The sequence below is a fragment of the Ambystoma mexicanum genome, chromosome 4p (assembly GCF_040938575.1).
Source record: "Ambystoma mexicanum isolate Mex_15411 chromosome 4p, UKY_AmexF1_1, whole genome shotgun sequence".
Lineage (NCBI taxonomy): Eukaryota > Metazoa > Chordata > Amphibia > Caudata > Ambystomatidae > Ambystoma > Ambystoma mexicanum.
In genome coordinates, this window is record NC_090927.1 from 367,330,737 (window position 1) to 367,402,825 (window position 72,089).

A 72,089-nucleotide genomic window follows, 5' to 3' on the forward strand; every position below is an offset into this window, starting at 1 on the left:
GAGATTAGCTAGCCAAAGGACAGTGTAGAAAGTAAATGACTAGTGTAATAAGTGGCCCCAAAGAATGCAACATGCACATTAGTATTAGTTCAAACCTTAATAAATAGAAGGTAATCCTCTCTCAAACACTGTACTGTAGCACATGATCCAGATATAGAAAACACTGACTATTCATTATGGGCCAAACACAGATAGGACATGTGCAGAACTCCCTCAGAATGCACACACACACACCAGACGGCACACAAGGTCTAGTTGAAAGGATAAGGAAGGCCTCATCGGCTCGGGATGATGAGGAGCATTCTTTAATTTAAAATATGTAAGACAATGGAAGTCTATTCCCCCACTTGTGCCTTGCTCATATCTTGACTCCCTGTCAGAGAGTCAAAGGTTGGTAAGCTAGATGCCAACCAATAAGAAATCCCCTTGCCACGCCACCTGTGATAGATTATGCCAGCCAATTAACTGTCCCTATAATGATGTATTAGAAATAGTATCTGTAGTAGGATGGGTCCAGGTGGAGCCATCAGATAGATATCCACCAATAGAGTAACTAACCCCTGAACATCACATATGTAGATTGAGCTACTAACCAACCACACTCCCCTTTAGGTTTTGTAAATGGATAGTGTAATGTGATGATATTGATTACTTAATTCTGATACAAAACGTACTTGCAATCATAGGAATATTATGAGAATGAACATGCTTGTATGATGTCCCGGCTTGGATTTGTTGTTTGAATAAAGCTGGGTTTTGACGTTCACCGGAGTCCTTCCTCGTTGAGTATTATCTGACTAATTGAGTGATCCTGGGTACCTTTACAGTGGTATTTTCATATATTTTCTTGTAGGGACAGGGTTGGCCTTGTTGACAAAATGTGATATGGGGCCAGTTTTAAAATTATTTCCAGGGCCTCTTTTGGTTCCTACAACACCCCAGTCCATGATGCCTGACCATGCATTACTCATGACTCTCACAATCTACTTAAGAGGGTGATCCAGATGATAAGTATCCATGTGACTGATATGTGAAGTATGAAGGGCATTGCTGGTGAGGTGCGGGTGTGGGTGGCCTAAATGTCTTTACTGTGTGCCATGTGTAATGTTGCTTCTCTGTTCCATTTGATGCTATCAGGAAATGTTGATGGTGAAGGGTATGTACCCTTACATCATGTGTTTATATGGTGTATTCTGTGAGTGGTAACATTGCTTTCTGGGAGATTTTGAGGGATTCTTCATGATTGGTAAAAGGGACATGTTGTAGATCTCAGAGATGTGCATGAGGAGGGTGTGGGTGGGAAGCTGTTGATTTTCGCCATTGCAGGAGCATGTCAATGGTAGTGGTGAGTGGAGTTGAGCAGGACCAGCAGCAATGGTGCAGAGGGACCCATCATCAAGATGTCAGTCAGGTGATCCATTTTTTTTGCACTTGATGCATGCAACTCATAGGAACACATGGTATGGAGACATTGTGCCATGTGCCATGAGCTGATTTTCAATATTTGGCATTTTGGGCCTGTGAAATGGACATTTTCATTTCGACTTGAAATGACTGTGACCGTGGTTTGTTCACTGTGATGGATGGCGATGGGGTGGTATTGTGCTCTTAATGTTATGGGGCACACACTGTTTGCCAATCTAAGAGATGCATTTTCAGGGTGTTGTTATAGGCAATCTGGATTAACCAGATTGCATCATTGAGAGCCATCAGGGATGTGGCTTTACTGTTTGTGTTCCACAGGGGTTGCAATTCATATGAGGTAGGTTTGTACTATCTGGTTACATGTATCCTTTCCCTGTTACCTTTGGCCTACAAGGGAATGGGCTGTGCCTGTGGATGTGGGTGGAGGCCTACCTGCAGTTCTACTTCTATGCCACGATGTGTGGCAAAATTATGCAGGACACAACATGCCACAATGATTTTGTATACTACAGGGGTGTACATCGCAATATGCCACCTGCCAGCCAATTAACTGTCCCTATAATGATGTATTAGAAATAGTATCTGTAGTAGGATGGGTCCAGGTGGAGCCATCAGATAGATATCCTTTAATGAGGATTTTGCAGGTTCCGCCCTCTTTTTGTTCTTTGCGCTGACCCTTCATGTGCTTTGCGTTCAGGCTTGCACAAAGCACTCCTGCACAGTGCTAAGTGGGAAGGTCCAGTGCAAAGTAAGATCTGTGAATCAGAAAGAACCAATTTAGCACAGCGCAAAGTGTATGTTTGTCACACAGTCTCTTAGTGCCTCGCTAAACATTTTGTAAATTAGTCCCTTTAAATACCACACATACATCCTTTGTGCAACCCCTGGGGTGTGTCCCCTAAATAGGGACACTGTTGCTTCCCAGCTAGGTTCTTGATTACATATCTAATACAAATCTCATACATAGGGATAGTAAGCAATGACTTTAACGTTTGTTTGTTTGTTTGTTTGTTTGTTTGTTTGTTTGTTTGTTTGTTTGTTTGTTTGGTAATGCACACCAAGCCCTTGAGTAGACAGGCGCAACAGAAACAAGAAATCTTAAAACTTGGTTACAGTGCAAAGGTAGTAATACATAGAGCAGTGATTGCAATAGGAACAAGATACAGGTACAAGATACATTAAATACAAAGCAATGGTCTTGGTAGGTCAAGGAAGCATTATCAGGAGTATCAGTATATGCACACATACATATACACATATGTATATACAACCTTACATGATTATGTTATCGTATATCCATGGTGCATACAAATATGACAAAGCAGACGACCATGCGTGCACAGTTAACCAAACTACAGTGTAGTTTGGTGGAAACAAAGGGTTGTGTAGGGGCTGGAAAGGTAGAGGTGTAGTTTGTCAGTTAGGTGTCATTGGTGTGTAACCAATTGAGTATCTTATGTCTGAATTTAGGGTAGGGTTGTTCTAGTCTGAAGTCAACTGGTAATTTGTTCCAACATTGTGCAGCTCTAACAGGGAAGCCGGTTCCTCCTGCTGTCGAGCGTTTAAACCTAGGAATCTCCAGCATAAATGAGTTGGCAGATCTCGTAGGGCGGGTAGCTGTTCTCCTAGTAATTTTATCCATTAGGTATGGAGATGCTAGGTTATTCAGGCATTTGGAGGTGAGGGATGCTGTTTTGAGGAGAATTCTGTCTGTTATTTTCAGCAAGTTAACCTCTTTCCTAAATTCGGTAATATGCTCTCTGTAAGGGATGTTCAATGCTGCCCTCAGGGCGTTATTCTGCAGTCTTTGAATTTTGTCTGTGATATATTTGTTGGCTCCTGAGTACAGGGCATTACAGTAATCTAGTCTTGACATGATAAGAGCATTGGCTAGTGTGGTGCAGCTCGCTCTCGAGAGGTATGGTCTGGAAGCTCTGATGAGTTTGCAAGTGTACGTTGTGGATGAGGCAAGGGCATTGACTTGCTTTTTGAGAGTGAGAGAGGAGTCCAAGTAGAATCCTAAAGTTTTAATACAGACATCGCCTTGATAGGGTTGTTATCAATGTTGAAGGATGTGTAGTTTGGGCTGAGTTTTTGGAAATTGGGTTAAGAGCCTAAGATTAGTAACTCTGTTTTGTCGTCATTCAGGCAGAGGCCATGGGAAGCCATCTATGCCTGAATCAGGGTGCATATTTTGTTCACCAAGGTTGAGTCCGCCTCGAAGTTGCCCGAAAGGGGTATGAGGAGATGTGTGTCATCTGCATAATTAGTGTAGGTGACACCCAGTCTATCCAACTTGTCAAACAGAGGCTTGGTGAAGATATTATACATAGTAGGGGAGACGCAGGAACCTTGTGTGACCCCGCAGGTTATTTTGATAGGGTTGGCAGAGGCTGAAGTAGAGAAGACTCTCATAGTCCGGTTAGCTAAAAAGGATTGGACCCAAGCTATGGCATCTTTGGTCAAGTTGGCGGCAGATTGGAGGTGGTTGCATAACACTACATGGTCCACCAAGTCGAACGCTGCCGACAAGTCCAGTAAGAGTAGCAAAGCTATTTTTCCATTATACTTTAGTTCTTCAATTTGTGTCTTAAGATCTAGCAGCGCTGTTTCAGTGCCATGGAGAGGGTGGAAGCCTGATTGTCGTGAGCCAATTAGGTGGTTGGCTTCCAGATAGTCCTGAATTTGTATGTAAGCAGCTCTGTCTAAAATTTTAAATCAATCAATCAAATGGCACAGTGGTGATAGGTCTGTAATTGGTAGGAATAGGGGGGTCCAGGGTTTGTTTTTTGAATAATGGTAGGACGCAGGATTCTTTAAGGTTGGCCGGTACTGTATTAGTTTTAAATGAGGAGTTTATCAGCTTGGAGATAAAAGGGGCTAGGTCTCTGGCTGCATCCTTTATTATCTGTGCTGGGCACGTGTCGCCTTTACAGTTAGAAGGTTTGAATGAGAGTATTATTGTTTCTGTTTCAGTTATGGAGATAGTCTTGAATCTAAATGGTGTGGTTGTCCAAGTCACCGAGGGTTGACTAGTTTGTTGGTCAGTGAGTGGTAGTGAGGCCTTTTTTTAGCAATTTTGCATTGTAAGGACAACATTTTATTCGATAGAGCATTTTGTATGTTAGTACACCATGCTTTATCCTTTGTGGCATTGTCTACCGGTTGGATTGGGGATTCTAGTTCGCGGAGGATGGAGAATAATTCTTTAGTGTTGGATTTAGCTTTCTCAATCCTGTCATTGAACGTGTTCTTTTTGGCTTTGGTTATTTCTTTTTTGTACATTTTTGCAAATTCCGTTAGGTTATTTTTGTTATTTTCAGAGGGGGAGTGGCGCCAAATAGACTGGAGTTTCCTTTTTTGTGATATTAAGGATTTAAGTTGGGGGGTGAACCAGGCATTCAGGTGCGCTACTTGCCTAGCTTTGCGCTGCGCAGTTTGACAGGAGCAATCATGTCCAGTGTCTTAGTCATAGCATTGTAGAAGGTATTTACCAATGCGTCAGGGTTAATATTTTCCATTCCAGAGATGGCAGGGAGGAGAAGAGGGATACGTTTTTCAGCAGTAATATCCTTCTTACTTCTGGTAGGGAGAGGCGGTGCCATATTATTAGGTTTGGGGCTGAGGAGGTCTAAAGTGGCAGGGAAATGTATTAAGTGATGATCTGTCCAAGATTGTGGGACAATATCAGTAATGTTGATGTTGCAGTTTAGGTCAGATACCCAGTCAAGGGTCCTTCCTCTGATATGCATTGGTGAGAGAACTTTTTGCGTAAGACCATCGTCATTTAGTAGGGCTGCAATAGATTCAGCATGTTTGTTGTCAGTGTCATTAAAGCCTAGATTGAAATCTCCCAACAGTAGTGTTTGAGAGTGATCAATGCAAGACACACATAGGCTAAATGCAATTGTAGGAGCAGGGCAAATCTAGGCTAGTTAATGCAAGACACACAAGGGCTAAATGCAATTGTAGGCGCAGGGCACATCTAGGCTAGTCAATGCAAGACACACAAGGGCTAAATGCAATTGTAGGCGCAGGGCACATCTAGGCTAGTCAATGCAAGACACACATATGCTAAATGCAATTGTAGGCGTCCTAGGGTATATGCTAAGGCAAGGAGTGGTAACTGACCAATAAGGTGCAATAAATACAAATCGATTGGGCTAGCAAAGTGCATGTATGGCCGGGTAAATGCGGCAACCGACCACTAGAGGCACGGTGGCCCTACTATATAGGAGAAATCAGTTGACTAGCATGGATCATAGACGAGCACGGGAGGTCAGCCGAACAGTAGGGTATGAGACACAGATATATGAGGCACAATAGGATTTCACTCGAATGGCGCAACGTAAGTTACAGCGCTAGAGATCTTTCCTTGTTATTACAGTTCACGTGGCCAATACCCATTGAGGACAACGTGTTTTCAGACTTACATTTCAAAACCTGCTGTTTGTTCAAGAACTTTTGTTCGACATCAATTGAACGGTTTTGTGTTTTATTTATTTGCTCCCCACGATCCTCTCCTACCCCACGCCTCCACCACCTCCACCCTCACGGCCAACTCCCCACTCCCCTACCCCCCACATACACATATTCATATATGTGTATATGTTTATGAATGTGGTCGCATCCACCAAAACTGCATGACCGAACTCCGAACTTCACGTGGAAGTCTTTCTAACAACGGGGTGACATGAGCAATGTTGATGGGCAGGGGTGTGCACGTGGGGTGACAAAAACTACTTCCCAGCTTTTAGGACAACGGGGTCCCTTATTTCCAGTGAGAAATGGAAATGACATATGACCTTTGTGGTCCTCAAGACGCTTTGCTTCGTTGTACATCGATCACATCACGTGACGTGTAGCTCTACGCGCGAGGATAGCTCAGGGGCGACGTGCTAAGGCGACACGGAGCAACACAGGTTCGCGCATAAACGAGCTATAAACAGCAATTACAATTAGCTCGCTCTGCGCGATTCCTTTCTTTGTTTGTTTTTTAACGGGGACAGGGGTTTAAGAGGGGTGCAACAGGGCCCCATATAACGCTAACTTCCGGGAGCTAATATTCTTCCCTTTCTTGGTCTGGAAAACCGCTGCTCTTTCCTGTGTAGGATTCAGAAAGGGCGGGGTTTGTGGTCCTCAAATCATTGTTTTGGTGGATGATACTACTTTAATGAGTTGCCCCAAAATGCGATACAGAATAATCGTACTTGCAATTCTCAGAAGATTGCAATGATGATAGCAACTGCTGGCAACACAACGCGTGCGGATTGTGTCTGGGAGATGAGTAATGAACGGACAGAAGTGGTCTGCACACACACCTGCCTGGGCGTCTCCATTTCTGGTGGGCTCTCTGCTAACTTATTAGCTGCGAATTTAATGGGAAAGACTCGTGCAGAGGTCAATGCCATGCAGAGCTGAGTCTCTAATAAGGGGGGCTATACTCTCCAAGGCTTGCTGCAGACATACAGAGCCACTATTATGCCGCGTGCACTCTGCGACATTGAATCATTTCCCAACAAGGAGACTCTGTGGTTCACTAACTTGGAGGCCCCATTGTGGCGCTCTGCCTTGGGCGTGTCCAACTCTAGGCCGGGTGGAAGCCACCCACAGGGGTTCAGTAGCCCTTAATAGCGGGAACCTACTGCTGAGAATACTCCCTGGGTGTGTGTGGCGGAGGGGGTGCAATGCTGCATCTGTTTACTCAGACGCCTCGGTCTTGATGAATTTGGAGCAGCTCCACGCTGCTTTAGCGGCCTGGATGCTTCGCGTGAAGCCGTGTGTTGAGGAGATAGGCTTCTCTGTGACGATTCTTTTAATCTGGGCCTGGCATGGGAAGAGGTCAGACAGAAAGCCCAGGACTGGGATAGGGGTAGGGAAAGTGTCCTTATAAACGCCCCCGTGTAACTACATTGTTAAGATTAATAACACCAAGGCGAGAAGACGTATACGTCACCTGCCGGGGTTGGCATCGCCCATCAGGGGCGTCGCATTTGTAAAACAGAGATTAAAACCTCGGGATACCTGCTGGTTGCCCCGAGTTAAGTACATGATATGTGTAGGCATATGAGGGTTTTCTCGACATTCGTCGATTGCATGGTGACCATATATTCAGGCGAAAATGTTAAGTAGCATTTTGGTATCTTTTATATGTGGCACACATGGTTTAAGGTCATTGATAGTGGGACCTCTTAACCAACTGTGCCATTGTGTTATTTGCTTGTTTCAATATAATCAAATGAATTGTCTGATGTGTACTTTTCTACATAATTGTTGTGTAATTTTTGATAAGATTATTAGTATTTTTCGGGAAATGTATGTGTTTAAAAATTGCATCATAGTGTATACGTCTTTATTTTTTGCAAGTGTTTTAAAGCTATTTGTTGTGTATAAGTCAGAATTTGAGTTTTCACAAAATAAGAAAACAATGACAACATTAGAAGGAAAAGAGAGAAGAGAAACGGAAAAAAATTAAAAAAGAAAGAGAAAAGGGGACAAAGAAGTGGGAGAAGAAAAAGAAAAAAGAAAATGTTTCAGTTTTAAGGTTATATGTTTAATTAACCATTGACATTTAAATGCAAATAAAACAAAATAAAGACAATGGTGTATTTATTATGATAAAAGCGGGGAGGGGTGGCAGAGATGAGTTGAAACGTGAGGATGCTTTGAGCCCAGGTGCAGGCACGCCCACGGACGGGCATGCCGTCCTTCCTTCCTACCCAGCCGGGACCTGCCCTGGGAAGCCAAGCAGACTGCGGGTCCTGGGTAAAGCAGGGCGACGGTGGCACGTGGCACAGGCGCTGGCATCGGCCACTCAGCCCTGCACGCGCGGAAAACGGCACGAACCGTGCGACCAAAGGCAAAAGAAATCCAGAGATTCGCTCGGCTGTGGGCTGTGACCCTACTCCGAACACTTGTGTCTTGACACGGAAAGACGGTAGGTCGGCATATAAAAAAAAAAAAAAACCTTTACACTGTTAGACTCGTCCGTGCGAGAAGCGAGTGGGATATGTGAGCAGTGCCGCGTCCGCCAGCGACTCCGGCCGTGAAATGGTGGTGGGACTCCGCGTCCAGCAGGTGGCGCACTTTCTGCAGTGTAATGGATCCGCGGCCGGCGTGTACTCAAGGGATCCCGCATCCCTGCTCTGCTGGGAAGACCCCGCGGGCGACCTCCGGGAGCAAATGCACCCCAGAGCAAATGCACCTCAGAAGCAAATGCACTGCAGGACAGCAACGTTAAACAGGATTCACTCAACGAATTCTAGTGATATATGGGTTGGTTTATTAGGAGCCAATCTTTCCTGAATTCATTTTAAGAAAAGGTGAATTCAGGAAAGATTCGCTACAAATTAACCAAAGTATAACTTATTCAAATCACGGTAAATTTCGTTCCTAATGTATAAAATGGCTGATGTGCGGAATTTACGCGAAAGCGCTCGGTTGCGTTCGTCGCGGGAATACGGTGATCTGTAATTTTAAGCGACGATGACGTGCAAATACGTAGCAACGTGTGTCTTCCGCAATTCCGGCACCGCTCATAGTTCCGACACTACCGTGGCATAAACATTCATAACATGTGCAAACTGGCGCATACACGTTGCACCCCCCGCGAGGGGCTCGGCGATGGCAGGTTGGTTTGGAGCCAGCGTAGCGTGCTTCGGGGAGGAACTGTCAAAATAGCCTTTTTCATGAGGGCTAATTCCGCATGTGGGCGTTGTTCTATTTGGGGATTATTGGCCAATGAGGAAATTACCAATTCGGGCATTCCATTGAATTTCTTTAAAAATTAAACATACACCATAAGCAATAGCCCAAAAGCCCGCAAAGTGGGAATATATATGTTCCATAACTCATTACCCTTTCCCTAGTAGATTGCAGACAGACGCTGCGTAGGCGTAACATATGTAAACAATACATGTGTTTGTAAACATTGACTCAAATATAGTTTCAACGGACGATGTGACCGAATTATATTAAGGTGCGTTGAAACGTCCAAATATTAAAACGTCTTCCTGTGTAACGTTTGCACTGTTTCCATCCGTACCGCAGATATTCTCAAGTTTCGTGTTTATTCCGCACTGTAAATTAAAAAAAAACAATTGTGTAAAAACATGCTCTTAACTATACACATACTGTTATGGCAAAAAGCAGGCTGAAATGGACAATGTAATGACACATGTGTAGTTGTGTGGCGTATATTGCGAGCACAATCCTAAAGAGAGAAATGAAAAACGGGGAAGGAAAGAAAGAACGAGTAAAAGAAAGAAACAAGAGAAAAATAAAGAAAAAAAATCAACGCGGAAGAGTAGGTAGAAAAGGAACGAAGCCTGAAAAGCGGGCACATAAGAAAGATAGAGCGAAAAAAGAAAGAAAGAAAGAAAGAAAGAAAGAAAGAAAGAAAGAAAGAAAGAAAGAAAGAAAGAAAGAAAGAAAGAAAGAAAACGAAATGGGTGTAAGGAAAAACAATAAATCTGTGCCCGACCACTGGTTAGTGCTGATTAAACGCAACGTGGAGTTGGGCCGTTTGCATTTTACGCTGTTGTCACTTGTCGCTTGTTTAAATAACCACTTGCCGGGGGCTCACGTGCCCGTCAAATAAAGTGTGAAGCTGAAGGTTAGAGGGATCCTGGAAACAGGGCGTGGGGTTCGGTGGCAGCATGCGGCTCGTGAGTGGGCACGGCTTCCCGTCATTATCACAGTGGCCCCGTCCTGGCTACTTGGAGATTGGGTGACAGGCGTGCCATGCACGAGGTGTCCCTGGAGCCGCCGGCTTTGATGTGAGCGCTGCTGCGCAGCGGTGCTAGAGCAAGGTCGTGCTGTGCGCTGTGTGTTCGCGGTGGGGACCCCCAGAAGGCGCGCTTGAGGATGCATGTGTCATCGTGTCCAGCTATCGCCCTCCTCCCCCGGGGTCTCGAGGCACCGCACATCTGAGAACACTTCGCCTGGACGAGCAGCTGCTAATCACGGAGACACAAAGCACAATGGAGGTGTTCACACGCACGTGCGTGTGTGCGTGCGTGCGAGCAGTGCAGGTGTGCACAGCCGCAACCACCAACCGACGTGTCAGGCCAGAGGGGGGCCTGGGAGGCTGGCGAGCGGTGGGGGCGATAGCACCCTCCCAGACACCCACAGAGAAACAGAACCCTTATTGTAAAGCAGCCCACACACCCCCTCCCAGTCAACAAGCGCTGGAATCGACGCTTGTGCGTGTACCGTGTGCATAGACTCTGCGTGACGGGTAGCAGGCACATGCTGGGCGGACTGCCGCCTATCTACCCGTGCATCTACTAGCATATCTATCTATCTATCTATCTATCTATCTATCTATCTATCTATCTATCTCTATCTCTCTCTATTCTCTCTCTCTCTCTCTCTATTCTATCTATCTCTATCTATCCATCTATCTATCCATCTATCTATCCATCTATCTCTCTCTATTCTATCTATCTATCTATCTATCTATCTATCTATCTATCTATCTATCTATCTATCTATCTATCTATCCATCTATCCATCTATCTATCTGTCCATCTACCATTGAGACTATCTATCTATCTATCTATCTATCTATCTATCGATCTATCTTCTGTCTGTCTATCTATCCATCCCTCCGTCAATATAGCCATCTACCCACCCGCACAGAGATCTATATCTGTCTGTCTATCTATCTATCTATCTATCTATCTATCTATCTATCTATCTATCTATCTATCTATCCATCTATCTATCTATCTACCATTGAAACTATCAATCTATCTCTATCTATCCCTCTCTCTATCTCTATCTCTCTCTCTCTCTATCACTTTTCTTTGGAAGATTGCATATGTGTGGAAGTTGATCTAGTTGTCTGCCTGTCTGTCTGTCTCTCTATTACCATTGGAGTTTAGTACCTAGAGGTAGAAACACTGACTGCAGTTGTGTGGTTCCGAGTCTACATCTGTCAACGATGGGGCGGTCACATTGTGTAAGTATAAGAGCCCATTGAGTTATGTAGAAAAATGTGCAAGCATGTATTTGGGGGGTGTTTCGTGTATTAATAAAAGTGCACTTATAAGGCCAGAATCTTTTCAAGGATAGGCAGGTGCATTTTTTTCCGTAACATCGTAAAATCAATATCTGCTGAACATCATAACAAAACAGATCTATAATGCACAGCAAACAAGTCTCTAAACATCTATGCCTTCAGGTTAAAAATGGAACGTCCTCTTTTCTAACATCGTCATATTAAAGCGCCACTTGTCCACCAGTCTTTGTCCATTTTGCCACACGAAGGCTTAGCTGCCACACACCTTTTCTAGGCAGGCACAGCATTTCGGGGTTGCCAGGCATCACAGTGCCTACCCCTGATGTCTCCCTTGCTATCCCTAAACAAAATGTTGTTTTTTGCTTTTTTTAAAAAAGGAAGCTCCTGGGCTGTGGCCAGCACCATGTGGCCTTTTGATTCTGGAGTAGCGTATTTTCTTGTTCAGGCCTCTTTAAAAAAAAAACAAACAAAACAGGTATTCCACAAGTGACAAGTCTAACACTTTGAGCAGAGACCCAGCATAATCAAGAATAGGAATCACACATCATCTGTCTTTCTGGAATTCTATACAATAATTGCTAGACTACAGAGTGTAATTTGATTTGTGACTTTGAGAAAATTCAGACATGTAAATTTCTCATTTTACTGCAGCCGGTAAGATAGCTAAAGCTGGTAAGATAGCTCAGTGGGTTGAGCTCTCGCAGCCGCGCTGTGTGTGATCTGCAGGTTTGAATCCTGGCCAGGCCAACTCAGCCTTTCATCTTTCTGAGGTCGATAAATGAGTACCAACACAGGTTGGGTGATATTGTATGCATATTTGCTCTATATAAAGCGCTTAAGCCTTCGTTCTGTACAATAACACATCATTATCATTTGGCCTTGGACGTCTACTTGCATTCTTGGTAACATGCGCCTATACACACTGATATTAATGATATATATGGTGCTCCATTCTTGTGTGAAATGTATATCACATTACAGTGATATCATAACGATATTTTTTGTAGTGTACTGAGGAACAATACTATGTGATGCCACTTTCTGTTTTGTCAAGTGGTGAAAGGTAGTGTTGCATCACTTCCTGTGATGGCACTTTGGGGTGGGGTCAAATGACATCACTTCCTGTGATGTCATCATAGGGAAAAAGTCATGTGATGATGTCACTTCCTCTACCTCTGGTATTTTGGTGAAATGACACCCCTGGTTCTACGCCCAAATATCTCATGTATGTTGCTGTTCTATTCTGTCATTAGCTAAGTACATTAGTTGGAATAAGGTGCAGGTGCACATGTGTAAACATATGTACAATGTCACATTGTGTACGTGTGCATGCTGAACGTTTTTCAATGAGATGTTACCATTCAAAAACGCTTTTGTAAAACGGCTGTCTAAACGGGACACTTAGTGCAACTGTTGTGTCGTGTGGACGTGCATCTGTCGCACGTGCTTTGCAGCCGCCCTCGGGCCACGGTGCCAGGGCTCGGGCCCACTCGTGCCCCACTTTCTGCTTCTTGAATGCAAGGGGGGGGGGGCTCGCGCTGATAAAATAGATGATAATACCCCCGGAGGTGCCAGGGATGGCGGGTCTCCTGGCAGCGAACAATCTAGCCTTGCCCAGCTCTCCCTCGGCCATTCTTCCGTCCACAGTCCGTCAATCATCCAGTTCCCGGTGCCCCACTCTCCCCTTTACCCATCCAGACCTATATCCATCGATCCGCCCCCCTCTCGGCTCGTGCTCACTAGTTAAGTCTCTTCACAGTTACACCTCGGCCGGCGGGTTGCTTTTCATTTTCTCTCTGGCTCCCGGTGCTCGACCCCCTCGTCTGATCCCATTGAACCCTGTGGGTGCGTCTCGGGTGTTGAGGTGCCGTGAAGCCCGCGGCCTGGGATAACGCCCGGGACGCGGATCTCCGCACGTGTCGGCAACGCCCTGCATTCTCCCTCGGCGGGACAGGGGGGCAGGGGCCGTATTTAGAGCCCAAAGGCCGGTAACGGATGGAGGGGCGAAGGCTCGGCTACTCACTACAGACACACCTGCACCGCTTGGGGGAATGGACGACTCGGTGTGTTAGTGCACGTGCAGCCGAACTCTTGCACTCTGTCCTGGGCGCCTCTCCGTGTCTGTTTGACCCAACTCCAAACATGATGTGCAGAGTTTGAAATTGAAATTTGTCGATCTCTTGTAACGGAATTCGGGCAAAAGAGAAAGTGCTATTCCCGAAATATCCGGCGCTAACCGGGGGTTTGACTAAGCGCGTTACCGCCGGGTCGGAACCCGAGCCGCTTTCCTGCCAAAGGAGGGCTCCTTGGTACCTGCACGTGAGACCTTTCCAAAAGTGAGTGGCAGCGTTTCGTGGTCCGGGACCAGTGGCGGAGAGGGCTATAGAGGGCCGAGTCCAGGAGTGAGGCCGAGTCCAGGAGTGACAACACGGCACGCACTGCGGGCAGTGTTCAGTGAGGGGGGGGGGGTGTTGCCATGAGCTACAGCACCGCACGCACTGCGGGCAGTGTTCAGGGAGTGGGGGGGAGAGGCGTGCAGGGGCTATAGCACCGCACGCACTGAGGGCAGTGATCGGGGGTCCAGGAGCTACAGCACCTCATGCACTCCGGGCAGGGTTCAGGGAGTGGGGGGGGTCGACCAGGAGCTATAGCACCGCACGCACTGCGGGCAGTGTTCAGGGGCAGGAGCTACAGCACCGCGCGCACTGCGGGCAGTGTTCAGGGGGCAGGAGCTACAGCACCGCACGCACACTGCAGGTGGTGTACGGGAGAGGCCTGAACGGGTCTGGCCGGGTCTGTCAGCCAGTCCATCAGTCCAGTTCTTCCCGGCCCCTCCTCCTCCTCCTCCTTCCTGACCAACCAATATTGGACAAGTGACCACATCGAGGACCAGTTACTCGCCGATCCATTGTGGCCCATTTCTTGCAAAAGTAACAATGATAACAAAACAAATAATAATTTTAAACACTCTCACAAATGAGAAGCATGTGTGTACTAATATGGTTGCCCGTGTTGCTATTGTTGTCACTGACTCTGTGATCATTGCTAGCATTGTTGCTAGTGCCTAGCATTGTTCCTAGTGCTGTGCTATTGTTGTCATTGACTCTGTGATCATTGCTAGCATTGTTGCTGGTACTGTGCTATTGTTGTCATTGACTCTGTGATCATGGCTAGCATTGTTGCTGGTGCTGTGCTATTGTTGTCATTGACTCTGTGATCATTGCTAGCATTGTTGCTGGTGCTGTGCTATTGTTGTCATTGACTCTGTGATCATGGCTAGCATTGTTGCTGGTGCTGTGCTATTGTTGTCATTGACTCTGTGATCATGGCTAGCATTGTTGCTAGTGCTGTGCTATTGTTGTCATTGACTCTGTGATCATTGCTAGCATTGTTGCTGGAGCTGTGCTATTGTTGTCATTGACTCTGTGATCATGGCTAGCATTGTTGCTGGTGCTGTGCTATTGTTGTCATTGACTCTGTGATCATGGCTAGCATTGTTGCTAGTGCTGTGCTATTGTTGTCATTGACTCTGTGATCATGGCTAGCATTGTTGCTAGTGCTGTGCTATTGTTGTCATTGACTCTGTGATCATTGCTAGCATTGTTGCTAGTGCTGTGCTATTGTCATTGACTCTGTGATCATGGCTAACATTGTTGCTAGTGCTGTGCTATTGTCATTGACTCTGTGATCATGGCTAGCATTGTTGCTAGTGCTGTGCTATTGTCATTGACTCTGTGATCATGGCTAGCATTGTTGCTAGTGCTGTGCTATTGTCATTGACTCTGTGATCATGGCTAGCATTGTTGCTAGTGCTGTGCTATTGTCATTGACTCTGTGATCATGGCTAGCATTGTTGCTAGTGCTGTGCTATTGTCATTGACTCTGATCATGGCTAGCATTGTTGCTGGTGCTGTGCTTTTGTTGTCATTGACTCTGTGATCATTGCTAGCATTGTTGCTGGTGCTGTGCTATTGTTGTCATTGACGCTGGGATAATTGCTAGCATTGTTGCTAGTGCTGTGCTATTGTTGTCATTGACGCTGGGATCATTGCTAGCATTGTTGCTAGTGCTGTGCTATTGTTGTCATTGACGCTGGGATCATTGCTAGCATTGTTACTAGTGCTGTGCTATTGTCATTGACGCTGGGATCATTGCTAGCATTGTTTCTAGTGCTGTGCTATTGTTGTCATTGACGCTGGGATCATTGCTAGCATTGTTGCTAGTGCTGTGCTATTGTCATTGACGCTGGGATCATTGCTAGCATTGTTGCTAGTGCTCTGCTATTGTTGTCATTGACGCTGGGATCATTGCTAGCATTGTTGCTAGTGCTGTGCTATTGTTGTCATTGACGCTGGGATCATTGCTAGCATTGTTGCTAGTGCTGTGCTATTGTTGTCATTGACGCTGTGATGATTGCTAGCATTGTTGCTAGTGCTGTGCTATTGTTGTCATTGACTCTGTGATGATGGCTAGCATTGTTGCTAGTGCTGTGCTATTGTTGTCATTGACTCTGTGATCATGGCTAGCATTGTTGCTATTGCTGTGCTATTGTTGTCATTGACTCTGTGATCATGGCTAGCATTGTTGCTAGTGCTGTGCTATTGTTGTCATTGACGCTGTGATGATTGCTAGCATTGTTGCTAGTGCTGTGCTATTGTTGTCATTGACGCTGTGATCATGGCTAGCATTGTTGCTAGTGCTGTGCTATTGTTGTCATTGACCCTGTGATGATTGCTAGCATTGTTGCTAGTGCTGTGCTATTGTCATTGACTCTGTGATCATGGCTAGCATTGTTGCTAGTGCTGTGTTATTATTGTCATTGACGCTGGGATCATTGCTAGCATTGTTGCTAGTGCTGTGCTTTTGTTGTCATTGACGCTGGGATCATTGCTAGCATTGTTGCTAGTGCTGTGCTATTGTTTTCATTGACACTGGGATCATGGCTAGCATTGTTGCTAGTGCTGTGCTTTTGTTGTCATTGACGCTGGGATCATTGCTAGCATTGTTGCTAGTGCTGTGCTATTGTTGTCATTGACGCTGTGATGATTGCTAGCATTGTTGCTAGTGCTGTGCTATTGTTGTCATTGACGCTGTGATCATGGCTAGCATTGTTGCTATTGCTGTGCTATTGTTGTCATTGACGCTGTGTTCATGGCTAGCATTGTTGCTAGTGCTGTGCTATTGTTGTCATTGACGCTGTGATGATTGCTAGCATTGTTGCTAGTGCTGTGCTATTGTTGTCATTGACTCTGTGATCATGACTAGCATTGTTGCTATTGCTGTGCTATTGTTGTCATTGACGCTGTGTTCATTGCTAGCATTGTTGCTAGTGCTGTGCTATTTTTGTCATTGACTCTGTGATCATTGCTAGCATTGTTGCTGGTGCTGTGCTATTGTTGTCATTGACTCTGTGATCATTGCTAGCATTGTTGCTGGTGCTGTGCTATTGTTGTCATTGACTCTGTGATCATGGCTAGCATTGTTGCTAGTGCTGTGCTATTGTTGTCATTGACTCTGTGATCATGGCTACCATTGTTGTTAGTGCTGTGCTATTGTCATTGACTCTGTGATCATGGCTGGCATTGTTGCTAGTGCTGTGCTATTGTCATTGACGCTGTGTTCATGGCTAGCATTGTTGCTAGTGCTGTGCTATTGTTGTCATTGACGCTGTGATCATGGCTAGCATTGTTGCTAGTGCTGTGCTATTGTTGTCATTGACCCTGTGATGATTGCTAGCATTGTTGCTAGTGCTGTGCTATTGTCATTGACTCTGTGATCATGGCTAGCATTGTTGCTAGTGCTGTGTTATTATTGTCATTGACGCTGGGATCATTGCTAGCATTGTTGCTAGTGCTGTGCTTTTGCTGTCATTGACGCTGGGATCATTGCTAGCATTGTTGCTAGTGCTGTGCTATTGTTGTCATTGACGCTGGGATCATGGCTAGCATTGTTGCTAGTGCTGTGCTTTTGTTGTCATTGACGCTGGGATCATTGCTAGCATTGTTGCTAGTGCTGTGCTATTGTTGTCATTGACGCTGTGATGATTGCTAGCATTGTTGCTAGTGCTGTGCTATTGTTGTCATTGACGCTGTGATCATGGCTAGCATTGTTGCTATTGCTGTGCTATTGTTGTCATTGACGCTGTGTTCATGGCTAGCATTGTTGCTAGTGCTGTGCTATTGTTGTCATTGACGCTGTGATGATTGCTAGCATTGTTGCTAGTGCTGTGCTATTGTTGTCATTGACTCTGTGATCATGACTAGCATTGTTGCTATTGCTGTGCTATTGTTGTCATTGACGCTGTGTTCATTGCTAGCATTGTTGCTAGTGCTGTGCTATTGTTGTCATTGACTCTGTGATCATTGCTAGCATTGTTGCTAGTGCTGTGCTATTGTTGTCATTGACTCTGTGATCATTGCTAGCATTGTTGCTGGTGCTGTGCTATTGTTGTCATTGACTCTGTGATCATTGCTAGCATTGTTGCTGGTGCTGTGCTATTGTTGTCATTGACTCTGTGATCATGGCTAGCATTGTTCCTAGTGCTGTGCTATTGTTGTCATTGACTCTGTGATCATGGCTAGCATTGTTGTTAGTGCTGTGCTATTGTCATTGACTCTGTGATCATGGCTGGCATTGTTGCTAGTGCTGTGCTATTGTCATTGACGCTGTGTTCATGGCTAGCATTGTTCCTGGTGCTGTTGGGCTGTCGGCACCGCACCGTGGGCGTGCACAGGTACCTGCCGTGGCCTTGCTCTGCGCTGTGGAAGCTGCACTCGCGGCTTCGGTGGCAGTCGGCGCCCGGGGTCAGTGCGGTCACTCTTCCCCCGTGACTGGAGACTCTGGGGTGGGGTCGCGGGTGGGCGGGCCATGGCCACGCTCCCTTATCTGGGCCACACCACCCACCGTGTTGCTGATAATCCGGGCTGGGCTTCCGAGGGGTGGCAAGGGTGCCATTAGGATGGGGCTGGCGACTCCCTCGGAGAAATCCAAGCGTCCTGCGCGTTCAGGGCCCCATGGGGTATCCCCTTGCACCACCCGTAGACAAACAGGTGGGCTTTTCTATAATATCATGTTAACGTCATACACTGCCCTCTTAACACAGCTGAACATCACAGGAAAGATAGTATTACATATTGTCAGCCCCCATCCCCTCCCCCACCCTCCTCCGCTCCCCATATGCCCCAGGAGACTAATAGCATCGACGTTCGATTGTAGTTAGTTATTATTTCAAACTTCTGCCCCCACAGCCCCCCTGAAATGTTCAACCCTCCAAGGCAAATGACCCGCTGCTTCTGCGCCCCCCTCTCCCCCCTCCCGGACTGTGCTCAGGAGCTAGACTCGGGGGGGATGAGGGGTGCACTCTTCCCTCTGAGGTAAGGCAGGGGCGTGGGGGTGCTCTGCGGGGAGCCCCGCGAGGGCTTGCTCCGCTCCTCTCCTCCCCTCCCCTGCAGGGGCCGCCCGGTGGCGCCTGCGCATGCGCGCAGCTCCAGAGCTTGAAATAAGGAGGCGGCTGCCTGGGAAAGTTCAGAAGAGTTTGAGGCGGACTCGAGCGCACTCTGGACGGGCTGCGGGACGGTGGGAGGAGAGCGGAGGAGCGCGAGCCTGCACACCTGGGCGCGCTGGACTATGCCCAGCCCCCAGCCCTGCCGGGGCCCCATCCGCGCGGAGCCGGGACGGCCAGGCTCAGCCCGCGGGCGCCGGCACTAGGTAAAGAGGGCACCAGCGCTGGGCACCGCGCCGTGGGGGTGGGCGCAATGCGATCAGATCATTCTGGGGGGCATGCTTAAGGCCATCCGTTCGGTTCACGGGACACTTCCCCGGAAAGGCTCTCTACATGTTATGTGCATACATACATATGTGTTCTCTCACATGCGCGCGTATGTGTATACACGCATCTCTTGATGGAGAGTGGGGTGGGGGGGGTGCACATGTAGACAGATGGATGAGTGGCTCGGTGAACGATCTCTAGATATGTGGATGCATGGATGACCTGGGTAGGGGCACATGTGTGCGGGTTCGCAACCCCAGTACAGTGTCCACAGTTAACATGTTTGGATGCCCTGTTCTATAGCTATGTGTTTTGCATACATGTTCACCCAATGCGCTTCCTTGGTCTGGAATCATGTACACGTATTTCGTCCAACTCCTTGTTAACCCGAGTTCCGTGGCTGCGCGGAAAGGGGTTGTGGAGAGTTCTCCGGGGCAGCGGTGTGACGTCCGCAGTCTGGCGCTCTGGAGTGGGCCGCGCCGGGGGTCCATGAGGTCCCCAGCACGGCGTGCCCGGGGCCACATCCACAAAGCGTCATTTTCAATCGGATGCACTAGGCGAGCAACGCTGCATGAATCGGACCTCGGGTGTGCCAGAGATGCGCGGCTGTGGTCCAGTGAGTGGCGCATTATTTGCGAAGGTGGCGCAAGACCCGGAACCGCACAGGGAACCCCGGGCCACCGGCAGGTGCACGCTGGTGGATGCAGAGTGCACCTAAACATGAACACGCAGTCCTGCCAGTGAACGGATAACGTGGCTGGCGCGACGCCACACCCCCCGCGGCAGCCGCGAGACATCTTTCTGTGGAAGAGTTTCGGGCGTTTGCGGAGAAGACTCTTGTTATGGCCTGGGGGTGGGCTACCCTACGGCTGGTGGCGGCGTGCAGGCCCAGAGGACGAGGTTACTTAGTCGTTGGCTTCGCTGAAGCTTTGTGATTTCTGTTGTGTGCCGAGACTTCGGCCTGCGTCGCAAATCATCACTGTGTGCACTTGTGCGAGCACTGGCGGGTGACAGCGTTCTGAGTGTTGGGTCTTTCTGATGTGAGTGCTGCATTGCGGGCATCGCCTGGTGTGAGCGTGCACTCACCGTGAGCTATACCTGAGTGACTAACGATAGGTGTCCGTGGTATGAGCGCGCGTGTACGCACTGTCTGGGGTGCGCGGTGCAACTCTGCACACACTCCAGTTTGAACTGTATGTGTACCCATCTGAGAGCTGCGTGAGTGTGTCCACGCTGCCCTACTTGTTCGTGTGAGAAAGGGGGCAGGCGGGTGGGAGGTGTGCTGGGTGCCCACGCACTGGTTGGGATGCACCGTGGGGTTGTGTTCTGCACAGGCCGGCTCCTTCTCGCTTAATGAACATGCCCGGGCGCGCTTTGGCGACGCTGGTACCGCGCTATATGAGTTGCTCGTGCAGCTGTGCAGGGTGTTACCGTGGGGGCCACCACACTCTGTCTTTTCAACTCTTGGGCTCGGGGCACGAACACGTGCCGTGCAGGAAAGTGCGACACCCTCGTGTAATGGATTTATTTGGGGGGACCCCCTTCTGCTCTCATTAGGACGCCCCTAAAGAGAATGAGTGGTTTTCTGGTGGGCGTGCTGAGGGGGCACTCCAAGATCTCAGTAACGGACCAACTACTTCTTTAACGCCCGATTAGCCCCGAAACAGCCCCTTTGGGGAATGCGCGCCCTTAATCGATGCTGCCCGGCTGGCACCTTCTCACCCCGTCTGAGACGCTGGCACGTTCATACCCAGCACCGTGGCCTGGTGGCAGTGTCCACCCTCTCGTTATGCATGCTGTTTTGCGTGTTAAAGAAAGCGAATTACACGCGGACACACCCTTCTGCTACAGAAGGGACACACACAGCAATGGGGGTACATTAGGAAACAGGCCCGTTCCTGCTGCGCTACACACCCGCCCTGCTTCTGTAACGGCTACGCGATGCTTACACACTGCCCCTCCATCATACCACCCAGGGCGGGCTCGGCGACCCTCTCCTCAAAGACCATCTCGCCAACTTCCTTGCCTCCCCCGCTGCAGAGCGACTTCCGCTGCACAACCCAGCTGTAAACCCCGCGTGCTCCCCCCCCCCCCCCCATGTGCAGCACTCAGTTTCTCCCCGGCTTGGGTCGGCGCTCCAAATCTCCTATGGGGGCACGTGGCAAATATACACGTGTCATGTGTTATCAAAGTTAATATACGGCAGAGTATGGCCGTGACATGTTTATCGGGATTGAAACAGGTTCAGATTACATACACGTTCACAGGGGCCACTGAATATCTTTTCTGATGTGTTTAGAAGGACACGGGACTGACCCCAGCATGTTTTACACTGGGTCACATCCACACACGCACAGACCTGGAAACGCACTACACACACACACTCTTGGATATGTACTTCACTCACACACATCCACTTAAATACGTGCATGCACACTCTGCATGCACATGGCCAAACGCGCACAGACTTGGAAACGAACGATGCACGCACAGACTTTGATATGCACTATACATAAACACACACACTCACAGTCTTCGAAGCACACCATCCACACCCACACCAATGTGGATACACACCTACCTGTGTACACATAACAAACACACACACACACTCAGTAATTGGATACACACCATTGGATACCCACTATACAAGCGCAACACCGACTTGGATGCGTAATGTGCACACAGCCACACACATGCACGCACGAACGAACGGGACGTGTTTACTGTGTGGAGGGGCTACTGGTATTATTCGATAGAACTGAGAGCCCGATTCATGGAATAGTTTCCAGGTTCAAAGTGACTTTGCACTGCTGAAAAGTGCCTTTGCACTGCCGACACAAACCCCGATTCGTGGAACTGTGCAAAGTGTATTTTTGCAATGGAAAAGTCCGGGCAAAGTCATGTAGTACTGCAAAAATGACTATGCGCTGACTTTGCCCGGGCTTTGCACGGCGAAAATACACCTTGCACAGTTCCACGAATCGGGGTTTGTGTCGGCAGTGCAAAGTCACTTTGAACCCGGCAAAAATTCCATGAATCAGGCCCTGCGACTTCAGGAGTCGTGTGCTCCATCCATAAAATGCGAGTGTCTCATATATATTTCTGCAGTTCCTATTGTCCATTTCTGAACCAACCACGCACCGGGGTACTGCCATATGTAGGTATTAAGGACATGGCTATGTGCTTGCAACCTGAACATCAGATTGTGTTTGATTGCCTACGAATCCACACGTTAAACGGATGCACCGGGAGTTCTCCTCTTGCCACTGTCGCAGAGTCCTCTGCTGTCTGCAAATGGCGGCCTCCGCCCCGGTCCTGATGCACTCTGCTTTATTTCTGTGTGTGTGTAACGCCGCAATCGCATCGCACTCACTCCAATGGAGGTGGTATCTCTCAGATAGCGCCGAACAATGGCTAAGGCGGAACTATCCCCCCAATTGCGCCAAGTGGGAGGGGTGCAGGGGAGGCCGAGGACAGATGGCCCCCCTCAACTTTACGGCGCTGTTCTGCGGCGGGTTTATCTTGGCAGGGCGGCTCGGGTTTCACTCTTATGGCAGTGCACAAAGTGGCCTGCTCTCAATTACTCAGCGGCCCGGGCCCCTGTTTGAAAGGGCAGCGCTTTATTGCCAGGGGAGGCCGCGCGCTCCCAGGGGACCCCTCTTTAAAAGCCAGATAAAGACGTGTTTACAGGAGCCCCTATCGCTCCTGGACGGCTCTGCACGGGCGCTGGGGGCAGGGGGGTATAAACGAATTGGTGATACACCTATGTGTGCACCGAGCACGCACCCCCCCCAACCCTCGCACCCCTCGCTTCCCATACGTTATCAATATGTGTGAGGGTGCGGTTGCATGCATTTTATAATGAATATCTGTGAGGGTGGGGGGGGGAGCAGGGCGGACAACACTCAGACAGACACCTTACAATGACGTGCACTTTACTAAACTCACAATTGCAAGCAGACATATCAGTGCACATGTTCTTCTTCGCTCCATCACCCATCCATCGATACACATCATTGCATTTTTAGGTTAGTTTTGCAATATATTGTGTTTCTATATAACCGCCCTTATTTGATGAAAAGCGCGTGGACTTCGCAATAGTGACCTGTCCGCCACACCGTTCGCCCCTCCCTTCTTTATTGTTCGTTGTCTACCATCGTGCTTTCCTCTCGCCGCCCCGTTTTATTTTGAACGGTAAGAATGTTGCTATTGTTTGAATTCCGGCGGGTTTTAGCCACATAGCAGCGGGTGCACCCTCAGTGAGATGGCCTCGTCCATGGGAGGAGGCGGATTAAAAGTAGCGCAATGCAGGCGGTGCCTTCAATCTCCCCCCAAGGCGCTGTACACAGACACGTATTTTCAGCTTCATTTTCACACAAAAACATTGAAATATGGAATTGATTATTTCGGCCGAGCTTGCAAGGTAATCATTACTCTAATAATACTGCTTGTGTAACAGCATTAATATTAATTATAATAATACTGCAATACCTCCGAGTACACGCGACGTGCGTCCTTAGTTGCAAGGACACGCGTGTGTGATTTCTCCTCATCAGAAGTGTGTGTTACTTCCTTTCAGGTTTGTCGTGTCCGAAATACGCACGTTTCCTGAAAAGTAACGACCCCCCGCAGACAGATCCCTGGGGCTGTTTGTATTTATGTGCTCTCGGCCGGGGTTGTCTGCCACGTGCAAGGCGCCCGGGCCGAAATCGCGGGTATTTACCAGTGAGCTCCACCCGATCCTGCCAGGAAGGCCCGGGAAAATGCGTACAGACGCCAGGGTGAGACCCTGGCCCTGATTCACAACGCGTTTTTTAATGGGTGCATCCCATCGACAAACGCTGTTGGTGAATCAGGGCCTGTGTCTTGCGAGGACGCCTAATGGGCTATCGGAAGCGTTTTATAATGACGCAGTCCTATTGAAAAACGCGCAGTCAATCAAGGAACGCAGTGTGTGTGTGTCGGAGCTGGTGACTGGGGCGTGGTGTGCTCTTCTGGCTGCAAGGAATGTGTAATCCCGGAGTCGCGCATTGTGGTTTTTCTACTGATCCGCGTAGGTAGGGAGGGCGTCCAATTAGCGGAGCGGATTTGCTGCACGTCGCCCTGTTTCATTCTGGGTCATTGCCGTGGAATTCCGCGCGATTTCGGCTTCTTTGGCTCCAATCCATTTCTGGAAATTGAATTAAGGAGCCGCCGCTATTTGCCAGGCCTCGGTGTGAAGAAAAGCCCACGGCGTTGTACCCACTCCCTGTACAGAGCTCGACGTGTTCTCATTCCAGTGTGTGTGACCCTCGGCAGCTCACCTGCTTTGCACAGATATCCACCGAGACCATAAGGCGGTGCTGCTGTGCCTGTGTGGTTTCAAACTGAGCACAGCATGGTGTCTTTAGCGCAGGCACATTTTGGCGCGGGCCCGTGCATTTGTGCATCTCCGTTTGGGCCTGGAATTGTGTCTGAGCAGTAGCAGCGGTATGTGTCGGCATGCAGAACACAGTGCAAAACAAACAATAATGCACTTGCATGCTCATGCAGATTTTGGTGCATTGCAAGCATTGCGAGTGCATTGTGCTGCTCCACGCAATTTGTGCGACATTCACTTTGTGGTGAAGGGCAGGCAATATGTGTGGACATGTGCATTGTGTTATGCTTGCTAGCAACATATGACTGGGCATGAGCACGCTGGGGACGTACAGGCATGTGCTCACTTCCATGATTATGGAAGTACTGCTAGCGTATGTGGCTTGCATGTTCGGGAACCCCTGCAGGGTTTCGGCATCTGTGTGCAACACACGCGAAGTTGGATTTGCACATTTCGGTGCAGTAAACGAAGTCGTTAGTGCATGCACGTGTTGGTGCAGCACAAAGAGGTGTATGTGGGCACATCTTATGAGCACACTACAGGCAGGTTGTGTAGGGTGACATGTATTTGGCGTAGTGAGCCGAGGGTGCACAATTTGGTGTAGCACACGGCCCTGGTTTTCGAAAGCGTGTTTTTTTAATGGGAAAATCCAATAATACAAACATCTCTTTGATACATTAAGTTGTATCTGAGCATTCTGACAGGATATGACGTCGAATCCTGCTGTAATATCATTCGCTCGTGGCACGGCCCCTGGTTTGTTTATAGGTTTCCAATGGGTGTCTCGCCACGGAGTCGGCTCTGGGGTAGCACCAATGCGCAGTTCGCATTTCTTTCAGATAACGAAACGCGAAAAGTTCGTTTTTTTTGGCCGACAAACACTTGAAATCCCCGTGGTTAGGTTCTGTGTTTGTGAGCGACCAATTTCGTGTTTAATTCTCTCGGTATCTTTGAGTTCGCCGCAGGTACAGAACATTTTAATGGGTGCAAATAATTATTGGTTATCAGTTCAACAACAGGCGCATTAAATGACGTTACGCTATTTGTTTTGTTTTACACAATGCGGGCTCGTTTACAATGTATACAGCTGAAAAAACATCTTTTAATAGTTTATATTACTCTTTTCATAGTCGCAGCTTAACTAACTGTGAGGCCAAGTTACAAAAATTAAAAAATAAAAAACGTTTAAAACAACGCGAGCGGAATTTCTGACAGGAATCCGAGTGCGTGTTGCGTAGAAACCACTGGACGAGTCCCCCCGAGTCCCCCAGACTCAAGAATCGCAGCTTCCGGCACCGAGACGACGGCAGCATCGGGCCATGTGGCCGCTCCGGGTCCCCGGGAAACACACGGGCCCCCAAGGGTCTGTGAATGGAGGGACCTGCTTTTTGGTGGAGTTGCTTTTCAAGTTTTCAGCAGCAAAAACCAACGCCACGTGGTTCCCCTACTTTAGACACGGATACAATGGGTGATATATATATATATATATATGTTTGCCTGCGTATTTTCAAATCCATGCGGCCATGTAGGTCAGGTCCTGGGTCACTTGAGAGGAAGTGACGTGTGCATTCTTAAGAACTAACCGCCAAAAAAGTCAACATCTCAAGGGCGGTCTACTCTCTTCACGTTCTCGTGTTATTTATTGGTTTAAATAACAAGCTGCACGTAGAAACACACAATTAACCCACTCAAAACCATCGGGGTTGAGGGTGGGGTGCGCAGTCTCTATTTTCCCATGCACTTGACTTCCCTCCTCGCTTCAACGTGTGTTGTTGTTAGTGGGTGGTTGGGGGCAATATCCATTGTCACATGCACTTGGCTTCCTTGATCAGTCCAGGTTTGTGTTGTTATTAGCGGGTGGTTGGGGACGGATCTATTTTGACATGTGTTGTTGTTAGAGAGAGGCTGGGGTCTATCTCTATTGTCACATGCACTTGTCTTCCTTCATCAGCCCAGTGTGGGCTGTTATTAGTGGGTTGCGGGGGGAGGGAGGGAGCGTATCTCTATTTTCACATGCACCCGACTTCCCTCTGCGGGTCCAGTTTGTGTTGTTATTAGTGAGTGGTTGGGGGGCTAGCTTGTGTTGTTATTAGTGGTTGATTGTTATTAGTGGGCGGTTGGGGGGCTAATTTGTGTTGTTATTAGTGGGTGGTTGGGGCGTAGTTTGTGTTATTATTAGTGCGTTATTGGGGGTCTAGTTTGTGTTGTTATTAGTGGGTGATTGGGGGCTAGTTTGTGTTGTTATTAGTGGGTGGTTTGGGGGCTAGTTTGTGTTGTTATTAGTGGGTGGTTGGGGGGCTCGTTTGTGTTGTTATTAGTTGGTGGTTGGGGGGCTCGTTCGTGTTGTTATTAGTGAGTGGTTGATCTCTGTTAGCAAAGTACTTGCTCTTGTTTCTTTACCCGGGCTTTACGTGTACAGTTATTTTGTGTTCGCGTCACTTATTTTCAAGTAACGGCTGCACGAGCCAATAGAAAATTGCAAGGCAGGGAGTAATGGGCGATTCAATTTGCGCGCAAAGCTGCATCAAATTGTTGGGGTTGCGCAGTGTGGCCGTCTCTGGGTGCTGCGAGTGGAGAAGCTGCACCCGGGATTCGGGGCCGAGGGGTGCGGGGGGGGGGGTGGTGCAGTTTAAAAGCGGCATTTGAACAGCTCTGCAGAACAAGCTCAGCTCTTTCAAAAGGCGTTGGACTAATGCATGCTTTATTTGATGTCCTCTAGGTGGCGCCAAAGGTCAGGGCCGAACGTCCAGCCAGTTTTTCTCGGGCAGCACAGCCTCGCCGTTGTCTGAGGTAGGTCTGGGCGCTGCAAGGGGGTATTAAGCGGCTGATATTCCAATGACTGTTATTTTAACCAGAAAAGCCAACTATTAAATGCATGAATGTGTGTGATGCATATTTGTGTGTACCCTGTATAGAACGTGGAGTGGGCTTCCGACCACTCACCTCACTAAGGCCTGATTCACAACACTTGTTTTGCCAATGGGATGTGCCCATTGAAAAACGCGACTGGGCCTGATTCGCGCATTTTTTGCTGTTGTTGCATGGAGCAGAGTGACTTTTCACTGGTGCAAAGTGACTTTGCATTGATTCGTGGGACAGTGCAAAGTCACTTTGCATGACAAACATACACGTGCACTGCTCCCACCCTGTGTGAACCAGGCACTAATACAGCTTTTGTTTTCTGTGATTATTTTGCGTATTACAAATTGCTATAAACTGAAGAAAATGCCAACATATCCAGGACATTCATACTTATACATCAAGCTCAACAAAATGGCGCCTTCCTGTCAGTGGCACGCACGTGCGTTCTGACTTCACAACATACTTGTAATTTGGTATATATTCGGATATTTGCAGTTAGAACACCTTCCAGGGTGTTTTTCTAATGTCCTTCTTTTATTTTTAAATTCGCAAAACACACCCACGCACACACACATCTTATCCTGACAGCCGCCACCGCACACTTCGGCCTTCATTCGATTATGAAGTCACAGTGAGCTCAAGCCTGGCAGTGCCCGCGGGTAACCCCCTGCCCAGCCACTGTCCCTTTTAGGGAAGCCCTAAGCCCTCTTGATAGCGTACCAGGCTGTCGTCTGCCCAGCCACACGAATAGATGTAAGCCCGACACATGCGACGATGCTCCAGTGTCGACTCCCCCGTCATCCAACCTCGTGTGTTCTCTGGAGTCTTATCCTGTTATAAAGTAGCTCCCGCATCAACAAGGGCCTGATTTATAAACATGTTGTCACTGGGACTGGCCCATGTTAAAACATATGTGCAAATCAGGCCCTTAATCTCGCGCTCTTGTCTCCCGCTCCTAGTTCACTGCACGCGCTTCACTACTGGAGAGTCTGCCCACCCCCTCTCATCGAAAGCCATGTGAATTATTTGCTTGTTTCGGCCTTTCTTGGCGTGTTGAAAATCACGCAATGCTGTTAATTAATGCTGTCCGTCCGTCTTCGTCTCCTTCGGCTCCCTTGGCCCCCCTCTCTGTCACCTTCGTGCTCTATGTCTGGCCCTCTTTCTGTCTATTTGCCGTTATGTTCTCGCCCTCACAAATGATGAAAGGCGGAGTCAGTATCCACCGATATGAAAACCCAGGAATTGCGGGCTGCACAGACATCTCCCCAGTGCATTTGAACTCAAACGTGACACATTTTGTGTAACTTGTCCTCCTTAAACACGACCCCTGCCTAAAGAATTGGCGCCATGTTTACAGGAGGGAAGTTTCACAGGCCGCGCTACGCAGCCCGTCCCCACAGCAGTAGAGTGGGCAGCAGGCGATAGTATTGTCTTATTCTTGCGGGATCTGAATGTCACCGAGCCTAGTTAGGATCGTTATCTCGCCTTCCCTCTGTTCCCCCTCCCCTGCATCGCCGCGCCTAGATAGCGTGTCTATCGGCGTATTATAAATGCCATATCATATCATATCACATCATATCATATCATATTCCCGCCATTAGTTCTTGTTCAGATGGGTACATTTCGATTTTGTTGTGGCCAATGCTTAATTAACTGTTAACTGCGGTTTATTTTATTTTTTGTTTTTAAAAATATCAAACATTAAGATTGCTGATTCTTACAGATGCTCCCTAGACCCACCCCCCCCTAGAGCCCCCACCACACACACGCCCTCCCCCGCCCACCGACCCGTTTCTTTAAAGGCGAGGAAACACAGAGGCGTGCCCATGCAAAAACACAAAATCTGCCAGTGTACGTTGGTACATAAAAACACGACCCAGCAGCGCATCTGTGTCTTGTTTAGAGGGCAAACCCTGATTCCCAGGCGGCCCTCCTAACCAATATCTTTTAACTTTAAATCCGACGACCGCACCGCACCGTCTCTGGTTGCATCACACACGTGTTGTAAAAATAAACATGTTTACCAGGCAGACGCAAGAGGGGTGCCCGCGAAACGAGGTTGCGCGTATTAATAGACACCGTTGTTGTTTCTCGAAGTGAGATGGGTGACGATTATTCATAACAGGGACGTGTCTGTGACGACAAGGGAGGCGTGTGCTGGAAACAATACCAATACACCGTTTTTGGGAGCATGGGGATCCAAGGGAGATGTCAAGTCACAGGTCACTGGTACGTTTTGTGCGACTCCCCAAAAGCCTGAGCTTTCTAGGCCCTGCGGAGTCTCTTGATGGACGGGCTGCAGAGATCCCAGGGTGTGTGCACTGCAGTATCACTTTCAGGGTGCTCCAAATTCGTTTATAAACTGTATTTGTGCGATAGAAAGCATGAGTGCGCTGTGTGTTCACACTGGTGGAGCTGTTCAGTAGTGAAGTCGTCCATTCTTGAGCATATTACTGGACTCGTCGACACTGTTGTATGTTGGTGGGGGAATCCCTGGCCCCCACCGTAGTGCTCCCTGAGCCCCGGGCCTCCCTCCACTCCAGGAACTCACACGGAGGCGAAGTAACAGGCTCGGGCCGGGAACGCCCCCTTTATTAATAGGGTATGCGGCGGCGTGCAACGTCACGTCGTCGCTGCTATTCCCTTGAAGGGGCAGCACCACAGTTAGGAGAGCTGGTATTAAGGCTCAGCGCCTGTGTACTCCTTGCAGCCACCAGTTCGAATCCCAGCGGGGCCTACTCTGCATGCCCTCTTTCTGAGGTCGATCCAGTACCTTCACATTGGTTTATAACTTTACCTATTTCTACTGGGAGTCCCCGCGACCACTGGTTGGAATCCCAGCAGAGCCTACTCTGCATGCCCTCTCTCTGAGGTCGATACAGTACCTTCACATTGCTTTATAGCTATACTTATTTCTACCGAGACTCCCCGCGGCCACTGGTTCGAATCCCAGCAGGGCCTACTCTGCATGCCCTCTCTCTGAGGTCGATACAGTACCTTCACATCGCTTTATAACTTTACTTATTTCTACAGCGCTAAGAAGGAGGCCAAGGGGCAGGGGTGACACCTGGGTCTAAGTGCTGTATCACCCCAGCGGAAGGCTCATGGGTTAAGGCTCACCTATGACACAGGTCAAGTCTGCACTTCACAAGTTCCTAACCTGTAGGTAGGTAGATAGGCAAGAAGCTTTTATAAAGTGCCTCATTCACCCAGTGGAGGGGCATCCTGGAGCTGTAAGGGGTGAATCGCGCCTTCAGAGGTTACCCTGTGTAACCACAGCCACAAGTATTACAATGGAATCCGACATGAAGTGCCACAAATATTCAAATAAGACAGGTAAAATATTATTTAAAATATCCCACGTTTTCGATAAAAGTACAAGCAGGCTTTGATCCTCATGTGCCATGTGAGGCGGGCAAATCCCCCATAATGGGCGGCTCACTGGATCCTATAAGCGCATCTTCTGTGATCCCCTCGCTGGCCAGTCTGAACGTGCGTGCTAGGCACTAATGGCGGTGCCGCTGCTGTCGCTAAAATGGCTCCAGTGTGACAACGCTGGCTCCTCTGAGGTTCAGCCTCAGTAGGCGTGACCGAAATTCCGATGTGTTTGTCCGCGTTTGAGAAGTAGTGCCTCTAACACAACGGGTCTGATTTACAAAACGTTTTTCAATGCAATTTCCCCATTGGAAACGCGTTTGTAAACCAGTTCCAGTGCATTTTGCAATTGCCATCAATACGAAGTAAAAACCAAATATCCTGAATGCTATTTTTCCTAGTAATCTAAAGTCTGAGGGGTAGTAACTTTTTCAGATCTCACAATAATAGTGCTTTTTCATAGGTCCTCAGACTGTTGTTAGCAATGAATGTATGGGGTGGCAGCAACACTATTGAAATAAACACCAACCCACCTGTAACACCAAAGACAAGAATGTCATTACAGAGCAGTTGCGATTTAATTTTCTAATTACAGGCCAGTTTTGATGTCACAAGTAGCCTGTAATGATACCATAATTTCCAGGCTTTTATGTGGAAACTGCCGGCTGCCATGTATTATAAAACCAATAATTCTGAACAAATGCCACCTAGTATGTTTCTCAGTGAATAGGCTGTGCTCTTAGTGAAGGCCTTTGCTGGAGAATCCGCCATCTTGTTTTTTCATAGAGCTAGACTTACCTGACCAATTCCCACTATTGCTGTATAATTTGGAAATTGTGAACATATCCTCGACCAAAAGTGCCAATCTTCTAGAATGTCATTATTTATATTTATGCAAAACATGTGCCCTTTGTGCAGATTTCTTAATGACATCGATGAGTTCATGTTGTGCCTTTAATTTTGCAATGTATGCTTGATATGGTAATTCTCTAGTTATGGGTGTTATAATGCTAATTGTCTGCTGCTATTATTTTCAGAAAGTTTTCCCTGCACCCCTGGAACATCTAACCCAGTTCTACCCCGATAAAAGCACCATGGGTAGCAAGACCCTTCCAGCGCCGGTGCCCATCCACCCCTCGCTGCAGCTGACCAACTACTCCTTTCTGCAGGCCTTCAATGGGGTCCCAGTGCCCGCTGACCACCTGCCCAACATCTACGGCTTCAGCGCCCTTCACGCAGTGCATCTCCATCAGTGGACACTGGGCTACCCCACTATGCACATACCCCGGTCCTCGTTCTCCAAGGTGCCCGGAGTTTCAGGCCTGATGGACGGCAGGTTCCAGTTGCCCGCTTTCCCCTTTTTCCCACATATGATCCACACCAAACACGATTCGGCCAGTGGGCCCCTGAAAATGAAACCAAGGTTTGATTTTGCCAACCTTGCTGTGGCAGCTACCCAAGAAGACCATTCCAAGCTGGGTCACGCGGACGGGCGGGGCTCGCCTGCCCTGAACTCTCTACTGGATGTCACCAAGCTCTCCTCCGAGAAGAAGCCAACCCGTGGTAGACTCCCTTCCAAGACCAAGAAGGAGTTTGTGTGCAAGTTCTGTGGCCGGCACTTCACCAAGTCTTACAACCTGTTGATTCATGAAAGAACCCATACCGATGAAAGGCCCTACACATGTGACATTTGCCACAAAGCATTCAGAAGGCAGGACCACCTAAGAGACCACAGGTAAATTGCTTGATCGTGTGTCAATGGAATGTAAAGGCCAAGCCTTCATCGGTGAAATCGTATTTGCGTTGCGTAACTGTGGGTAGGATCACGTTTCCTGATTGTTTGGATATGTTTCTGCATTTCAGAATGCCTGTATTAGTCTTCCTCATCAACCGATCCCCTAATGTGTGATCTTCTTCAATTGAATTGCAAAAAAAGTAGACATAATTCGGCGATTTCATGCAGGAGTTTAAGAGACCCAGTTCCAGCGCTACACATGTGTCCAACGTCCTCACAAGCAGTGCATGCGTGGAACAGTAACCCATCCAAACAGATTGCACCTTTCGATATAATATGAGAGCCTTATATTGCAAAAGATAAAACAAGATAAACAGGCGATTATCTGGAAGTACTGCCACTTCATTCTTCAAACACATTGAGCATATTCTGTGACAGTTCACAAAAAAAGGTGTTTTACAATGCATCTAGGATAGGGTGACCAGACGTCCAGGTTTTTGCGGGGACGTTCCCAGAATTTTTTTAGCTCTGTCCCTCTTTGTCAAGATTATGTTTCCATTGGAAAGTGCAGTGGTCCCGGTTTTTGGTAGTAGGTCTTTAAAGCTGGCAGGCAGGAATGCACAGTCTTGCACAAAAGAAATGTTGCATTTTACAACTTAAGATAGTGTTACTTTGTGATCAATGAGTGATTCATTAATTATAATGTGTTTATTTGAACAGTAACACTTAAAACCCCGTCTCCTCCAACCAGTCTCCTCCAACCACCACTGAAGTGCAGTCCCCTGACAGCCTCTTTCAAGAGTTAATGAACAACGAAAACCTACCAGGGTTAGGCTCCACTGAATATATTGCGCTGCTACACTCAGTATATTTCAAAGTACTGTCAATAAAATGACTGATTGTAATCAAACAAAAAACACGAAATGAATGTCCAATGTAGCTTGTGTTCAGAATGCTTTATCATCAGCCCAAAAAGATTTGCCAAGATTTGCTGACATGTGTTTCGACCTCCTGCGGTCTTTCTCGAGGCAAGAAATAGTTCAATTCGAAGTCCTACTGATGCTGCTGCAATTGTTATTGAAATAAGTGCAAAGGTCGTCTCCAACTAACCTGCAAATGAAGGCTGATAGGCCAAACAATCTGTATACAATTTTATCGAGTCACTGAAGTGCTCCAACGTGTATCATGGAGCCATGATCTGCATCTCAACAAATAAACTGCTGTCTCATGCTAAAGTTTAAAACGTCCACATAAACACACGAATGCTGCTCGGTAACATGTCATCTTTCAAGAGTTAGTCCTACTTTTATGTTACTTGCCCTGTCGCGGTTGTTTACTTTTAAAATCTGGTCACCCTAACTCAAGAAACCAAGAAAAACGTTTCCCCTTTGGTGGGCAGACGAGTACCATCCAAACCTCACACGCTTGGCCCTACACATTTCTCAAATTACCTGGTGGCCCCTGAAGGAAAATGCTGGGGAGTCTAAGGAAAAAAACAATTAATGCAAACTCACGACCTACAAACAAACCCTGCAGGAAGCTACTGAATTTGAATCTAATGATAATAGTGTTAGTGTAATAAACATGACAAGTGGCACGAGAGAACATGTATAGACATGATTTAAAACAGAAAGAAAATGATCAAAGGCAAACAACTCAACAACACCCAAATAAAAACACAAACCGAAGCGTTGTGGATGGAAAAACGAACTCTGGTGGTAGGGCCAGCAGGAAAGAGGCAGAAAGGCCTGCCTCGCCACAGTTTAAAGCTCTAGGACCACACTGTCCTCACCCCAAGTCCACTGGGAAGTTACTACTGAGGCAGGACTGCAACGAGCCAGCCCCTCACTTGTTTTATCACTCTCCAAGTTCGTTGCCCGCCAATTGGGGGCATGCTTGGCATAGGCAAGGCAGGCATCAACTTGTGGCCTATTCAAAGAGGACACAAATGCAGGTTGGGATTCTCCCATTGAAACGCGCTTTATGAATCAGGCCGATTGTGTTTTGCCTCCAACATGTCTGCATTATGAATTAAGCAATATAAAAAAGGTTCTTTGTCCCTACATCGACAATAGTTTTTTCGAAGTCATTTTTAACGAAGAAATTACTTCGAAACAACTCATCGACGTTTAAAAAAATAAAACGAGCAGTCCTGCCAAACACCCCCTTCCCAATGCCATTGTCCCATCCCCCATCCCCTTTAACCCTTTACCCCTATATATTCCAATGAGTTTTTCTAAGTAATTGTTTCGTTAAAACTGACATCGAAAAAACACCTGTCTATGAAGGAACGCGAAACCATAAAAAAATTGGTGGCAATTATTTATCAATTTATGGCTTCAAAAAGTTTACACAACTTGCACTAGCTCACAAAAATGATCCACTACTTTGCTAAGCTTAAAGCAAACAGCCCAGCTCACCTTTCGCAGGGGTGGACTGGCCTATAGGGAACTCTGGAGATTCTCACCCTGGGCCTCTTTTGTGTGGTATTTCCAAATGTTCCCAAGGGAAAAGGGTTGTGCTTGCTGAAAATGTATATTTTGGGGCCAATTTGAACATTATTTCCAGGGCCTCTTTTAGCACCCAGTCCACCTCTGCCTTCCTGTGGGAAAGGTGTTCCTGGGCCACCGAAAACCTTGCACACTTTTCCTGAGCATCCTCGCCCACCATAACTCAAAGCATACAGTTGTAAGCATGATTGCTAAAACTAACCACCAGCCCAACACCGTGGTGACATTCATTGCGTGGATCTCGAGTTCATTGAGTCATACTAAACATAAGGAACGGGCAGAAGAACATGCCCCACCAGGATTTTAGTTCCAGAGATGAATGCATGCTGACAAGCCCCCACTAGGTCACAGGCCTCTTCGGCAGCCGAGGGCCTACAACCCGGAAGCAAACATTGTGATGCGTCATCACTGCCAGGAACAATGACACAAACGAATGGTCGCCAGTGTTGTATCTCTTCCAGCGGGCCATTCACACCACTCCAGAGAGGATGGATGCCACTACTGCCGCTGGGGGGCATGCCTGGCATACTACATATACAGTGATACTGCTGTGCACTACATGCCAAGTACTGGGGTTGGGCGGCTGTGAACATCTGGGGAATGCAGAGCAGGGGCGCCGTTGCCCCCTTCCTGAGTGGTCAAGTGAGCACAGCGTTGAATGACCGTGCGGCAGAAGACAGGACCCTGGGCTATGGTCCTCTTATCCCACTCCGAAGACTAGCAATAAAGCACCCTGCAGGCAGAGGCGTAGAGAGGGTGGGGCCTATGCGGGCAAGGTCTAGCTGGAATCTGTAAATGCCCACTCAGCAGCGCCGTGTGGGCATTTACAGAGGTTAGTGTCGCTGTGGTGGGCCCAGCTACATGCTTCAGGCCCCACTTGTTAGACAATCCTGGCCACGACTCTGCTTGCAGGCAATGCCTGCCGGAAGGCTGCTGCCTGTCTTCCATTGGCCTGTGCATGTTGTGTACTGTTGTACACTCGGCTCTGGTGCTCAAAGGGTTCACGGTTTCTGTTTGCTCTCTGCTGAAAACATGACTCCATCAACACGCTATTGTAAATGTGTCTTTTTAAAGTGTACACACTCGTGTTGTTGAGAAATACGATCCATTCACCAATGTTGAATGACAGACATAGACGCAACTCAAATACATTTTACAAATCCACTCTGCAAGTAGGATCTGATATGATATCCCATTTCAAGACTATAAATGGCCGCCGTAGACTGGAATCTGTGTCTTTGCAGGGAGATCCAGTAGTCCACCATATAATAAGGTCTAAGAAAGAATACTTATTCAAAATAGAGTCTTGGCTAAAAAAGAGTGGCTGAACATTTGCATCGTCCAAAAATATGTCGGTGTCTTGCCCATTATCGTGTGCTGCCCACTGCTCTTTCTTATCAGCAACTAGAGAAGGGGGAGCCGAAGAATATATGGCAAGAGCCGAGCGAAGACTGATCCGGTGGATCTCGCTTGACTCTAGGATCCAGATGTGAGCCGAGCCAGCAGAACAATGGCCATGCAAAACCCACACCTGGCATACTACCCCGCCACCCCCGCAACAACACTAGAGGCATTACTGGTGTCCTGCCTCAAATCCGCCCCCGCCAACACAAAACCAATACCCGGCTTTCCATAATGTGCACAAAGGGAAGAAAGGCTCACCCTGGGACCGTGTCCGATTCAAACAGGGACTAGTAAACAAAGCACAAGGTCCACTGTGTGGGTAGAGTGGGAAGACTGCGGCTGCGGTACCGGTTGCAAGCATTGGCAGATGGCGAGCAAGCAGGCAGTACTTCCAGGTATTGTGTACTGTGAGGAGGCGTGTGGCTTCCATGCCAGATGAGCCGGGAGGATAGCTCAGGGGCACCAGTGCCTTTGTCTTGGAATCAAGACAATGCAGAGAAACACAGTTTCAAATCCCGGTCCCACGCTGAGTGACTGGTCTCCGGAATTAAGTACGTTATGAGAGATTAATTTTAATTAATTTAAGTCGGATTGCTCAAGCTCACACAGTGCTGCACACGACACGAATGCAGCTTGCAGGGGTTCAGTCTCAGAGTTGGGAAACTGCAGCACAACACAGTCTAAATGTGACTCCTCCCCAGGCAAGGATCGTTGACTTCTCATTGCAAGCCAACCCAACATAAAGCCACCTCAGTGCAAACAGTTCAGATAAAATAGCATATTTCAAGTCAACTCATCCAAATATTACATTTGCTATTTCACCTCCATCCAGCTCATTTAATTTTTTATTTATTTTCTAACCTTCTTTATCATAATATAGATCTAAATCCTCTGTTAACCCTTATGTACTCCCCTTTTTCTGTTTTGTCCATCTTTGTTCCCTTTAGTTCTCTCTGTTTTTATGCCCATCCACATTGCTCTTTACTGTACATTTTATTTTACAAATGTAAAACATTTTTTTGATCCCTCTTTTCCTTCCATTTCACTTTTCAAATTTTCGTTTGATTTCTAATGAACATATTGGGGTCAATTTCATTGAGTTGGCCCTGCAAGGACTTGGGATTTCTTTGAATTGATTTTCTCTGAAATGGCTTTTATTGAAATGACCGGGGTGAAATAGGTGGACCCCAGCCAATTCTGGGATGACAAGGGCTAAAAACAGTAAGTGAGGCAGATCCTACCCTTCAAGGCCTGGCAAGATATTTTGATTTTATTTATGTTTGTTTCTCGTGTACAGTAGCTCAATGAGATGTGGCTGAGCTCTTATTTTTGTTGGGAGGTGGCTGGAAACTCAAGTCAGCCATTTTGATCGAGCGGGCTAGAGCCCTGCCTGTCTCATCCATATCTATCCTCAATGCATATATTCTACTTTGAGCTGATCATTCTCAAAGAGTCGTTGAACTCATCATCTTTGAGTATTAGGTAAGGTGTCTTAGAGGGTGTATGCCATCTTTCCTGCATATCACCACCATGCTCAATGCATAACCACCACACCAATCACCTTTTACTTCCGGGTGGCGTGATAAGGATGAAGCCATTTATTAAGCAGTAAGATTGGGCATGCACGGATGAACCATTGGCCACATCAGGTGTACGCATCGTGGCAGAGGCGCGCAGACAGTATTGTGGCAAATTACTCCCGCATGCCATGCCTATCTGTGAGAGACGTCACGCTGCTGCACTGCGATGGCCATATTTTATTTGTATTTCTAGTTGTGTTCATATTGCGATGAAGCTTTTGGGTGTGGAAGCACTACATCCAGAGGAGATGGAGGCCTGACTGAGGCCAGGAGGATAGCTCAGGGGCAACGTGTTTGTCTTGGAAGCACGACAACGCAGAACAACACAGGTTTGAATCCTGGTCCACAGTGGTCGAAGTGTACGAAAAGAAGTAATGGAGCTATGTTCCCTGCTGGTCCACCCCACATCCCCTCCCACACCCAATACAAACCCCACACCTGGGTCCTGACTTTCCTCAATTCTACCCCCTTACTGTGTAAAGGAGGAAAGAAACACAGCGCAAGAAAATGCAACATTCATTTTAAATGACTCAACTTTATCTGTTGCCCCAACAGCATGCCGCTTTACACAACCTCCCCTTTATAATCACCCACCATTCGCGCCTCTGAAGGGGCATGCTAAAGATTAAAGCCACCCTTCCCACCAACCCCTGATACAGTGCATTGAAGTGCAGGTTTTCACTTCGACACGCACTTTTATTTTAAAATGAAACCATTCTGGAACTGTTCCTTTTTTAAATGAAAGTATAGGAACAGTGAAGCTTAGTAAAGAAAAGTAGAGGAGCACCGCTGCCAACCGCTTCCGCCCACTTGGACCACTGCTGGTCCAGCACTTAGAGATTGGTCTCTGGTATTAAGCATGTTATAAAAGATTAATCAATTAATGACCTTCTTGAACAGATTGGTATTTAACACTGTGAGGGCTATTGCTATGGATCGGTAATTTACTTTGGGTTGTAATTCAGGTACACGATGTGAGGCGGGGGTGGGACTCGGGTTAACAATGGACACATTCACTCTAGATTTCAGATATAGTCAAGCACTATACATGTGTGTGCATTGACTCTACGTGGGGTTCATTTGCGTAGTGTGAACCTGGGGTTGCGGACAGTCCTCGGCGATTGGAGAGGATGTGCTGTTGAAAATGAACGTGGGCACGTTTTGCTGCCCGTTGATGGCACTTAAACTGCTTTTTGGGATGTATACTCAACCCCAAAAATGTGGAAAAGGGTGCTTTTTTTGAAGTGCAAAAACGGAGGTCTGCCTCTTTGAAAACCTAATAAAATGTTTTACTTTTATTCTTGCATACTGCAGGTTGGCATTGACCAGGGCTTTGAAGTATTGTTATGGTTAAAGCCATAGCAGGGCTTCACAGGCCCCAGGCCATATCCCAAGTCCGTTTCTTATTGGGCAAGGGCAGACACACGTGTGAAATGGAGAGTGCTAATGGACCCTTTCCCTGACAAGTCACGGCTCACTGGGAAAGGTCCATTAGCATTTCAAGACCCCCCATTCTGCGCATTCTCCAGAGTTAATACCTGCATCACATACACCTGAAACCGTGTAATGCATGCACACTTGCACATTTTATTCAGAAGTTGCTGGTGTGAAACAATTCGGTGATGTGAAGACAAATAGGGCATACACAGATATGTCTGGTTGCCTTGTGCAGGTAAGACATGTCCAAGCATCACGGTGTTGTAATTGTGTACAGACTCCTTGATTTCGGGAATAAGGGGTGTTTCAAACGAATGTTGACAACAAGGAACAGGGGTGTTTCATTAAAATAAAGACAATCATAGTTACCACTTTACACTGAGAGTGCCACCACCAGGGTTTGCTCTGAAAGGAGGCAGAATGAAGCACTCTGGTGCAAAGTGACTTTGCATAACCTTTCTGGCCCGAGTTGTGCAGTGTATTAAAAGCGTCCTTAATGGAGCAAGAAGGAGTCTGAGTTGAATTAAAGCCCTAGCTCTCAGTCAGGGAAGCTTGATGCAGATTTCACAAGGTGCCGGCAAACTCTCTCCCAAAAGCACAACCCGTCTGTCACACAAAGAGTAGTCAGTGCCATTTAGGATTTGGGCAGCAGGCAGGATGGCTTTGACATGGCCAGGTATGCCAGCATTTGAGAAGCCTCAAAATGAGTTCCTACAGCAGAAAATGGGGCAATTGATTTTTCTCTTCAATTTAGATTAGACTTAATATGGGATAAAAAAAGAAAAAAAAATGATGAAAAATAAAAATGTTTTTTTAAAGCAATATAGAGAATGTACATTCATGCCAAACTCGTGAGCTATACTTGAAATGTGCCTTCTTTTATTCCAGATACATCCACTCCAAGGAAAAGCCCTTCAAGTGTCAGGAATGCGGGAAGGGATTTTGTCAGTCCAGAACTCTTGCTGTCCACAAGACACTGCACACGCAGGTCAAGGAACTCAAACCCACCAAAATCAAATGCTGAGCGGCTCTTTTGCAAGAATGGACAATGTACTGTTTCCAAATAACATGGGTAGCTTCCACAGTCGAACCCGGGAGAGCATTGCCGACCACAAGAGAGCAGTGACGAGAGATTCACTAAAGGAGTGCAGCCCAGCACAACAAAGTGCTTGCGAGAAACAGAAAGACACCACAGGGGGGTGGCATTTCCTGTGAACAAAATGAACGCAATGCTTTAAGTCCTGCTCCTACCTTGGAGACAAAGCTTCGTTATACAGGGCCCTAGATGTAAAAAAAATATGAACTATTGTACTGGTTTCCTCTGTGCCTTTTATCTTTGGCTGCTGTCGGTGCACATGAACATTTCAGAGCACATTAATAGGGATGCTTAAGAAGCTGTGCTTTCTCCTTATCTTCCTTGAACGATGCATGATTTTGGTGACAAAGTCTTCCTTCTTACAATTATACCAAAGACCAGAATTCTTACACGCAACAAGGTGGCAGCTCCTGGGCGGTCGAGGGCGAAGAGTAAAACAGGACATAAGGCTGTTCACCGTGTGCCCACTGTACTGAGTTGTGTGCATTCCTGGAGGGGGCCTTCAGGTGTCTTCAAATGGCAGCCATTTTGTGTGTGGGCCAAAGCCAAGTCAAGCATTGACGACCACGTGGCGACCCTGTTGCAGAGTGGATGGCCTTTCAGTCACGCTGAAGCTCTCAGGGTGTGGAATGCTGCATTTCAGACCCCAAACACCTGACTGCTGACTTTATGGGCAGTGTTTAAAAAGACATTCCAAGGTTTTGTAAACATACATGTATTGTTGTATGGCACTTTATGCTGATTATTGATAATTATCCTCTATCACTGGATTTCTAATTGTATGAAAATAAAATGTTTTACAGGCTGCAGTGGCTTCTGTGCCCTAGCAGGGCACCATATTTCATGAATTTCTCTTAATGTTTTCTGTAAATATATGTAACCACCTGGAACTCTGGAGGTAACAATAAGACAAGCGTTGTATTTAAAGTGGGCGGATGGTTGGGATTCTGAACAGTTTCCAGAAGAGTTTAACCCCTTCGGTGCATGAGCAACATTAAAGCCAAGCAAGGTGTCAATGAAACACTGGATTCCGTGATGTTTGCACCTGGGCATTCCCATTTCTGGCGGCATTGTGACGGCACCTCTAAAGTGTGTTTTTAGGCAAGTGCATACAAGCTGCTCTGGAGCAGATTTTCACTTTGCTGCCACTCTGTTTCCCAAGGAATCGGATGATTTTCACATATTGCGCCCACTTTTCACGTGTCTGCTAAAAACAGGTACACGCAGGGTGGGGAACTTTCTGAAATCATTTTGGGAGACACTTGGCCACAAGGTGGCGATGACATCACAGGGCCAACCCCAATTGTTATTTAAACAATTGGTGAATGGCTGTTAACTCTCTAAGAACCGGCCTAATTGCAATGCTAATGGTATGTCTTTGGGAGGTGATGGTCACGTTTTTTAAACTTTAAGCATAACCATGACTATCCTTTAGCATTAGCCTCAGTGGAGTAACTTTGCTGAAAATGTTGGGGGGACATGACATCTGAAGAAAAGGGCCCTAGCCAAATGAATGGGGACAAAATACTATGCCTTGAAAGTTGGGGGGGGGGGAACACCCCTTTCCCACCCTAAATTGATGCCCATGATTAGCATTGTTATAAAGTCTGGCGTCAGAGCGTTAACAGCGGGACTGGAAGAGCAGTGGCAGCAGCTCAATCTACGGGCACAAAAAGGAGGCCTGGGTCGCGAGTGCTAAATGTAAGGAGGTGGGAGTTGTACCCATCCAGCATGGGAGAGACTCCTCTAAAATAGGAGAGTCCTGAAAAATATGGGACAGTTGGCGATCCTCGGTGCACGCTGTGAAAATCAGTTGATCTGGCTGTGGCTGCCATGTTTCTATCTGTAGTCATCATGGCTGTGTTCTTCATGTTGTGCACACAATGAAGATGGCACTGGATTCACTGTATGCATGCAGGGAAGGGACTGGAAGCCTTAGCATATACATAACTAGCAGGTGTACCTGTGCCTCACACAGTAATTCCCACTTCAATCCTAGTTTGAAGTTTATTTAATGTACACATATAGATGATGATGTTGCATGGTTGTTTGCGTTAACCGAAGAACAACGCAATCGATTCGAGCTACTTTGAGCTTGAGTGTTGTGATTGCGCAGCAACATTATTGGTGTCCCGATCTACAGCAGAGGCTGCAGCGACCTCAACATAATTGCTGTAGGTGTAGGGATGAAGCGTGTAAGCTTGAAGTGCCCTATCCGTAGGTGTACGGCTGAGGCATGTACGCTTTGTACTGTTGAGATGGCATAGATTCATCAACTCCTGTGGGAAATTAAGTTCCTGTTATTATTATGAGAGATTTGCCAAATTGTGTTGGACAACGTCATTGTGGACACTATTGAAGAGACATGCACTGTTTCCTGTCACCTGCATTACTACAAAAGCACCATTTTGTGTCACCCGTATGCCTTCAGAAGTGAGGGCGGTTAATGTCACATAGAATGCTGATAGTGTGGAAAGTTTAGTAAGAAAGAGCTGCTGAAGTTTACATAGAACTACAGCCCAACTATGCCACGAAGAGCCATATGGCAGGGGTAAGCATTGCATACTGCTTAAAAAAACAAAAGAAACAGTAAAATGTATATTTTATACTTTTTACATTGTCTGCACCATGGAATCTACCAACATGCCAAATTTCAGGATTCAGGGTTGTATCATGTTGGGAAGTATGCTGAACATGCCAAATATCCGGTTTGTGGCATGTTGTCAAGTATGCTGAACATTTCGAACAGACACACACACATATCCACATATTTCCTATATATATATATATATATATATATATACTCACGTGATGATTTACTGAGTCATAACTCCCTTTTGAGGGGAAAGCTCCCCATTTTTAGGGAGAGGCTGATCCAGCTATCAGTTATTCAATCTCGCCCTTCAGTTTTCCTGTGGCATTCAGAAAGTACCATCTAATTCCTCTCTTTGTTTGGGCATCAGATGGAAACTGAAGTGCTAGACCCACAGGCCATTGAATTGGACTTGAGGGTACAAACAAGGGGTCATTCTATAATTAACATACATTGCCCTGTGGGGTCCATGCATACAATCTTGAACATCCACAATACAGAAGGGTAAAGGAAAGAGTAAAAGGGGAGCCAACATGCTTTTACTCTTAAAATGAACTCTCCATTATGTGGACAGGTAAATTCCACCTGCAAATTACACTTTGCAGCCAGCATTTATTTAATACTGGATTCTTGTGTGATATTTGGTCAGGGGAAAAACAACGGAGGCAAATTCCATAGGAATCTATTCATTTTTACACCTGCATCAAAATATCATGCAAGGTTAAAGCCAAACTCACTGACAAGTGGGAGGAGGAATGCATGGCGCCTAATCTCCGCCCTGTCCTGCACCTTCATCTTGTCACTGCAGGAAAATGGGGAAGACCAGGAAATGAAGGCGTAAAAACATTGCGCCTCAATTTTCATTCTAATCTGCGCTATAGAAAATTAGGCTGACAGTCTACATCAGAAATTACGAATAATGATACTTTGTGCTGTATGGTGGTGGAGAATTTGGGTATCTAACCCGAATATAGTTTTACTGCCTCCCTGCCATAGAATCCTGTCCAACATTTGGGGTCATACACCAAGTCAGAGATTTGCAAGAAGAAAACCTAAATGATTGCCCCAGGTTAACCATACCATGTTCTGTGAATTATGGGACATGAGCAAAAGGTGAGAGGATATGAGTGGTGGGAGTAAAATACTGATTAAACATAAAACATAGCTGCAGAGGTAGAAAGGGCTATAGGGTGAAAGGTGTATTATTGTGGTTTTAGGGGTGCATTTGGAATTATTCGTAATGGATCAAACAAATGCTAATCCAGAAAAGAGGGAATAAAACCACCTGTGATACTGAGCACATTTGTGTAAAGGCTGTTTCTGTTACATTGCTTGCGTGGAACTAGAGGTAGTCAGTGCATGGTTGTGTGATGGACTTTAGACGACCCCAATAGGGCCCTTGCAGGGTGGAGGCGTTTTCCACCACATATCATTTTTGAATGTTCCTTCCTTGTAACCAAGATGGATAATCTCGTGGTGACAAGTTGACGGACACGGGTGTCCCACCAAGAGTTGCCAGTGAATCCGAGAATGCCAGGAACACTAGGGAAAAGTGGCTATTGATGAGGTTTGATATTGTATGATCAATGCAACGCGGTGTGAAAAATAGTGTGCAGTAATTTGCCGTAGGCTTTTTAAACTTAGTGTTAAGTAACCATATACCCTGAACTTCTTATCCTGTTGTGAAGTCACCTTTGTAATCCAGGAGGGGAAAAAAACACCATAAAACTGCTAGTTTCATATTTTCACATTTCCTGGCACACCTGTCACCTGTGAGACCCCACCCCTCAGCTACACGACATTGAATCGTGACTTTCTATGGCTGTCTTGACATCCCAACCAAGGAAGCAGGGCACAGATGCTGAGCTCTCGCGTTTCCCTTTGCCATGCGTGAGAAGACCAGCCAGTCCTGTTTTCATTGGAATTCTGGGACGCGCAGTTTTTCTAAAAATTAAATGGGAATACAGAAAATGACAACGTCCCGAATTCAGTAGGAAAAACAATACTGCATGGCCACCTCACACACGGCATGGGGAAAGGTGAGAGCTTCACAGCCCGAATGAGATTCCCGCCTGCCTCCGTGGTTGCCCCTCCCAACACACCAACCCACCCAACCTCGGGGCAGACGCAAGTCAGCGATTTACATACAAAAACATGAAACATGCTTGTCGTAGAAAATATTATTAGCTTTATTTATTACTAAAGTAATCAAAATAATGCTTTAATCTCCTTAAAAATATGAACAAATTCAACAAAAACGCAATTACACCAGTCAGAAAAAATGTCTGATCAAGCAAAGAAATTGAAACGCCTAACATCAAATTAAGTCTTGTCACATCTCCAGGTCCAAAGAAATCTATGCCTACACAATGATATTATCAAACGGATTTCAAAAGTGACTCCCAGAACTCGGTTGTGGGGTGATAAGTCAAATAAATCCAAGACAAATTGACTGCCACCTCTACAGGGGCACTGGGAACACAGAGACAAAGCAATACGTACACAGCTGCTTTGGTTCAAATTAAGCACCAAACCCTTCGACTACCTCAACACTCTGGAAACCTTTCGCCCAGTGTCCCAGAAACCAATTGCAACTTGGTAGGACCACCATGGCAACCAAACACTAAAACAGTCACAGGTGCACATCCTGGTTGTAGTTCTGCTCTGCTTCTCTGGCGCCACCTGAGTTTTGGTAGGCCTGCACACCTTCACTAGCGAGTTTGGCACACTTTTCTGTGTTTTAGCTTCCCGTTTTTTACCTTATGCACAGCTAAAATCCAGCCAGGGCCATTTTATAATAAATGTAAATTGCATGCAGGTGACCTGCAACATTGCACTTGTGTGCTGTTAGGACTGTCCCTGCAATTTGAAGGGGCCTATTCATGGAAATATTTGTATGGAAAATCAGAGATTTGCGTGCCAGTCTGAATGCAAATCCACATTCGTTGATCCATGGAACCGACGTGCGGGACTTGCATGGAGTTCGCCCAGGCCCGGCTGTGTGTCGACGAGCGCCTTTCGCGAGACTCCACGCAGAGTGTGCACCGGGTCTACGCAGCAACCCAAATAGGGGGCATATCATGCAGAATGAGGAAGAATATTTGAAAATGTGGGCGTGTTGAGGGACGGTCCACGGTAGGGCAACTACAGGCCCATACCTGCCCAAAACAACCATATTCATGGAATTGAAATGTGAACGTCAGGTCGTGAAAAGGCACACGCAAAGCCCAGAACCCATACACCACATGATATCAGGCATAAACCTTGACACACATAGGATGAACTGCCCATAAAGCATGCAATACACAGCAAACAAACGTCTACACGCACAATGAAACCAGCAATAGTCGTGGCTATCTTGCACGGACAGTGCAGGAGGAGAAGGATGCCCAGGGCCCGGATCTTCATAACACGTACTGCGATTTTTGAGATGCCGATGACCAGGTCTATGGCCGGTATAGGTAACTCCCCTCCCCCCCGGTAAAATCCTAGGTCTTTTCAAGGAGTGGGAAGATGGCCTAACATCACCGGCCATGTACTCTGAGGCCCTCACTCCACTAGAAAAAGTGCTGCCTGCACTCAATTTCCTTGCCATAGGGTCCTCGCAGTGGACCACTGTAATAGTTGGTGGGATATCGCAGGCCTCACTATCACACTGTCTACACAAGGTGCTGTCATGCATAACAGCATGTGCATGTGTGGGCAGGCACATATTTATGCCCTGAACACCGGCGGAAAGGCAGGCAGTGATGCAGGATTCTAACACTTCCCCCATTTACTAGGTGCAATAGAATGCCCACATGTAGCACTACTGCCACCCCGATTGACAGAGCACATCTACCGGAACAGAAATCACTGGCACTCCATCAATGTGCAGGTAGTGTGTGGTGCCAAGGCAATCATTATGAAAGTCTATGCTGATATCCCGGGCGGCAAACATGACAGCTACATCTTCTGCATGTCACCACTGCACCGGGCCCTGGTATCTGGAAAACATAGCAATGCATGGCTCATTGGTGAGTATGAACGGTCATGCACATGGATGCACGTCACACACTGAACAATAGACCCTGCAAATATATGACAATAGCAAGCATGTCAACATTTACAGTGGACAGTGCCTAACCGTTGACAACCTTCATGATGACACCCATCAGGAACCCCACAACACCTGTTGAGGTGATATATAATACTTCTAGGGGTCTAGTGGAGCACACATTCAAAGTGCTACAGTCCCAGTTCCGCACTCTTGACCATTCTGGTGGGGTGTTGCTATATTCACCACAAGTAGTCTTTAGAATCATTGTGGCTGCATGTGTCCTGCTCAATGTTGCCACACGGTGCGGGGTAACAGTGGACCTGTGGGTGGGACACCAGGTGCACCCATAGGCACTGCCCTTGAACATGCCTTGTCAAATAGCACATGAAGATGCTGCACACACACAGCGTGTGCAATCATACTTCACCTAAATACCAGCCCCTGTGGAGTACACACACTGATGCCACCTCCCAGGTGCCATTCAATGATGATTTCGGGCCTATCCTATGTGCACACAACACACCCTAAGAATGGGCCACTGGGAGTGTCAAATTGTGTGTGTCCATTAGACATACAACAACATACACAAACAGAGGCCCCAGCAAAGACTAGTAAGTGGGAGTATATCACCACCATTTTGCGAAGTATGGAGTGAAAACATTATGGAGGCTGAACAACTGTTCAAATGCCCAAAATACAAGAACAAGCAAACATAGATTGCCGCAGAAAAATACATCAACAAGTCAAATCATAACACCTTGTCATTCATGGACACCAAAAGCAACATGTCCACCGATTCCTATAAGCAAACCAAAATGGGATAGAACACCGGTGGGACCATGTGCACTACAGGCACAAACATATCCATGTTGCTGTGAGCGTGAAAGCAGGGGTGCAAGATTGCCACATGTGACATACATACTGCATATAGGGATATATTGCACGGCATATCAAAACAAACACTGAATAAGAGCCAATTTGTAAGTGAGGTAAAGTGGTTGACCCAATGACCAGATTCACTGAAGCAGCAAATAATGATGCAATCAAACATGAAACAAGCCTGTGACCCCTGCCCCTAATCTGCATGGCAGCCCACAAATGAACAACACAGGCATAGCAACTTTAAACAACAGTGTCCATTTAATACACCAAAAAGCACACAGCACAATCAACAAAGTCAGTGACAACCATTACATGAAAAATAACTGTACTGCATGTAGACACCAAACCACACACGAGACCACAACTAGGAAGGAATATTATATTACATAACTGATGCAAATAAACTCATGCAAAGGCAGCCCTGGACCCACACTGTGTGTTAGACAACAATTAACATGTTCAGTGGCCAACCCATTTCCTGACCACTTTGCTCACAATACACAGTCACATAAAAGCAGTCATGTTGACTCACAAAACATTCAGTGCACTGCAAGAGAAATGCACATCTTACCTCATCCCGTGTGAGCCTGCAGCAGCTGGACTCTGCAGTCCAACAAATTCCCCCTCTGTTGGCCTGGAAACCATCAAACACTTATGCTGTTTCCTGTGCACATATACAGCAGCTACTTCCTCCACAATTCCTGCATCCATCATTGCATGCCAAAATCATCTGTACAGCAATACAAATCAATGTGAGTGCCGGCAACACATTCATGCACCAACACATACACCAATTCGTGCCCACCCTGACTGATATGCAACACATGCATATAATAACTCAACAGCCACCCATCACCATGTGTCCTGGCACACATGCAGCCACATCCACCCACCTCACACCAATGCACACAGGACCCACACAGTGACATCTTACCCACCAACAACCCTACACTTCCACCCTTACCCAAGTGCCATGCAGTGAAGGATGCTGGTGGTACCTTCCCAACACACGCATCTGGCCACAGTCAGCATGACACTGACAGAATCCCCCAAAAAAGAACACTGAGAGGGTGGAAACACAGGAGCACCTTCCTAGTATTCTCAATGCCATGATATGCCAGCCCCTCATCAACATGCCAGTGGGACAGTGTAGTAAACACTGGCAGGGGAGCAGATGATGCTAAGCTCAATAAGAAGTGAACCAAAAACCTCACCAATTACACAGAAGACAGGATCTTGCAGAAGGCAGCACTTCACAGAGACAGCTGTCATACTGGATGGCAGGACACCGAGGCAACTGGCATACAACACACAAGTCGACATGAGCGAGCAATGAGAAACAGAAGTCAATGACAAACACACAAAGGGGAGCAGGTAACATGAAAGTGCAAGGAAATGCGGACTTCACTGGGAATGGATTGAATGGGGTCATTGAACAGAAGAGAGCATTGAGATGCACACATCAGCTGTTAACAGGCCTCATAAAAAGTGATGGTGCAACCATGCATGGTACATGTTCACCATGGCAACCAACAAAGACTGGAAAATCATGTGTGCCTGGTGTCTCCGGAGAACATTGCATCACACAAATGTGCAACAATTCTGTCTTGTGTGTGGATATGTCTTGGAATAGCACCTCCAGAAGGGGATGAAGGACCAAGATTGGACCGCCTATGTGGGTAGGAATTACTATTCCAAAAACAATGTATGGGATGCCATGTGGCAGCCAAGACACATGTGAAAAGTGCAAGGAAACGCTCACCACCACAACTTTAAACACATGTCACAGCACACAAACAGTGAACACAAAGTGAGCACAGCAAATCCTCTTTTTTTGTGAAGGGGGCTTATCTGGATGAGGACATCAAAAGATCCACACAAACATAGTTTCCAAACAAGCTACCCAGTTGTAACATAACATCACTGGGGAAAGTACTTTACAACAAAAGTGGTGTGACCATAATCACAATTAAATTACAAGAAAACTGTCATGAGTAATTTAAGTTAAGTTAAGTTAATTTAAGTTAAGAATTCAAAATTCGAATTTAATAAAAATATTGCTCTAAAAAACATGAAACAACCACGTCACAAAACTACAACAAAGCACACCACAAAAGAAATGTGACACATTCTTATTGAAACAAAACACAATCAATCAGATCTGACTTGTCACAGTATGAAAAAATATACCATTCGAGTCAGAACTGTCATAGTAATGAAAGGTGGGATGTAAGCGGATTCAATTCAGCACTACAGCTAAGTCAATGCCTAGTCTGGGATGCTGATGGAAGCTCTTATTGATGTATTTTTATGTCCAGTTCATTAACTCTGGATGACAACCCTTACATAACACCCCTCTCTCAGAATCCCCCTGACCCCAATGAGCCAAGAAGTAGGTTTGTTTTGCAATTTTAAAAGGTTTATTTGAAAATTAAACAATATATATCTATCACACTTTTATAGTAAATTAATATTTAATAGCACACTTGTAAGGATGATAGTGATCAACAATGGATAATGTTACAGTGGTACACTCTTTTTGATGGCTTAGAAGTGAAATAGAGAGGATGAAGTAGCTGAGAATGCTTTTATGGCTTCAAGGACAATGCAATGATGAATGAAAATGCAGTACAGAAAATAAACTTGATATAACTTCAACAAAAGACAATGTAATCACTTTTCTTTGACAATTCACCCGCCCTTTATGCAAGGTAAAGAGTTGGAAGGGAAGCACACAGTTCTCAGGAATGCAATCAAAATAATTCAGTTCCCCCCTAGCAAGCTTAGAGGAAACAGGTGGGAGTTTTAAACACAGGCCCAAAATGCTTAGAATGTAATAACAATGAATTGAAAAATGTGCTAAAATTGCTTTTAATTCCCTCTAGGAGGTTCAGGGTAGGTGATGGCTACTTTATATTAGTTCAGGATCACTTTAGCAATGCTCTATGAATGATTGTCAGGTTGTACACGAATTTCAGCAAGGAAAGCAAGGACAAATATTTTTACACATGGCTGAAATTAAGCAAAATGTCAAATCGCGGCAAATTTAGTAAGGGGTAGCAAGTCGGTTTTAGGTTTTTTGGAAAACTTAGAATCTTAGCTTTAAGATGACAGTTAAAACTCGCTCCTATCCCAAACGGTTCCGGAGATACGGCCGATTTAGTAAAGGTAGTTTTTCGGTTTAGAAATTTCAAAGCTCAGAATGACAGATGACAGTTTTCAGATTTAAAAATGACAGAATGACACGATTTTAGGAGGCAGTTCTAATAGGCTAAAATAGTTCAGATTAGATTATTTTAAACTAAGAGATTGGTTTTGCACAGTGAGTACTCACACTATATTTTTGACATAAGCCGTCAAGGTCTGGTCAGGTTGGACGGGACTTCCGGCGGGTGGTCCTGAAGTCCCGGTTATCTGGGTCAGCTCTGGTCTCTGGGTCTGTCAAGCACCGGTTCTGCTCACAACGGTCTGGTTTGTGGTTCTCTCTGGTTCCGGATACAGCACTGCCTTCTGGACACTGCTACAGGTTCTTGCAAAAGTTCTTGGCAAATAATTCAAAACAGCTCGCCCGGCTGTTGAATAGTTTGGTTGGTTTTGAGGCCTGCTCAAGAGGATTCAGCTTGTGGATTCAGGCCTCTCTGCTACAAATTCTGGAGTTAATTTCTGGTCTCTGGAGATTGATGGATTTGAAGTCTAGATCTCTGGATGTGAAGTCAGAAGTCTCCCGGCAAAGCGTTCTGCAAGAAAGTGGAAAGTGAATGTCCCTACCTGGGTTTCAGTGTTCCTTTTATGTGTTTTGAAAATGGCTGTGTGCCTGGGCCTAGCTAAACCTGCCCCCCTCACTTATCATTGGCCAAGCTTTCCTCTCTCCCTTGATTGGGGGAAAGAAATGGAGTGTCAGAGTGATGCTGTAGGTTTTATGGTCAGAGGAACCTCCCCTTGTCAACCCACATACATATTTATCTATGTACCATTTTTCTAATGTTATAGGTCCAGTTAACATATTTTCTGTAGCACCAAACCATCCGATCCCTGTCTTTGTACGATGTTGTGTCCACTTATGACAGAATTCTCCCCTTTTCATCCAGATAATGACCTCTAAACCTTTCCAGATTTCACACAGATGTGCACCAGGGATATGGGTTTCAGATGATAAAGTGTCAGATTTTTAACATGCATACATTGGGAGTAACAACCCTTTTTTCCGCTACTATCCCCAAGAAAATACCACAGGGTCCTAACACCTCTTAAAATGTGCACAGAAAAATCACAAAAATGATGATGTTATTTATATAATTTTGACAAGTCCGCACTGTGAATTATCCATCTTTTTTAAAATCATGCTCTGGCCCCAAAGGGGTGTGGTTTTCCAAAGCACATGGTGGAATTTCTGGTTTATCCACTTCCCCCAAGGTCAGCTGGCTCTCACAGGCACTGCCCCTCCCAGTTTCTCCCAAGAGGAAGCCACTTTACGGCCCCCCAATATAACATTTGCCTGAGCCAGTGGCAGTGCTTTGTTTAGTTTCCTGTAGTCCCCAGGTGCCACTCCCCTAATTCAATCAGAGAGGTGTCATCTCCTTTTGGCAGGGGTAGCGGAATGCAGCCAGGCCTGGAAAGAGTGGCTGAGCAGGTTTCACTCCTGTCGGGGGAAGTTGCCAGGCAGAATTCACTCTCTTCAGCCAGGCCTCAGCTAAATGTCCATTTAGTTCCCAGTTTTCTACATTCAAATCCAACTTACAATTTTTGCACATGCAGCTAGAATGCTGATTCTAAGTTCAAAACTATGACATTTAAACAATTGCAACCTATGTGACACTCAAAAGTAGGTCACTCATTTATTCTAAACATTTCGATTTTAGTGGCTTTAAACCCAAATTCACTTAAGCTGCTGACATCCCCAGCTATTTGTTATATATACATTACATAATTACTTCCTTCAAGTCATTTCAGAATATAGTTTTACATTGTATCCACCTCTTAGCAAGTCTTTCCTTGGCCTGGTTTGGGTTCATTTGTTCAGTTTTACACAAAAGTCTGGTGGTTTTAAAACGCTGGCTTTCTGATAGTGGTGAGCACCAGTATTGCATCCATTTTGACATTAAGAAAATGAATTCCCCACAGTTCTGGGTTGCTTTACCCAATCAGCATTGCCATTCCCAATGGTTTCAGGCTACTGTGTGTGTAGCCCAATGGTGGTTTTAGGCAGTGCCCTCCTGTGCTGACAACATAGGCAAAAATGGGTGGCAGCATATTCTTCATGTTTTCCCTGTGCACTCTCTGGGGGGTTCTGGCCAACATGATGTTTTCAATGCCAGTAATGCACAGTTTTATGGTAGGGCCTGGATGCATGGGTAAAAACATCCCACAAGCCCCCCCTCTTGCGATGGCCATTCTGATCTTTCACTGATGGAACTCGCAAGATCTGGGATGTTCACCTCATCTTCTTCCAGTTCCGTAGATGGCACAATTCAGCATCTTTTCCTCCATCCGGTTGGATCGATCGGTTCTCCTCGCCTGTCCTGATGGGAATATTAGGCGGTACCCCGGGCCCCTCGGATCTTTGCTCCCGGCTCCGGGTCGTTCTCCTTGGTCAGTCTCCGTGGTTTCATCTCTCCTAGGATGATAAAGCAAAAGCAGCAATACTATTCGTAGACATTTCTCCACCACTATTAATGGTGGGGCGGCATATACATTTTATACATCAGGATACATTTTTCAGTCTTATTTTAAAACAAGATATAACATGAAACATTTTTTTTTCCAATCATAATATTTCTGAGACTATATGTGGGATATTTTAGGATGGGAACTGAATTAATCTGGAGCGGTCCCCTCTGGTATTGCAGAGGACTCCTCCAGTTGCTGCAGAGTGTGCCTGGGATGACAACACTTTAGCTGATTTATATGTACCCACTTGTCTTCCCCTTCCGCCAGACTACCTTTGGGGATGCGGATCTTATACGCTACTGGGGAGACCTTGTCTATAATTTCAAACGGTCCATTCCATGTAGGCAAACATTTTCGCTGTTTGGCCTGGTTCCTTTGGAAATTGTATAGATAGACCCGTTCTCCCACAGTATATTCCTTCCTGGTGGTCTTCAGGTCGTAGTGGGTTTTCATGCTATCAGCTGATCTTTCTAGATTCCGCTGAGCATAGGCAAAAGCATGTTGAAGGTGTTTCCTTAAATTCTCCACATACTCATGAGTTGTGGAGGCATTTATCAGTGTCTGCTCTTGGGTCCTGTAGAGCAAATGCTGGGGAAGCACCATCTTGCGTCCGGTCATCAACTCAAATGGTGACATTTTAGTTGCAGATGAAGGGGTAGATCTGATGGCCATTAGGACCAGAGGTAATCGGATATCCCAACTTGGCCCAGAATCTGCCACAAACTTTTTTAAGATGCTCACAATGGTTCGGTTGTATCTCTCTACAGCTCCAGAAGAAGCTGGCCTGTAAGCAATGTGTAGCTTCCTTTTAACCCCCAGTATCTCCCAGACCTTTGTCATTACTTCACTGGTGAAGTGTCTACCTTTGTCTGACTCAATCCTTTGAGGTAGACCAAAACAGGAAAAGATGTGGTTAATCATCAGGGCAGCTGCTGTTTCTGCCTTGCAATTTGGGGCCGGGAGACATTCCACCCACTTGGTAAACAAGCATGTGACGGTCAACATGTACTTGCTTCCTCTAGACGAGCGAATTACAGGGCCTACAAAGTCGATTTGCAAATCTGAACATGGCAGTGTCATCCCCCTCTTTTGGAGAGGCGCACGGTGTGTGAGGGATGATGGCTGAAATTGTGCACACACCAGACACCCCTTCAAGTATTGGTCGAGGTCCTGCCCCATGTGTGGCCAGTATGCAACCTCTCTTAAGATCTCAAGTGTTGTTTGAACAGCCTATGACCGGCGGAGGCTGCATCATGGGCGTGACTTAACATCAGGCTTTGGAATGAGGTAGGAACCACCCACTGATCATGCCAGCTTGGGATTTCCTTACCAACAAACCGTCTTGTATTCAGAACCTTTTTGAACATTTCATCAACACTCTTAGTTCCTCTTTCCCAATGTAATCGGTATCCGTCAGGGGAAAGTTCTCAGGGTCCTCAATGTGTTGGTAAAACTTACCAATTATTGGATCCCCCTTCTGAGCTGTGATCAAATCAGCATTATGGGTCTCCTTACTCCATTGTGCAGTTGAAAGATCATTGTGAGCATTTGTCTGGGACCTAGTGATAGCAGTGACCTGGATTTCCCCCAACAGGGTTTCTATATATATATTAGATCCCCTTGGATGGCCCCGGTTTTGGCCAGCTGATCAGCTAAGTCATTTCCAGTTTTGTCTGGTCCCTCTACTTTGGAATGACCCTTGATCTTTTTCCAGTAGATGGTCATCCCCTTCGATGTGACCAGATCATCAATATTTTGGATTAACTTCCCATGTTTCAGGGGTTTGTTATTAGCACATAACATGCCTCTGTTTTTCCAATTAACCAGGTATTCCACGAACCCATTCGGTACATAATCCGAATCTGTGATTATGACCAGTTCGTGGAGTTGAAGTTGAAGTTGGACAGCAGTGAGGATGGCTTGATGCACAGCCATCAATTCTGCCACCTGACTACTTCGGGGACCAATTTTGTATCCAGCGCCGGCCACCAGTTTTTTCTCCCCGTTGTTGTCAACATGGTAAGAGCATCCATCCACATTGACAGTGGGCATTCCCTCACACTTGTCTTCTTCAAAGACTTTGTGTGGGGAATTAAGGTATGCCTCCATGTTGTCCTTGATTTTTTAGACTTTCGTCCTCAAGACAGTTTTCTCTGGCACAGTCATGCAAGTCAGCCAGACCTTGCGCGAGGGGACTCTTCTTGTTTTGTCCATATCTGACCTCCACAGGAAAGCCTTGCATTGACAGAATCCAGGAAGTAATTCAGGAATTACTCACATTTCCGGCCCGGATTCTGTCACTTTAGAGATATTGCAGAGGCTGATGTGGAGTCTCCACTATGATGTGTTCCCCCTGGATAAACGGGGGGTAATTTTTCAATGCCCACACCGTCTCCAGGAAGAACTCCTTGTTTCTGACAGGGTAAGCTAGGCAAGGTGCTTGTGAGAGGCTTCTTTTGAGTTGTCTTACTGCCTCGGCTTGTTCTGGACCCCATTCCCACTTGACCACCCCCTTCAAGAGATGAATCAGCGTCTAGTGATCTCTGCATAGCCCTCAATGGACTTTCTGCTGTAATTAGTCAGTCCACGGAGGTTCCTTAGTTCCCGAAGATTTGTGGGGTCTTTCAGTTTCTGAAGTGCTTCCACTTTGTTTTCTTGGGGACAGAGACCCTGAGGAGTAATCTCATGCCCCAAGAAATTAACACGGATTCTACACCACTGTGCTTACTGAAAGGAAAGATTTGCTCCGGCTGCCCTCAACTGTGCCAGAACATAACGGATCTCCGCTATGTGTTCTTCCACAGATGAACTTTTGATGAGGACATCATCTACATAAACCAGGTTACCCCTCGCACCCAGGTCGGGCATGGCCTTCTGTAGGAAAATGTTGAATTCATTTCCGGAGTTGAGGTATCCGAAGGGAGTCCCGGTCCATGTGTACTGCTGGCCCCCAAAGGTAAAAGCCAGTTTGTATTGGTCCTCCCTATTGACAGGCACGGTCCAGTATCCATTGGTCAGGTCTATTGCAGTGAATACCTGTGACCCCTGGATCTGGGCCAGCCCTTGGTCAATGTAGGGCAGAGGCCATCGGGAAGTATGGACCCATTTGTTGAGCTCCCTAAGGTCGGCACAGAGTCTCCACTGGCCGTTTGGCTTCAATATTTCCAGCACAGGATTATTGAAGGTGCTGTGTACTGGACGGATTATTCCCCGGGACTCAAGGTTCTTAATTATTTCAGTAAGGGACTACATGGATGTGTAAGAGGATTCAATTCAGCACTACAGCTAAGTCAACGCCTAGTCTAGAATACTGAATGAAAACCCTTATTGATATATCTTTATGTCCAGTTCATGCGTTCTGGATGACTACCCCTATATAACACCCCTCTCTTGGAATCCTCCTGACCCCACTGAGCCAAGAAGTAGTTCTGTTTTGCAAGTTAAAAGATTTAATTGATAGTTTAAACAATAGATATATATATCACACTTTAGAATAAATTAATAATTAAATAGCACACTTAATCTGATATGATAAAGATTAACAACGGAGAATCTGGCACTAGCACACTTCTTGATAATCACTAAGGAGTTGACATGAAATGGATAAGATAGCAACAATACTTTTATGGTTTCAAATGGATGCAATGTGGAATGAAATGCAGTACAGAAAATAACTTGATAGGATTTCAGCAAAAGACAATGTAATCACTTTTCTCTGGCAATCCACTCCCCCTTTTATGCGATGCAAGGAAATGGAAGGAAAGCACACAGTTCTCAGAAATGCAATTCAAATGTAATTCAGTTCATCCAGCAAGCTTAGACTACAGATCAGAGTTTTAAACACAGGCCCAAATGCTTTTAAATGTGCTGGCAATGAAGAAAAAAATATGCTAAAATGCTTTTAATTCCCTCTAGGAGTTTCAGGGTGAGTGAAATCAAGTTAATATTAGTCCAGGCTCACTTTAGCAAGGATCTAGGAGTAATTGGTAGGTTAAACGAATTTTTGGCAAATGAAAGGCAAGCAGCAGCAGATTTTTACACGTGGAGAAATTTGCAAATCGCGGCAAAATTCGCGAGTGCGTTTTTCACAATGGCGGCAAAACTCTATGGGGTAGGAATGCGGTTCTAGGTTCGTAGAAAAGCCACGATTCCCAGCTTTCGGAGGAAAGTTACTGCAAGTCTCTAGCACAAACGGTCACGGAGATATGAGCGATTAAATAAAGGTCGTTTTTCAGATTTGAAATTTTAAAGTTCAAAAAGACAAGTGCAGCTTGCAACTAGAAAATGACAAGTGACAGCTTTACAAATGACAGGTGACAGTTAGGAGACAGTTCTACTTAGATTAAAATAGGTTGAATTATATTATTTTAACTAAGAGATTGGTTCTGCACAGTTTTGCTATGTACTCACAATATATTTAGAAATATGCCTTGCCACGGATCTGGTCAGGTTTAGGACTGGACTCTGGTCTCTGCACTTCACAGTGATCTGGGTCAGCTCTGCTCTGCCTCTGGTCTGGTCTCTGAAGGTAGATATTGCTAGATTTGAAGTCTGGATCTTTCTGCACAGCTTTCTCTAGAGATTGATGGAGGTAAAGTATGGATTTTCCCGGCAGAGCTTCCAGCTGCAAATGGATTTGAAGTTCCCTATCTGTCCTGTCTGTCTGCTTTTATGTGTTTTTTTTAGTGGGTGTGTGTGAGCAGCATCACTAGCCAGCCCCTCTCCACTTATCATCGGCCAAGCTTTCATTTCTCCCCTGATTGGGGAAGCTAAATTGTGTTAGAGTGATGTCATTTTACAGCCTGCAGAAAGTCCACTCCTCCTGTCAACTTGCACACAAATCTAGATTTGAACCAAATACATATTTGCAGAGGTACATATTGTTTTAAAATCATATGCACCCATCATGCATTACAGGAGGTATACCCTGTTCAAACTCTGCTCTTCCTGGGGGCTTGCATTCAGAAATGGCAATATTTTGCACTTTTTAACTGGTTTGCAATTTCGGACATTAACCCAAATTTACACACATGTGCGCAAGGAGTATGGACATTAGTTGATGAAGTGTCAGATTTTTCACATGTACACATTTTGAGTAATATCCTCTTTCCCGCTAAAACCCCCCTGAACATGCCACCGGTTCTAAAAACCTCTTAAAATGTGGGCAGAAAAATCACAAGAATTATGGTGTCATTTAAATAATTTTCACAAGTCCGTACTATGAGTTATTAATCTTTTTCTAAAACCATATTCTGGCTATAGAGGTGTGTCTTTTCAGGTCACATGGTACAGAAACCAGTCTTTCCAGTTTCTGCCAAGCTCAGAGACCCTGCCCCTCCCAGCTTCTGCCAAAAGGAAGCTGTTTTACGACATCTGCAATAAAAGATTTGCCTGAGTCAGGACAGGGCTTTGTTCAGAGCTCCTGTATTCTGTGGGGGCTCCCCTTAATTCAATTATCAGAGAGATGGCATATCCTTAGTGTGGCCAGCAAAAGGCAGATAGGCCTGGGAACACAGCTGTGACTCAAGTTTCACTCCTGATGGGGGTAGTTGCCAGGCAGAATTCAGTTCCTTAAGCCAGGTTTCAGATAAAATGTCACTTTTTGTTACCCAGTTTAAGTCAAGACAATGTTTACATATGCAGCTAGAATGCTGATTCTAAGTTTAAAACTATGACATTTAAACAATTGCAACCTATGTGACACTCAAAGTAGGTCACTCATTTCTTTTAAACATTTAGATTTTTAGTGTCTTTCAATCCAAATTTACTTAAACTGCTGAAATCCACAGCTCAGCCAGTCTTGTTATAAACCTTCAAGTCACTTCAGAATATAACTTTACATTGGATCCACCTCTCAGTAAGTCTTTCTTTGGCTTGCCTTGGGTTCATTTATTCAGTTTTACACAAAAAAGTAAAATCTGGTGGTTTTAAAACGCCGGCTTTTGGATAGTGGTGAGTACTGGTACTGCACCCCTTTTTGGGATTTAAGAAAATGAATTCCCAACAGTTATGGGTTTGCTTTTGGCAATCAGCATTGCCATTCCCAATGGTTTCAGACTACTGTGTGGGTAGTCCAATGGTGGTTTAAGGCAGTGTCCTTCTGTGCCCATAACATCGGCAAAAATGAGTGGCAGCCTATTCTTCATGCATTTCCCTGTGCATTTTCTGGGAAGCTCTGGCCATCATGATGTTTTCCATGTCAGTAATGCACAGCTTTGAGGTAGGGCTCGGATGCATGGGTAAATACATCCCACAGATGCGAGAGGCAAGCGATATTGCTTCACAAACACTGGAGTCATGCCAGGGTCCGTGGGAATTGTTTTTGTGTGGATGTTGGTGCGACCACAGTCATATGAGTCTACCGCAAAGAGATCTTGGAAATCCGAGAAAACTTGTTTCAACTTTTGCTTCTGTTCCAGAGTCACGCAGGCATCAGCTAGGTTGACTCTCTCTTCCACCATCTGCCTGAAGCCTGGAAAGACTTCTGGTTTTGCTATCTCAGCGGCCTCCTCCAGCTGGGTGGAGAAGTCCCTGGTCAGAGAATGCTGATTTGGACTGGAGGCTTCAGGTGGGAAAGGCAGCCCTCATGGACCTGGAAAATCACCTCATCCCTCCTGAAGTCAGAAGTCACATCTTCCTTACCATAAGGGCAGGAAGTGTACACCAGGAAGTTCCCCCAGTTCCCCCCATGCCGGGTAAAGATCCTGTATGGTGTTGTATTGTCATCACTGTCACTCTCAAAACAGTCCTTGGGGATTGGTCCTAACAGTTCATTTCCTAAATCAATGGAGAAATGTCAGTCATCAACCGCCATTCCAATAATGGTGCCTGCGGCTAGAGTAATACTCTGTAAGTCGCTGCTATCCACTTCTATTGGAATGGTGTCATGTTCTATGTTGACTAATGGTGTTGGGTTTACCCCTAACCCTTGCTGTTGGAGAGAAGCATTTAGATGAATATACGCATCAGGGTTTTTCAATTTTTGTCCTCTTTTAACTTTCACTTCCAGGGAGAATTGTTGGGTCCTTTCTGTGATGGTGACTTCCTCTTTAAGCTGAATTTCAACTGCATAAGGTAGCAATTGAGCTGACCTAAATGCTTTTTCTTGATCATCAAAGCCCATGGGATTAACCGCTAATCGGGACCAAGCTTTGAAGTTTATTAGGTCCAAACAAATGGCGAAGCGATTGAGAATGTCACTGCCTAAGTAAAAGGCGGCAGTGATGTCTCGCACGACTCAACAATTATGTACTATGCTCTTGTTGCCAATGGAGATTTTGAGCATACACCTGCTTGGCAGGAGATGTTTGGAATTGGGTGTTTCCAGATCCATTTCCCATTTGTCTATCAGTTTGAATGTGGGAATGGCTGTATCTTTTGGGAGTTGGCGGAACATGGCTTCGCTGATGAAGCTCTTACAGTTGTTCACACACACTCGAGTGAGAACAGAGTCCTTCCCATCATTTAACTGAACAGGGATTAACAACTGCTCTCCAATTTGCTGAATGTCAGCCAGGCTCTTAGCTTATTTCACATCTTTCTGGACTATAGGTGGGAGTGGGAGTGTCTGATTGTGAATTGGTGAAGAATTTCAGAGTGTTTCCTTCCAGTGTGGAATACCACCTTAAACTGGAAGGAAGGTTGATTATCAGAAATAGAGAGGACCCCCCATCACCAGTCTGTTGTCCTACTGCTATTACTGTCATGTCTGGAATTTGGTTGTTCTGGAAGTGAAATTCTACTTGGTCAGATTTTTGTTCAACCATGTGGCAGGTGCCGTTTAAACTAACATGGTTGACACTCTGTTTTAATTTTATTGGTCGGCTAGTCTGGGTCCAGTGGATCTTGTTTACGCAATTTATTAGGGGTGACATCCTTCTCAGGAGGTCATTCCCTAGTGAACAAAGGGTGCCCTCTGGAGTCACTACTATGACCGGGTGTTTCACCTTGTGTCGCCCAATTTTGATGTCCAAATCTGCAGTCCCTTCGATGGGAATTTCCTTCCCGTCAACGTTCTGCAGTTGTCCAGGAAGAGAGGTGAGAGGAATGCGGTAATTCTCCCCACTTCCTGCATTTAGTTCATCAAAGGCCCTTTTGGACAGAAGGGTAGCTTGGGATCCAGTGTCCACCAGTGCCATATTTGTACCCTGCCCCTGTACCTGTACCGGGGCATAGTATCTTCCCTCCTTCTCTTCAAGGGGGCACAGATAATGCACATTTTTGGACAACTGGAGGGCTAACTTTCTGGTTTTGGACATGGCGAGAGAAGAGATTTGGGCAGAATTCTGTGAAGAGCCTGGGGAATCTGAAAGAAAAAGTTGGCAACTGGAAATGGTTTCGGGTTCTGGGCTGCCCTTTTTGGAGGCAGTCATCAGGATGGGTTTGACCCATGGGATTTTGGTATTGTTGGTTCTGGGATAGAATGTTTGGCGGCGACAGCTCAATCCCCACATCTACTGAGTCTGTTGATTCGGTTTTAGGTTCCCCTGGTTCCGATTCTGGGCCGCCCCTGCCTTTTGGGAGGCAGTTACCGGGATGGGTTTGAACCACGGAATTTTGGTTTTGTTGGTTCTGGGATAGGATGATGGGCGGCGACAGGTCAATCCCCACATCCACCTAGTCTGGATTGGAATCTCTTGGGACCCATTTTTCCTTGGGAGGAGTTCCCCCATCTCTGAAGGAGAAGATCCGTTTCCCAGGATCCTCTGAGGATCCCTCTCCCTCAAATTGGAAGACATGTACCTCCTCCACAAAGTGGGTCTGCTTGGGTCCTTTGTTTCTCCTACCCCCCCTCTGCTCCTTGGGAGGCAGGCTTTCAGGGGCAGGAGATTTTGTTTCCGGTTCCTGGGTTTCCAGGGGCTTTTTACAAGTGGGGAAGGAAACTTCGTCCAAGGCTTTACACCCCTCTTCCCCTTGTGCCTCCACCCTGGGAACCGGTGGGTTATCGGGGTGCTGCCCCCGTCATTGTTCTGGAGCACCAGGTCCAGAGTTTGGGGCATTCTGCGGTGGCATGCTCATCTGAGGGTTTTGTTGAGCCCTCAGTATGTGACCCAGATCCCGTGCCATATTTTGGACCTGGCGCTCAAGTTGGAAAACCCGCTCAGGTTGATATGGGGTTCTGTTTTCTCCCCTGGGCTGATCCAGAGAAGGGTAGCTATCCCTTCTTTGGTAATACCCCGGGTTGGGAAGATTTGGGTACCCCTCCACCCTTGTCCTCCCCTCTCCAGGATTAGGTGGTCTGGGCTCAGGGAATTGGTGAAAGAAGGATGGATGAGTTTGGGGCTGGAAACCTTGTGGAAACCTGGGGAAAAAGTTTGGCCCAGGGTTTGGTGAATTTCTGCCCTCCTGTGGGAAGTTTGGAGGGAAGTTCTCTGCGTTAGGTGCTTGACTGGATCCCCCCCTTGGGCTGGAGGAGTCCACACATAACCCAGGATGGGTCAGTTTCCCTTGCAGCGGGGACTTACATAATCAGGGGAGCAAGGGACCCCATTTGTGGGACTACCTCCTCGACTCTCTGTCTGTGACTGGCCCGAGGGCCTTCTTGGCTGTGAATTATTTGGTGCAGGCAGGTTTTTAGGCCCCCATCTCCAAATCTAAAATGGGGGCAACCTTTACCTCTGCCACCTGGGCAGCAGCAGGGGTGCTGTTGGTTTTGGGCTTTTTCTGCGCATTACTTTTATTTTCTATGGGCTTCTGCACCTCATAGATCCGGGTGGCTTGCTCAATGACCCAGTCTAAAGATCTTTTCTCGTGAAAATCTCTCATGAGCTGGGTCATTATGTACTTGGGAAGAGCATGGAAAAATGTGTTGATGAATTCTCTGCTGTCCGTGCGCACCCTTCTGGTGGTCTGCGCAAAGGCACGCTTCAATTCTTGCACAAATTCTTGTGGGGCCTGATCCTCCCCACATTGCAAATTGTAGGCTGCCTTGCGAGCATCTTGGGGATTTCTATGTACCGAAATTTATTTCAAGATGGCCGCCCTATATGTGGACCATCTTGAATGGTTTTGGTCCTCCAGCCCCACAAAGAAACTGGAGTATACAGGGGAGAATGTCCATTTGACGTACTGGATGCAGCTACTGCTGTCCTTCAAATGGAAAGTCTCCATCATTTGCTCATAGAGCTCCAAGTATTCCCAAACAGAATACTTGGCGTTCTTATCATAAGGCGTGATGACACTCCTGATTGCCTTAATCTGTTTTAAGGGGTCCTTAAACAAGGCCCTTTTCACCTTATTGGCCTTTTTGGTTCGGGCAACCCTGGTCCATTCATCCTCTGATTCAGAAGCACTGCTCCCAGAGGTGCCCGTCTGATATTCCAGGTTTTCCCGGATTCTGCGAGCCTGGGAATAGCTGGCAGAATGTGGGGACCTGGTCTCCTGTGTCCTGTGATGCTCAGAGGAGTCTTCAGATCCCTCCTTGCTACCAGGATTTGATGGGTACGCCCCCCCCACTGACCTAACTGGGCAGAGGTTTTTAGGATGCCCTTAGGGGGCCTAATTTCCTCGCGTTCCCCACTAAATTGCACTGTACTTAGGTGCCCATACCTGGGTGCCCGTCCATCCATTCCTGGGTGGTACTGGCCTATGAGCCCCATACTTTTGGCTGGATAGTAATCTGCCATTCCCGTGGCCCTGTGCTCATGTGCGCCAGGGGACATGGGGGTGGCAGAGTCCAGGGACTGAGAGAGATGAAGGCCTCTGGTACTAGGGCTTCTGAGGTTATGCTCAGGTGTTTCCCTTTCCCAGCGAACTTCATCTCTGTCAGCCCCTGCTCCCTGTTGCAATACAAGAGCCTGCGCTTTCAGTTCCTCAGTTAAGGCCTTACTAGACTCTATCAGTCTCTCCTGCGTGGCTACCTGTTGCTGGAGCCTATCATTGTTCTGACAGAGAACCTCATTTTCTCTCTGTGCCTCCTGATTGGTCCTGGAGTACTGGGCCAATCTCTGCTGCAGGAGGGTTACCTCCTGAGTCCCATCCCCACTGGCCTGCTCCTTTCTTGCCAGAGCCTCCTCCACCCTCCTGGTGTGACCTAGCAAGCCCTGATGCTCTTTTTGGAGGTCACCCGGCCCCTGGAGGGCCAAGTGATTTTCTTCAATTTTTCTTGTTAAATGGCAGACTTCCTGGCCTAAGGTATCCCTTTCCTGACCAAGAGCCTGCATTTTTGATGCCAGGTTGTCCCTCTGCCTTTGAAAGGCACCAGCTTTCTGGCATTCTTCATCAAACTCTGCCTGGGTATCCAGGTCTTTCAAAATCAATGTATTGCTCTCTGCCTTTTCCCTATCTAGGTGGCTTTGCAGGGTGACTACCTGCTCAGCACATGCCCTATTGAAATCTAATTGTTGCTCCAGCTTTTTCTGGCTCTGCAGTAGGGAGTCCAAACCTTCCTGGTACTCCTTCTGCAAGGCCAGAAATCTGGTATCCTGGTCAGACTTTTCCTGTTGCAGGATACACATGTTCTCTTTGATTTTAATGAGATACTGTCGGCTCTCATTTTCTGACTCCTGGCTTCTGTGCATCCTCTGCTCAGAAGAGACCAGGTCAGATTGGGCCTTCTCTAATGCAATCTGTTGCCTATTTGCCAGATCTTGGCCTTCAGCACATTTGTCCTGTATGGCTCCCATATATAGATACAAATATGTCGCTATCCTAACCATCTTGTCGTGTTCATCTTTAGCTTTAGGAGCCATGTATGGTTCACTCAGGGCCACATGTAAGGGACCCTGATCTCTCCAGATATCTAACCCAGTTGCAGTGACCTGTTGTGTGATTGCCTGCAACCACGCATCCTGGCCCTGCTCAGTCCATTCACCTCTCACAAATAGCTTATGTAAGAAGTGCTCTCTGGCTATTTTGATGTCTACCAGTGTCGTCATTCTGGAATTTGAGTTCCTTCCTGACTTACAGAAGTTTGTATTTTATTTTGCAAAACAGACCTTTTCCTTAGAGCGTTCCTTTGAGGGGTGCTTTCACAGTGTAAAACAGCGTGGTGATCTAACCGGATATGTGTATCCGGTCAGTTGACACACTGTATTAAGCTGCACAAGTGGTAATTCTAATCCAGAATATCCCGGCTACGAGCCCCCAGTTTGTAAGCGGATTCAATTCAACACTACAGCTAAGTCAATGCCTAGTCTGGGATGCTGATGGAAGCCCTTATTGATGTATTTTTATGTCCAGTTCATTAACTCTGGATGACAACCCTTATTTAACACCCCTCTCTCAGAATCCCCCCGACCCTGCTGAGCCAAGAAGTAGGTTTGCTTTGAAAATTGAAAAGGTTTATTTGAAAATGAAACAATATATATCTATCACACTTGTATAGTAAATCAATATTTGATAGCACACTTGTGAGGATGATAGTGATCAACAATGGATAATGTTACAGTGGTACACTCTTTTTGATGGCTTAGAAGTGATATAGAGAGGATGAAGTAGCTGAGAATGCTTTTATGGCTTCAAGGACAATGCAATAATGAATGAAAATGCAGTACAGAAAATAAACTTGATATGACTTCAGCAAAATACAATGTAATCACTTTTCTTTGACAATTCACCCCCACCCCCTTTATGCAAGGTAAAGAGATGGAAGGGAAGCACACAGTTCTCAGGAATGCAATCAATATAATTCAGTTCCCCCCTATCAAGCTTAGAGGAAACAGGTAGGAGTTTTAAACACAGGCCCAAAATGCTTAGAATGTAATAACAATGAATTGTAAAATGTGCTAAAATTGCTTTTAATTCCCTCTAGGAGGTTCAGGGTAGGTGGTGGCTACTTTATATTAGTTCAGGATCACTTTAGCAATGCTCTATGAATGATTGTCAGGTTGTACACGAATTTCAGCAAGGAAAGCAAGGACAAATATTTCACACGTGGCTGAAATTAAGCAAAATGTCAAATTGCGGCAAATTTAGTTGCGTGCGGCGAGCGCAATTATGGAGGCACTCTTGGAAAGCTTAGAATCTTAGCTTTAAGAAGACAGTTAAAACTCGCTCCTAGACCAAACAGTTCCGGAGATACGGCCGATTTAGTAAAGGTTGTTTTTCGGATTTGAAATTTCAAAGCTCAGAATGACAGATGACAGTTTTCAGTTTTGAAAATGTCAGAATGACACGATTTTAGGAGGCAGTTCTAATAGGCTAAAATAGTTCGGATTAGATTATTTTAAACTAAGAGATTGGTTTTGTACAGTGAGTACTCACACTATATTTTTGATATAATCCGTCAAGATCTGGTCAGGTTGGACAGGACTTCCTGCGGGTGGTTCTGAAGTCCCGGTTATCTGGGTCAGCTCTGCTCTCTGGGTCTGTCAAGCACCAGTTCTGCTCACAACGGTCTGGTTTGTGGTTCTCTCTGGTTCTGGATACAGCACTGCCTTCTGGATGCTGCTACAGGTTCTTGCAAACGTTCTTGGCAAAGAATTCAAACAGCTCGCCCGGCTGTTGAATAGTTTGGTTGGTTTTTGAGGCCTGCTGAAGAGGATTCAGCTTGTAGATTCAGGCCTCTCTGCTACAAATTCTGGAGTTAATTTCTGGTCTCTGGAGATTGATGGATTTGAAGTCTAGATCTCTGGATGTGAAGTCTGAAGTCTCCTGGCAAAGCGTCCCGCAAGAAAGTGGAAAGTGAATGTCCCTACCTGGGTTCAAGTGTTCCTTTTATGTGTTTTGAAAATGGGTGTGTGCCTGGGCCTAGCTGAGCCTTCCCCTCTCACTTATCATTGGCCAAGATTTCCTCTCTCCCTTGATATGGGGAAAGAAATGGAGTGTCAGAGTGATGCTGTAGGTTTTATGGTCAGAGGAACCTCCCCTTGTCAAATTGCACACAAATCTATTTCAGACCCACAGACATATTTATCTATGTACCGTTTTTATAATGTTATAGGTCCAGTTAACATATTTTCTGTAGCACCAAACCATCTGATCCCTGTCTTTGTACGATGTCGTGTCCACTTATGACAGAATTATCCCCTCTTCATCCAAATAACGACCTCAAAACCTTTCCAGATTTTACACAGATGTGCACCAGGGATATGGGTTTCAGATGATAAAGTGTCAGATTTTTAACATGCATACATTTGGAGTAACAACCCTTTTTTCCGCTACTATCCCCAAGAACATACACAGGGTTCTAACACCTCTTAAAATGTTCACAGAAAAATCATAAAAATGATGATGTTATTTATATAATTTTGACAAGACAGCACTGTGAATTATCCATCTTTTTTAAAATCATGCTCTGACCCCAAAGGGGTGTGGTTTTGCAAAGCACATCGTGGAATTTCTGGTTTATCCACTTCCCCCAAGGTCAGCTGGCTCTCACAGGCACTGCCCCTCCCAGTTTCTCCCAAGAGGAAGCTACTTTACGCCCCCCCAATATAACATTTGCCTGAGCCAGTGACAGTGCTTTGTTTAGTTTCCTGTAGTCCCCAGGTGCCACTCCCGTAATTCAATCAGAGAGGTGTCATCTCCTTTTGGCAGGGGCAGCAGAATTCAGCCAGGCCTGGGAAGAGTGGCTGAGCAGGTTTCACTCCTGTCGGGGGTATTTGCCGGGCAGAATTCACTCTCTTCAGCCAGGCTTCAGCTAAACGTCCCTTTAGTTCCCAGTTTTCTACATTCAAATCCAACTTACAATTTTTGCACATGCAGCTAGAATGCTGATTCTAAGTTCAAAACTATGACATTTAAACAATTGCAACCTATGTGACACTCACAAGTAGGTCACTCATTTATTCTAAACATTTCGATTTTAGTGGCTTTAAACCCAAATTCACTTAAGCTGCTGACATCCCCAGATACTTTTTATTTATACATTAAATAATTACTTCCTTCAAGACATTTCAGAATATAGTTTTACATTGTATCCACCTCTTAGCAAGTCTTTCCTTGGCCTGCTTTGGGTTAATTTGTTCAGTTTTACACAAAAGTCTGGTGGTTTTAAAACGCTGGCTTTCTGATAGTGGTGAGCACCAGTATTGCATCAATTTTGACATTAAGAAAATGAATTCCCCACAGTTCTGGGTTGCTTTAGGCAATCAGCATTGCCATTCCCAATGGTTTCAGGCGACTGTGTGTGAAGCCCAATGGTGGTTTTAGGCAGTGCCCTCCTGTGCTGACAACATAGGCAAAAATGGTTGGCAGCCTATTCTTCATGTTTTCCCTGTGCACTCTATGGGGGGTTCTGGCCATCATGATGTTTTCAATGCCAGTAATGCACAGTTTTATGGTAGGGCCTGGATGCATGGGTAAAAACATCCCACAGGGATTAGTAGCCTTTTGTGAGTCACCGTTTTTTACTTAATATTCATTGTCTTCACTATAGTTCCTCAACAAGAGGTATCTATATTCTTATTTTTCATGTACAAAAACACATACAGGCTCTCACAAGAAAGTGTCCAAATACGGTTTGATATTTAAATGAAGAATGTCTATTTGAACACTTAAACCTTGTGTGCATATATATCATTTTAATCACATGAAAACTTAGTGCTGCAAGGTTTTCCTCTGCACAATGTGACACAATTATTAATGGGCAGTATAGTTCTAGTTCATTATAAATTTCCTCGCCTCATTAACCATTGTGTCTACATATTTACTAGTGATTGAGTCATCTGGATTAATCAATCAATAAAGAGTTGCATGAGGCTCAAGAATATACTAGCCTATGATTTTACTGTTATCTTTGTATAAACAGATTCCATTCAATACAGACATTCAATCAATGTTTTACAGTAACTAAAAAGTAGATCCACTTCTGTTCTAACTTCCGAAGTGTTCTGTCCTCATCACCCCCTCGGGGCGGGCATCCACTGTCTGTAGTACGCACCAGAAAATGTCCTCATATGTGTGCTGCATTTTTCCACTAACGGTTTTTCAGGTACCCCATTGTTCACACATTTTCCACACATGAACGATGTTATACTATCCTTTGGCAAATGGGTCTCTTAGTTCTTCCTATGTAAAAGTGCCCACATGGGTTTTTTAGAGCAACATTTTCAATACATTTGAATTCTGATTCTTAAATGACCCATGGCCATTTTCTTGTAATTTAATTGTGATTATGGTCACACCACTTATTGTGCAAAGTAATTTCCATAGCACACAATTAGCTGGGCCAGCCACCCACATGTCAACTCACCAACTATGGCCCTACAGTGATAGCACCCCCCAACTAGGATCACACAACCAGGGTCACCATGATTGTCTCGAGAAAACATCATGCATAGGCACACCAGACTAACAACACCATGAACCCAGAAAGCTGGACCTGTTCACCCCAAAACCAGTAAAGGAAAGGTGACACCACACAGTGCCAGACTCCCTGCCACAAACCACTATACAAATGTCACTCTAAGTACCCTTCACGTACCTGCACAAGGTACCCACTTGACTTGCATCTGCTGCATCCCACCTGGAAATACATTTTCTAATCTGAAAGACAAGCATTGCCATCAATTTAAAGATTCTAGAAATCCATGACAGCTCATGTAGGGAACAAGAAAATAGGCATACACCACCCAGTGTACAATGATCACAGAGTGCAAGAGTGAGACATGACACACAGTGACGATTGACTAGCAGTGGAGTGGAGTGGGTGAGAGAGAGAGAGGGACAGGAGAAAAGCACTGCAAGGAGGAGACTGTCTGGAGCGGAGATGAAGATGACATGACTGACAGCACAGTGGGTGAAGGCATAGCAAAGCCAACCTAGGGAGGTAGATGAAGACATAAAGACCTCCTGAAATAGCATCCTGTCCGGAGAGCACAGAAGGAACAGAGATGGAAAAGGACCACATGTAGTGGGCCATGAAGGAAAAAATGGGTGATGGTGAAGGGCAGACTGGCAAAGAATGGGCACATGTGAAAGGTCAATCATCAGCTCTACATTCCAAAACATACTGACAACACCCACCATGGCATGCACATCACTACAAAACACATGCACACTAAATCCCTGCAATGAAGGCATGCCAACCATATACCCAGACCCTACACCAACCAGCATGCACCCCCGTTCTACAACACTGCAAATGGACCTCTGGAAAACATGCAGATGTTTACGCACCCCCAACACACCACACATCCTAATTGAGACTGTTGCAGTAAGTGTGCATGGATTCCAGGGTGCACTGGCAACTCACACAGGGAGAACAGGTGAACACAAGCTGTGGGGAGTTGACAATCTCACACAATGTGGGCACTCTATGTACACTCACTGACATTTGCAGATGACATGAAGAAGGTATTAATACCAAAAAACAAGTAAGACATCCCGGTGTAGATAACCAGCAGAATCAAAACACTGTACAAAAAGTATCCTCATTGGGTAACACAGAAGCAGTCATTCATGGTAACACATGCACATATCTGTCCAACCCGACATGCATCAAGTGTGAAAAACATGTCATGTGGAGTCAATGCACACAAAAGGCCACAATAGAGTCACCATAGGCTACGTCATTAAGCGCTGTAGAGGAAGAGGAGGCTACATGTCAATCAACATGTGGGGTACATGTTAAGCAGGGCCATGGCTGGGCAGGTCATGTAAGTGGAGAAGTGAGTGGATTGTGAGTGGATGCAAATGCACCTTTGCCTGAAGATTGTCTGTCTGCACTCCCTTGTCCTCACCCTTTAATCTGCCCTTGGAAAAATTGCAGAATCGCTGTCAGGCCTATTTGCTGTATCTCAGTTGTTAAATGTATTATATTAACTTACTCTACCTGTGCAGACTATTATTGTCTCAGAATTTCAAGGATTGTTTGTTTTTCCCACCCTCTTTGAGCACTTTGAAACACTTGCCTGTGTATAGGCGCTTTATAAATACACATTACCATTACCATTACCATTGGGAAGTGGCACAGGTCACAGAGTAGTGTGCACAGGGAGTACACCTTCATGGCCCAGTAGGAAACAAGTGGACAGGAGGTGTTGAAGGGTGGCAGTAGGGAGACATCATCACGGTTAGTGACGTAAGTGCAGATGTACAGTGAATGCTTGCCGTCAAGCAGTACATTCATTCACACTGAATGAAACACTGCTAATGGGTAAAGTGTAAATAGTGTTGTACAATCACCTCCAATGATGGCGTCATTTATATAAGTGCATCCACTTAAACAATGCATACACATAGAAATGCAACTGCATATACACACACATGCACGTGGACAGACACACATCTGCACAGACGTTCACTGTGGCACAAGGAAGACACCACAGTACATCAAGATGTGTACTGCATGCAAATACCAAGGTGATCAATAACACCCAACACGCAACAGAGTGCACATGCTTACCTTATAATTGATTGAGCTGGCATGATGTGATTCCCTCATCA

At 46.1% G+C, this 72,089-nt stretch overlaps 1 protein-coding gene across 2 annotated transcripts; it reads left to right on the plus strand.

Annotated features, from left to right (window-relative positions):
• Window positions 1-18,975: 18,975 nt before the first annotated feature.
• OSR1 (odd-skipped related transcription factor 1) lies at window positions 18,976-41,383 on the plus strand. Of its 2 annotated transcripts, XM_069605918.1 has the most exons (4): window positions 18,976-19,156; window positions 27,299-27,369; window positions 31,854-32,551; window positions 40,371-41,383. In XM_069605918.1, exons 3-4 carry the CDS (start codon window positions 31,911-31,913, stop codon window positions 40,504-40,506), a joined length of 777 nt encoding a protein of 258 aa, XP_069462019.1. In that variant the 5' UTR covers window positions 18,976-19,156; window positions 27,299-27,369; window positions 31,854-31,910; the 3' UTR covers window positions 40,507-41,383. The 2 variants fall into 2 exon arrangements, with proteins under 2 accessions (XP_069462019.1, XP_069462020.1); XM_069605919.1 differs by lacking the exon at window positions 27,299-27,369.
• The last annotated feature ends 30,706 nt before the right edge of the window (window positions 41,384-72,089 follow it).

Excerpts from the sequence above, each read along its gene's own strand:
- OSR1 (XM_069605918.1), top strand. The coding sequence starts at position 31,911 with ATGGGTAGCAAGACCCTTCCAGCGCCGGTGCCCATCCACCCCTCGCTG. Across the intron at positions 32,552-40,370 it reads GACCACCTAAGAGACCACAG|ATACATCCACTCCAAGGAAA; the intron begins GTAAATTGCTTG and ends CTTTTATTCCAG.